The sequence below is a fragment of the Pelobates fuscus genome, chromosome 11, assembly GCF_036172605.1.
Source record: "Pelobates fuscus isolate aPelFus1 chromosome 11, aPelFus1.pri, whole genome shotgun sequence".
NCBI lineage: Eukaryota > Metazoa > Chordata > Amphibia > Anura > Pelobatidae > Pelobates > Pelobates fuscus.
This window is the reverse complement of record NC_086327.1, coordinates 9,797,862-9,851,598: the sequence shown is the minus strand read 5'-3', so window position 1 is coordinate 9,851,598 and position 53,737 is coordinate 9,797,862. Positions and strand designations below refer to the sequence as shown.

The 53,737-nt window shown below is 41.7% G+C and overlaps 1 protein-coding gene across 2 annotated transcripts; it reads right to left on the bottom strand.

The window, feature by feature from the left end:
• Nucleotides 1–2,678: 2,678 nt before the first annotated feature.
• Nucleotides 2,679–51,473, bottom strand: ARHGEF19 (Rho guanine nucleotide exchange factor 19). Of its 2 annotated transcripts, none has more exons than XM_063436704.1 (16): nucleotides 50,781–51,473; nucleotides 26,095–26,612; nucleotides 23,972–24,289; nucleotides 23,686–23,779; nucleotides 22,732–22,910; nucleotides 21,051–21,298; nucleotides 20,738–20,898; nucleotides 19,820–19,972; nucleotides 19,470–19,599; nucleotides 17,248–17,322; nucleotides 16,460–16,549; nucleotides 15,143–15,306; nucleotides 13,378–13,536; nucleotides 10,994–11,070; nucleotides 5,017–5,121; nucleotides 2,679–4,136 (listed from the first exon to the last, which is right to left on the bottom strand). In XM_063436704.1, exons 1-16 carry the CDS (start codon nucleotides 50,783–50,785, stop codon nucleotides 3,979–3,981), a joined length of 2,634 nt encoding a protein of 877 aa, XP_063292774.1. In that variant the 5' UTR covers nucleotides 50,786–51,473; the 3' UTR covers nucleotides 2,679–3,978. The 2 variants fall into 2 exon arrangements, with proteins under 2 accessions (XP_063292774.1, XP_063292775.1); XM_063436705.1 differs by having other exon boundaries at nucleotides 23,972–24,250.
• Nucleotides 51,474–53,737: the final 2,264 nt, after the last annotated feature.

Here is a 53,737-nt window from a genome sequence, read left to right as displayed (position 1 = left end):
GACTCCCCTTGGGATTTTTGGGGGGATTTACGACCACTGGGAGCTACTGGTTTACTCTCTGGGGGGTTAGAAGAAATGAGAGTAGGTGGTCCCTGGGTGGACATTAGGGCTTGTGTGATAGATTATCAGACATGGTCCCCATAGCCGAAAAAGTGGCTGGTGTCACTGATTTTGCCATTGTAGCATCCATGAGGGAATGAAACTCTTTTCCGAATTAATTTGCTCCTGCGATGCTTGGGTGGGTGGGAGTTATCTACTCCGCCATCTTGATTTACAAAAGAAGCGCTAAGTATTTTTGGATGTAGGGAAATATGCTGGTCTGGAAGTAGATGGGTAATTGTGGGTCCAGTTATAACAGAATATCATTTAAAGGGATACAAGTAACCAAGGCATGAATGGTAGATCAAAAAAATAATTTTAGACTGATAAAAAATGTGTATTGATTGTGAGCATTCATTTTTCATGTTTATCAAAGTAATTTTCCATTTATAAGGATAACTGTCTCTACATCACACAAGGAACCGAGATCAACAGCAGTGAGATCACAACTGGTGATATCATGCTGTGATGTCATAAACGTAACTGCTGCAATAATTGCTTGAACATTCTGTGTCCTCCCAAATGTAACAGAGTCTTTGACAGAGCTGAATCCATGGTTCTCAGTCAGAGATATCTATATCTCACTTGATGTGTCTGAAGACTTGGACCTTGACTTCCCAATATCTGATCTTTGTGTTGGAGGTTCTAGCAGGAGGGGTTATATTTTGCGCAGCTATTTGAGTACCTGTAACCCAATTCTTTGTGCTTCTTTAATGGGGATTAACATCAATTTAAGTGTTGGGAGGATTGCAATTGAGAAATTGGGAGGGATAGAGGAAAAGGGCCCAAGGTAAAACATTACTTCATGTATTCTCTATTAATCTATGTTTATTCTGCTTTAGAATTCTATCTATCTGTCTGTATCTTTGTCTATCTATCATTTGTCTGTCCACCCCAGTCTGTCTGATTGTGTGTTTGTCGGTGTCAGTCTTTTCAATTAATAAGGCCACCTATCTGTTAGGAAGAAATACAAACAGACAGACTTTCAGCAGATCTATCAACTTAAATACCCATATAAAGAGTAAGCTCTACATCTACTGTATTTAATCCTGTGCATTTACCTCTTAATGCCCAGAGGGAAGGGCAATCCTTCCAGCCATGTGTGACGAAACTACATATTTGGTGTGGTTATTTTTGGATTGCATTCGGGGGGACCTTAGTACCGAATCCCTGTTCCCCCTGGCTTATTTATTTTGACAGGGAACTGAGTTTGACAAGGGCCCTGCTATATGGCCGTCATTTGGATACTGGCTGGCCATGTGCTAGAGACAGCGGCGGCCATCTTGTCCCCAGAACACGGACAGTGGGAGTTGGTTGTTGAGTGTCTGGTACTCTAGGCCGGATTCTCGACCGTGCGATTCCCCGGGGCCTCTTTTGCGGGCATTTCTCCCTTTTCCTAATTCGCCCGGAGACCGCTATTTGGTGTGGCTGCTCCATAGTACCACAGTGAGCCAACGCTACTACCGAGACTCCGGACAGTTCACCTTTTTGGGGTCAATTTGGTGACTTTTGGACTGACTGACCATGACAACCGAACTTATGGAACTATGCGATTGCTGTGTTGCAGTGTTTTCTCCTCTCTGCTCGCTAGGATTTCGGTAACAGTCGACTCAGCGCTCCAGGCGAACAGGGCTTTAATCACAAAGTCCCTAGGCGATTCGGGAGTGTCTGGAGGAACGGGTATTCGGGATACCAGTGTTCTTAACACCATGGTTCCCCAGAGGTTTCAACCATGGGAGATTTTTCCTTTCCTGAGTGCTGAAGGACGACTCTTTGTGAGACCAGAGGTTCCCCACATCCTGGCTGTTTTCTGGTTAAATTTGTATTAATACCCAAGACATACCTTGGCCCCTACATTTTCAATTTCCCTATTACAGACTTCAAAATTGTATTAAATCTGTGTACTGAATAAATGCAACATTCATTTATATGTATGTCTCATGCTGATTTATATTAATTTGTGCAGTGAGTTGGTTGGATTCAGTGGGAGTGGGACGGGGTCTGTTAGGAGTAACTATGAATGTTTGTTTTTATTTAAAGACCCCCAACAGGGCTGCCATAAACATTGTTGTTTGCCGAGTTATTCTAGTCTCACCGTGTTTGCGGTAGTTGAAAGGTGGAGTCCAATTCCATAGGTGGAGTCTAGACCCCACTGCCTGAAAGCTTCATTAGCCGCCTCCGATTGGATTGCAACACTTCTACCCAATCAGAATTATTCAATAAACCGGAATGATAAAGCTGAGCCTGAGAATTATTCTAATTTTGTTATTTTATCTTTAAATTTGAAATGTGTTGGTGAATCCCCAACAATTAATGTATGTGTTAGTGAACCGCGAGATTATTCTCTTAATAGTGAGTTCTAGTGAACTGAAAATCGCCATTTTAGCTGTAGTCACATCTTGACAGTTTTAGCTGGGATTTAGTCAGATTTGTTTACATTACAATTCACTGTACTATAGATGAGTTTGACTGTGACATCATTCTGTAAATCAGTTTAGTTGACAGGGCCGGTGTGATATTTGCTTTTGATGTGTATTTGTAAACATAGATAAAATGATCACATGAGTTGCTGGCAGTAGTCATTCAGAACAAAGTTTTAATTACACAGCAATGAGAAATATTTACAGGGTCACCGGCAAATTGTACACACCCATTAGAAGCAGGTTAAAAAGGGACTACGGTGACCTCCCCATCTTATATACTACAGTCTGGATATCCTTAGGTGGATCTCATGATGTGGTTCAAACTAGCCTTAGTGGCTATTACATTTCAGTGTATGTAACTAAGAAATAACTGGTCTGCACGTGAGTGGAGCTTGTTGGGGCCTGCAATTAAACATAGAGGATTGTGTTCACAGTTATAAATTCTAGGGAATCGTGGAAAGACCAGCAATGATAAATTCCTCAGAAATAAGTTGTGAGATGCTTAAAATTGCTAATCACTATCATGCTGCATTGCTGTTAAACAGAAACATAGATTGTTACCGATCTGCCTGCCTTGTCTATACATTATAAAACCTCAAACTGATCTGTTCTTCAGAATAGCCTTATGCACGTCCCACACATTCTTCAAATTGTACAATGTTAGCATTTACTGCTTCCACTGGATAGCGATTCCATGTATTTACAACTCTTGCTATGGGACTGTTAGCTTTTAGTGCCTCCACTGAAAGACTATTCCAGGGATCTACTACCCTTTCTATATCACGGTTAGCCTTTACTGTTGCCACTGGAAGGCTATTCCTGGTATCTACTACCCTTTATATATCACTGTTAGTCTTTACTGCTTCCACGGAAAGGCCATTCCAGGTATCTACTACCCTTTCTATATCATTGTTGGCATTTACCCTCACACTTGGAGGCTATTCTAGTTATCTACTGTCCTTTCTATATCACTCTTAGCCTTGACTACTTCCACTGAAAGACTGTTCTGTGTATCTACTACCCTTTCTTAAATGTTATAGACATCTCATTGCTGGAAACTCCAAGTCAAATCTAGCTATCTCTTTAAGTATGCAGGTCTAATGATTTTTGTTCCTGCTGGAATTAAAGATGAGAAGCTAGCACCCTGCAGCAAATGTAATTTTCTATTTCCATCTGCTTGAGATGGAATTCAGAATGGTGACATTTTTAGAATTTTCTTGGAGGCTGTTTACTGCAGCAGTCATCTGTGATATATGCAAGGATCTAGGCAGGCGTGATATTCTATACCGGAATGGCGTGAAACAGATTCACACGTTTTCACACAAGGATTCACTGCAGACTCAAGGTCACCCTGTGGGTGTGAAATATGGGCGGACAGACTCATTGAAATGTACAGGATTTAGTAAAGGTCCATGAGGCATCCCCAAGCATGTAAATATAACTGGTGCATCATAATTTAAGGAGGCTCCCTCTCCAGTTTGCTTGTAGCATGCTTGATTCGTTTGTTTTCCCTCAAATTACGAAGTCGAGCATTTTTACTCGTGATTTCCTCCACGTGCGTGGCAGGCACCCAGCCCCTCTCTCCGTCTGAGAGACGAATTCCTTCCATCCATCCTTAGAGGGGAAAAAAAAAAACCAAGCAAAAAGCACATGAATTCAGAACATCCAAAAAAGCACCTAGAGGAAAAGGTGTTAATATGGGGTAATCTGATCCCACACTAGAAGCTAAGCTGTCAGTTTGCGCCCCTGGCTAACACATCAAATTCATAAATCTTTATGAAACACTTTCTAGAGAAGAGCAAATGGGTTTATTGATGCAATTAGAACATTTCCATAAATTATAGTTAAACTGTCAGTTACACAAAGTTAAGCGAGGGCTGTTTTGATATTATTATAACATATATCTATTCTTCTAAGCAAAGCATTTAACCCGTTCCATGTTAATTACATTGTAACTTTGTAGTTAGTATGTTAAGATTACTTATCCATATCTGGCGCAGTTCTAAAATAACACTCTAACTTTAAATATAGCATTTTGCATTTGGCGACACAATGCTGCGATGAAACCCAATGTGAAGACTTCTAAAAATGGAAGATCTTAAGAAGAAAGTGCGTCTAGTGTTTGTCTGCCTGACAGCCACTAAAGGAATGTTTTTGGCTAAATGTGAGCTTTGTTGAGATGTTTTATACTGGAAATAACTTTAAAAACCCATTAAGATGCAGTACTAAGTGTTCCTTTAAGGATTGTTTAGAGAATATTAATCACAATCGCCAGTCTTTACTGGGTACCACCTTTAGCCAATGTGCAGGGTATTAGCTACTTTCACTAGTCTTTAGTTGGTACTGCCTTTAATTATATTACCACACTTTCATTGGTTTTACTTTGTCAAGCCCTTACTATTTTTAGGCTTCCTGTTATTAACACTATGACATGACTTTCCAGGCTATTACCTACCATTACCAGTCGTTTTGATTAGTATTTACTGTTACCTACCATCACTGGTCTTTGCCGTGAGACGAAGGATGTCAGCTTTCTCCAGGGTGAGCTCATCGTGCCCCTGAGCAGTGTAACCTTTGATACACTGCACTTGGGGTATGTCTGATGGCAAAAAGGAAAAACTATAACATTAATCTGCTCCAGCACTGGACACATAGCTAATGCTGAATGTTATACTCATGACATGACAAATGTAACTTGGATTAAATATAAAGATAATGAATGTATTACAAAGCATACAAAGCAAAACAAAATACTGGAATTTGAAGAACGCGCATTTGCAGCAAAACCATTTGGTTTAGCAGTTTCTTGAGCGAACTCTATCCAAATACGAGGTAACTTAGACAGTTCTCTTAACTCTAAATGGCACTTCTGAGCTTATCCCATTTGAAGTTCCTTAAAGGGACAGCAAGGGATTATGGGAGTTTTCATTTGATTGTCAAATTATTACTTGTGATAGTATCCTGTATAGCAATATTTTGGATGAAAAATTTTGGAAACATGAAGTTTCTCTTTAATATACCCAGTATAATTAACTGTAACCTAACCTACACATTGCATCTAACGTGTGTGGGAGCATGGAGTGTCCCTTTAATAATATAAACCCACCCAGTATAACTCACTGTAATCTAACCTACACAGTGCATCTAACGTGTGTGGGAGCCTGGAGTGTCCCTTTAATAATATAAACCCACCCAGTATATCTGTAACCTAACCTACACAGTGCATCTAACGTGTGTGGGAGCCTGGAGTGTCACTTTAATAATATAAACCCACCCAGTATAACTAACTGTAACCTAACCTACACAGTGCATCTAACATGTGTGGGAGCCTGGAGTGTCACTTTAATAATATAAACCCACCCAGTATAACTCACTGTAATCTAACCTACACAGTGCATCTAACGTGTGTGGGAGCCTGGAGTGTCCCTTTAATAATATAAACCCACCCAGTATAACTCACTGTAATCTAACCTACACAGTGCATCTAACGTGTGTGGGAGCCTGGAGTGTCCCTTTAATAATATAAACCCACCCAGTATATCTGTAACCTAACCTACACAGTGCACCTAACATGTGTGGGAGCCTGGAGTGTCACTTTAATAATATAAACCCACCCAGTATAACTCACTGTAATCTAACCTACACAGTGCATCTAACGTGTGTGGGAGTCTGGAGTGTCCCTTTAATAATATAAACCCACCCAGTATAACTAACTGTAATCTAACCTACACAGTGCATCTAACATATGTGGGAGCCTGGAGTGTCCCTTTAATAATATAAACCCACCCAGTATAACTAACTGTAACCTAACCTACACAGTGCATCTAACGTGTGTGGGAGCCTGGAGAGTCCCTTTAATAATATAAACCCACCCAGTATAACTAACTGTAACCTAACCTACACAGTGCACCTAACGTGTGTGGGAGCCTGGAGTGTCCCTTTAATAATATAAACCCACCCAGTATAACTAACTGTAACCTAACCTACACAGTGCATCTAACGTGTGTGGGAGCCTGGAGTGTCCCATTAATAATATAAACCCACCCAGTATAACTAACTGTAACCTAACCTACACAGTGCATCTAACGTGTGTGGGAGCCTGGAGTGTCCCTTTAATAATATAAACCCACCCAGTATATCTGTAACCTAACCTACACATTGCATCTAACGTGTGTGGGAGCATGGAGTGTCACTTTAATAATATAAACCCACCCAGTATAACTCACTGTAATCTAACCTACACAGTGCATCTAACGTGTGTGGGAGCCTGGAGTGTCCCATTAATAATATAAACCCACCCAGTATAACTAACTGTAACCTAACCTACACAGTGCATCTAACGTGTGTGGGAGCCTGGAGTGTCCCATTAATAATATAAACCCACCCAGTATAACTAACTGTAACCTAACCTACACAGTGCATCTAACGTGTGTGGGAGCCTGGAGTGTCCCTTTAATAATATAAACCCACCCAGTATATCTGTAACCTAACCTACACATTGCATCTAACGTGTGTGGGAGCATGGAGTGTCACTTTAATAATATAAACCCACCCAGTATAACTCACTGTAACCTAACCTACACAGTGCACCTAACGTGTGTGGGAGCCTGGAGTGTCCCTTTAATAATATAAACCCACCCAGTATAACTAACTGTAACCTAACCTACACAGTGCATCTAACGTGTGTGGGAGCCTGGAGTGTCCCTTTAATAATATAAACCCACCCAGTATAACTGTAACCTAACCTACACAGTGCATCTAACGTGTGTGGGAGCCTGGAGTGTCCCTTTAATAATATAAACCCACCCAGTATAACTGTAACCTAACCTACACAGTGCATCTAACGTGTGTGGGAGCCTGGAGTGTCCCTTTAATAATATAAACCCACCCAGTATATCTGTAACCTAACCTACACATTGCATCTAACGTGTGTGGGAGCATGGAGTGTCACTTTAATAATATAAACCCACCCAGTATAACTCACTGTAATCTAACCTACACAGTGCATCTAACGTGTGTGGGAGTCTGGAGTGTCCCTTTAATAATATAAACCCACCCAGTATAACTAACTGTAATCTAACCTACACAGTGCATCTAACATATGTGGGAGCCTGGAGTGTCCCTTTAATAATATAAACCCACCCAGTATAACTAACTGTAACCTAACCTACACAGTGCATCTAACGTGTGTGGGAGCCTGGAGAGTCCCTTTAATAATATAAACCCACCCAGTATAACTAACTGTAACCTAACCTACACAGTGCACCTAACGTGTGTGGGAGCCTGGAGTGTCCCTTTAATAATATAAACCCACCCAGTATAACTAACTGTAACCTAACCTACACAGTGCATCTAACGTGTGTGGGAGCCTGGAGTGTCCCTTTAATAATATAAACCCACCCAGTATAACTGTAACCTAACCAACACAGTGCATCTAACGTGTGTAGGAGCCTGGAGTGTCCCTTTAATAATATAAACCCACCCAGTATAACTGTAACCTAACCTACACAGTGCATCTAACGTGTGTGGGAGCCTGGAGTGTCCCTTTAATAATATAAACCCACCCAGTATATCTGTAACCTAACCTACACAGTGCACCTAACATGTGTGGGAGCCTGGAGTGTCACTTTAATAATATAAACCCACCCAGTATAACTCACTGTAATCTAACCTACACAGTGCATCTAACGTGTGTGGGAGTCTGGAGTGTCCCTTTAATAATATAAACCCACCCAGTATAACAAACTGTAACCTAACCTACACAGTGCATCTAACGTGTGTGGGAGCCTGGAGTGTCCCTTTAATAATATAAACCCACCCAGTATAACTAACTGTAACCTAACCTACACAGTGCATCTAACGTGTGTGGGAGCCTGGAGAGTCCCTTTAATAATATAAACCCACCCAGTATAACTAACTGTAACCTAACCTACACAGTGCACCTAACGTGTGTGGGAGCCTGGAGTGTCCCTTTAATAATATAAACCCACCCAGTATAACTAACTGTAACCTAACCTACACAGTGCATCTAACGTGTGTGGGAGCCTGGAGTGTCCCATTAATAATATAAACCCACCCAGTATAACTAACTGTAACCTAACCTACACAGTGCATCTAACGTGTGTGGGAGCCTGGAGTGTCCCTTTAATAATATAAACCCACCCAGTATATCTGTAACCTAACCTACACATTGCATCTAACGTGTGTGGGAGCATGGAGTGTCACTTTAATAATATAAACCCACCCAGTATAACTCACTGTAATCTAACCTACACAGTGCATCTAACGTGTGTGGGAGTCTGGAGTGTCCCTTTAATAATATAAACCCACCCAGTATAACTAACTGTAATCTAACCTACACAGTGCATCTAACATATGTGGGAGCCTGGAGTGTCCCTTTAATAATATAAACCCACCCAGTATAACTAACTGTAACCTAACCTACACAGTGCATCTAACGTGTGTGGGAGCCTGGAGAGTCCCTTTAATAATATAAACCCACCCAGTATAACTAACTGTAACCTAACCTACACAGTGCACCTAACGTGTGTGGGAGCCTGGAGTGTCCCTTTAATAATATAAACCCACCCAGTATAACTAACTGTAACCTAACCTACACAGTGCATCTAACGTGTGTGGGAGCCTGGAGTGTCCCTTTAATAATATAAACCCACCCAGTATAACTGTAACCTAACCAACACAGTGCATCTAACGTGTGTGGGAGCCTGGAGTGTCCCTTTAATAATATAAACCCACCCAGTATAACTAACTGTAACCTAACCTACACAGTGCATCTAACGTGTGTGGGAGCATGGAGTGTCCCTTTAATAATATAAACCCACCCAGTATAACTAACTGTAACCTAACCTACACAGTGCATCTAACGTGTGTGGGAGCCTGGAGTGTCCCTTTAATAATATAAACCCACCCAGTATAACTGTAACCTAACCAACACAGTGCATCTAACGTGTGTGGGAGCCTGGAGTGTCCCTTTAATAATATAAACCCACCCAGTATAACTGTAACCTAACCTACACAGTGCATCTAACGTGTGTGGGAGCCTGGAGTGTCCCTTTAATAATATAAACCCACCCAGTATAACAAACTGTAACCTAACCTACACAGTGCACCTAACGTGTGTGGGAGCCTGGAGTGTCCCTTTAATAATATAAACCCACCCAGTATAACTAACTGTAACCTAACCTACACAGTGCATCTAACGTGTGTGGGAGCCTGTAGTGTCCATACATGCATTGTATGTGGCTCAGCTGTTTCTGGGGGTAAAACAAGTTGTGTACTGCAGTCTGTAGTCCATACATGCATTGTCTGTGGCTCGGCTGTGTTTCTGGGATTAAAACAAGTTGTGTCCTGCAGTCTGTGCAGTCTGTAGTCCATACATGGATTGTCTGTGGCTCGGCTGTGTTTCTGGGGAGGTGAGTGTATGTTTATAGTGTGTGCATTCTACACTCACGACTTGGACAAGATTCACTCTGACATTCTGTAACTGAGCAGTACTAAGCCACAGTCAGAGCTAAGACAACTTTGCAATTATAGAAAGCTGTGATGGTGTTTAGAGTGACCCTTTAATCATTTATAAAAGTAATGCTCGTAATATTTTATTGTGCTTTTACCTGCCTGGATTTTCTATCTGTTTGCATATCATTAAATGCATTTGGCAGTTTATGGGGCTTGTTTGCCCCCTAGTGGCAGGTGTTTTACACTGATACCCACTTGTCACTTTTACAGAGTTATTCACAAAGGTGAGAATTGTGGTGAATTCCAAGTGAATTTAAAATGTAAGGTCCAAATAGACAAACAATCTCTAAGTCAGCTATGCTTTCAGTTCAGTTACTCGGGCCTTAGATTTGAAATTTATTTTATATTCTCACGATAGTGAATAGTATGGGCTAATGACTAAACTGAGAATGCAAAGTGAATTTCAAATCAACAGACACAGTAAGTGAACTAACTGAAGGCATAACTCAATTAAAAGATTTCTGTCACTTTGGCTTTTTTGACCTTAAATTTGAAATTGACTTTGAATTCTCACTCCTGTAAACCTGTAGTAACCTATTAGCACCATCTTCGTACACTGACAGGTTTCTGTCTGTTCTATGCCTTTTTATCTCTTTCTTATTTTTGAAATGCACAATTTACATTTTTTTTTTTAAGTAGCCCCAAAACTTTGAAACATAATGACAAATGTTTTTCTGTAGACTGCTAGTCGTACTGACACATAAAGAAGGCTTGTTGCTTTCTTATTGAGATTTTTCTTCAGAAAGCCCACAATTTAATTCCAGACAGTTCTAAAATTCTCTTTCCAATTCACTGGTATGCAATTTGTGCATCATCTTCCAGGATATATATGGGAATTATGCAAATGGGGTAAAACATTGTCCGCATTTACGTAAATATCCCAGAGTGCCTCGAGAGTGCACTTCAAAAGTTTCAAATAAGATGTTTGCCCTTACCTTCATTTTCCGTTAAGTGCTCAAGGTCACGGAGACTGGAAGGACACATAGCGGAAATCCATCGTTGTTTCTCGCTCCTAAATAAAAAGAGAGATTATTTCACTGTTCAATCCATGTCAATCATCAACTTAATGTTACATCAGAACAGTGTTTGTGTACAAGTGAAACTATCCTTATATAAAACCTTTTAGTGTCTCGAGGGTTCTCTTAATCAGAGGGTTAAAACACTATGTATTTCAAGGGGAGGATTTATGGTCACTTTCAAATAATACAAAAAGAAAAGTGTATTATAGAAAACGGTTCCAGAGAGGTTCCCAGAGAATACTGATAAATGCTCCCCTTTAAATTACAAATACTGTATCCTCTAATGATCAATTGTTGTAATCTATTTAATTTCACCTTAAATATGGCCAGACCTTCACTGAAGGCTTTGTAGTAGAACCTTAATAGAACCATAGCTTTTTTGTGCCTATGTAGAAAAATTGATCCAGTCGTTGATGTAAAAAGTGACCTTTTAATGATTTAATATTGTCCTTTAGCGGCAATGCCTTCAATCTCTCACAACTTCAACTCACGCTTTGCCCTGAAGGTTCTCACGGATGGTTCCCCTTATCAAAATGGCCTCAAACCACTGATATTTCTTGAATGAACAGGTCTGTGCACAGAATTACAGCTGTGTTAAGGTCAGGACTGTGACTTGGGCATCCCAAAAAAGGACAAATCTTCTTCAGCCATTCAGTGTTAGAAGTATTCACATAGTTGTAGTGCAGAATGACCCACATTCTGCTAAATTTTAAATAGAAAAGGACATTATCTTGTAGCATTTCAATCTCAAATTTATTGTGTGTGTGTGTGTCTTCAGGGAGTATTGCTCACCATGCTATCAAAGGGTCCTTGGAAATTTAATTCACAAACTTGTGCCATGAAAATCTGGTGACATGTAGACATTACACTTGTTCTATAGAGACATGCCCCACAGGCTCACTGTAGCTTCGCCTCAAATTATATTGTAAGAGTGGTGATTTATCCTGAAGGTTCGCATAGTTTTTTTTTCTCTAAGAATGACTGCTCGATTAAAATTGATGTATATAATAATTTTTACAAAATGTTATTTTTAAGTAATTGCCAATCAAATGATATGCAACTATGATTGTAATAATATGTTTTAAGGCCAGAATAATGCAGAGATACAGAAAATTATATATTGTTAGATAAAGGGACACTATAGTCACCAGAACAACTACAGCCTATTTCATTTGTTCTGGTGAGTAGAATCATTACCTTCAGGCTTTTTGCTGTAAACACTGTCTTTTCAGAGAAAATGCAGTGTTTGCATTACAGCCTAGTGATAACTTCACTGGCCACTCCTCAGATGGCTGTTAGATATCCTTCCTGGGTCATGGCTGCCAAAAATGCATCCAAACATTGTGTCTCCTCCCTCTGCATGCAGACACTGAACTTTCCTCATGGAGATTTATTGATTCAATGTATCTCTATGAGGAGATGCTGATTGACCAGGGCTGTGTTTGAATCATGCTGACTCTGCCCCTGACCTGCCTCTTTGTCAGTCTCAGCCAATCCTATGGGGAAGCATTGTGATTGGATCAGGCTACCACTTCTGCTGGTGGCAGCAGGCAGTGGGCAGGTCTAAAGGAAACTGGGACAAAGCATACAGACTTGAATATAAGTAAGATTTTTACTATATTTAGGGAGGCAAGAGGGGCGTGGGATGGGGTGGGTAGATGGTGGTTTTAAACCTATAGGGTCAGGAATACAGGTTTGTGTTCCTGACCATATAGTGCTCCTTTAAACTCTTTTTGTGAATGTTTTCATTCTTGTTTTGTTCTTTTGGCTTTCATGTGGCATTAAATACTGGCAATGTTAACATTCCACAGAGAGGACAAAGCCAATCATAGCAGTACCCTTAGTAGAAGCCCTGCCCATGAGGAGCTTTACATTGATATTCCTCTTGCTGTCTCTAAAATATATCACAGACTAAGCCTTATTTTACATCTGGAGGATTAAAAAACAGCATACAGTGCATTAAAAAAAATTAAATAAAAAAGCTTTTCTATTTTAGTGTGCTATATAGTCTTCTGTCATCTTATTTCACGGAACTCGACCTTATATCCACTATCCCTTTAACCCCTTAAGGACACATGACGTGTCTGACACGTCATGATTCCCTTTTATTCCAGAAGTTTGGTCCTTAAGGGGTTAAGAAGATCAGACTGCCAGTGACCACGCCTCTGGGGGTATCATGCCAGCCGCTGCAGATACTTTCTCTGTAGCGTTCTTACCTCTCTTTATAGTTCCTTTTACATTTTTAATTTTCTAATGTTTTTGCCCTCTAACCCCCACCCTCTCCTGTTCCCAATGCTCACTCGCTCTGTGCCCGTAGCAAAATCTGGTACTTCGGCCGCTGGTCATGACATAACTGCACGTGGAACACTTCCCCAGGCACCTCCTGCAGCTTCCAGCTTAGATCGGTCACCTTCAGATCACACACCGCGGCATGCGCGAAAACCGCAAACCTGCCCAGCCTGCAAGTTAAGAACATTCGCTAAATGTGAGGGGTGGGGAAAAACCAGCTAACACAGTATCACATGACAAACAAAAGTCTTGAAATCAAATACAAAATCACGTGCGTAGAGGAGCCAATATCATGGGCAGCTTATTAGATTGTCAGAGATTTCCTAATGACAGTCACCATCCCTCTGTGTTCTAATGTAATCTAAGACCCATAATCCTTAACGTTACTTGGAATTCTGGCTTAGCATCAGTTCCCTTTTCAATTCTTCACAGTTCCTGGCTCAGTCAATTGAAGTGATTTTTACTAACAGGGCTCTTCACTATAGTGAGAATTCGAAAGGGATTTCAAATTTAAGACCAGAGAGTTTGAAGTCACCTTGATGTCTAGTGAATAACCCCGTGAAGCATGAATCCTCTTAAATTCACCACGGTACTGCACATTTTAGGACAAAACAGCCAAATTAGAAGAAGAAAAAAAAAACGCAATTTAGTCTAATATTTGAAATTCCCTGGTGAATTCATAGTTTAACAAAAAAGACGAAGAATAGAGTGGGATGGAAATCCATCGGCATAAAGCGGGCGGGTGCCCACTCCACCAAAGGTTACCAATTAAAATAAAAATTCGTACAGGTGGTATAACCTTTATTAAGCCGAATAATTAAACACAAAAACAAAATCTATAGTGAAAACCTAACATAAGTGAGATAGTAGTGAGAACCAAGTGATAATATACCTCTAAAATCTGGGTGGAGATGTCCTAAACAGCCACATTAACTACCAGCAGGGTAATACATAGCTAATCTAAAAATGTTCCTAAAATTGAGTTTATTAAAATAAATACATAAGCAAATAAATACCTCCAAAGTATCAGTGTATAAATGGTAAGTGGCTACACGGGTACAGAGGCTGTATATAGTTGAATCTTATCTACAGGCTACAAAGCCTGTAGTGAGAGAAGCACTTCAAGTGAGCTCACTGTATGTCTAAAGTTACTGTGTCTCATTATAGTTCATTTTATGAACTCAATTTTAGGAAAAAAAATTATATTAGCTATGGTAGTTAATGTGGCTGTTTAGGACATCTCCACCCAGATTTTAGAGGTATATTATCACCTGGATCTCACCACTATCTCACTTATGTTAGGTTTTTACTATAGATTTTGTTTTTGTGTTTCAATATTCGGCTTAATAAAGGTTATACCACCTGCACGAATTTTTATTTGGAGTGGGCACCCGCCCGCTTTATGCGGACGGATTTTCCTTCCCACTCTATTCTTCTTCTTTGTTAAACGTATGTTTAGGGTTCATGCCCGTGGGTACCTACGTAACCTTGTATGAGACATCGGTGTTGGTTTTGTCTAACACTGTAGTCTCTCTTTTTCTTGTTCTCTGTTTTGAATTCACAGTTTAGTGAATAACCATCCACAAGTGTCAGAAATCTGCTATTCTTAGCATGTGTGGAGAGGCGATGTTACCGGCTCACTGTAAGTCCTTTCAGAAGATTAAACGATAGCCCTTCTGTATTATTAGATAAAGAGTAACATGCCCAGGGTAGTGTGTTGGGCAGGTAGCTTAATACTCTATAGCAGTGATAAAGTCCGCCATCCATGACACTTACTCTTTTTTCCGGGACAGTAACAGACAGTCATTAAACAGATGCAGATACACTGTCCTCGGGCTGAGCTTGAATCGGGATCCGGCCACGTTTGGTATTTGCATGTCCAGTTCAGTCAATTCTCCGTGTTTCACCAGCCAGCGGGACTGAGAGATCAGAGGGAATATCTGCAGAGACGGGAGACACGGAGTCATTCTATTCTAGATCCAAGGATAATCGTTTGATGTATACTATAGCTGGTACATTACAGGGGAAAGTGTGGGGTAAATTACATTACCCCTATTTTACTGCATTATATAGAAAATACATTAGAAATACACAAAAAAGCGAGCTGAACAATGTTAACCAGCTGGCAGAACGAGCTGGACAATGTTAACCAGCTGGCAGAACAAGCTGGGCAATGTTAACCTACTGGCAGAGCCAGCTGGACAATGTTAACCAGCTGGCAGAGCGAGCTCGGCAATGCTAACCAGCTGGCAGAGCGAGCTCGGCAATATTAACCAGCTGGCAGAGCGAGCTGGGCAATGTTAACCTGGTGGCAGAGCGAGCTGGGCAATGTTAACCTGGTGGCAGAGCGAGCTGGGCAATGTTAACCTAGTGGCAGAGCGAGCTGGGCAATGTTAACCTGCTGGCAGAGCGGGCTGGACAATGTTTACCTGCTGGCAGAGAGAGCTGGCCAATTTTAAACTAGCTGGCAGAACAGGCTGGGCAATGTTAACCTGGTGGCAGAGAGAGCTGGGCAATATTTACCTGGTGGCAGAGCGAGCTCGGCAATATTAACCAGCTGGCAGAGCGAGTTGGGCAATGTTAACTTGGTGGCAGAGCGAGCTGGGCAAAGTTAACCTGGTGGCAGAGCGAGCTGGGCAATGTTAACCTGCTGGCAGAGCGGGCTGGACAATGTTTACCAGCTGGCAGAGCGAGTTGGGCAATGTTAACCTGGTGGCAGAGAGAGCTGGGCAATATTTACCTGGTGGCAGAGAGAGCTGGGCAATATTAACCTGCTGGCAGAGCGAGCTGGGCAATGTTAACCTGCTGGCAGAGCGGGCTGGGCAATGTTAACCTGCTGGCAGAGCGGGCTGGGCAATGTTAACCTGCTGGCAGAGCGAGCTGGGCAATGTTAACCCGGTGGCAAAGCGGGCTGGGCAATATTAACCTGCTGGCAGAGAGAGGTGGGCAATATTAGGAATTGTCTTGTCAGTTTCTGTTAATTCCGGTTCAGTCAATAATGCTGCAAATCCTTTTTGACTCTATATACCTAGTATATATAACTCCGTGTGGATTGTGGAAGTGTGTTTACTCACGGCTGACACTCTCACTCACCTTGCTTTCGAAGTGAATCTTCTTATTAAGATGAATAAGCTCCTCTGTTCTCTTCATTGATTGGACGCTGGCGTTGCACTCTTTCACGAGCTGCGATGGACAAGAATATTGGATAGTAACAATTCTCTTTACATCCTGAGCTCGTACATCCTAACCTGTCTATCACGGGACCCGCCGTGCCCTGCTGTGACTCCAGTATCACCATCCTGCACCCAAACATTGGAATTTACATGGCTCTCACATGTCTGCCACTTGATCTGGGGCCACCTTTATGGCTCACACATGGTGAGCAGCATTCCTTCACAGCTACATGTCAGCTGTGTACCTGCCAGTAATATAACACCTCCCCTGCATGAATTCACTAACACCAGCCTGCCACTTCTCACCCAACTGCGACCAGACCTTCCCATGGCCTGACTGTCCGGGAGAATGACCTCTCATTAGAGAATGAAACATAGAAACACAACATTCAGATGTCACTCAGTGGGAAATGTACGTGCAAATTATCCCAAGCATTTCCAGAATAACTAAAGTAAACCAAACGTTGGGGTTTCAGCTAGATGTTCTAGTTTAAACAATATCCCTTAATACTGAGACAGTGCACAGGTTTATTTAGCAAGGTTCATCTTGGATAGACCCATTGTACATTGCTGCGGAATTTGTTGGTGCTTTAAAAATATTAGTAATAAATAAGCTGTACCATAGGAGTGAGAAATTATCTGCTTTAATCTGTGATAGATATAGAGGAACTAATCATCCATTAAACCTGGCTCAGTAATTAGCGTTACCTTCTTTAACTCAGTAAAGGCTTTGCTGGCTGTATCCTCATTGTGGGACCCCGGCGCTGTGTGCTTCAGTATGTTCTGCATGAGAGTATAAGGTGATGGTTAGACATTGATATCAATAAACCGAGAAGGCCGACACTTCAAAATATAGACTGCAGCGCAGACAGACGGGTAAAATACAGCCTAATAGAGAGGAATACAAACAAACTGACAGCAAGGCAGGCCTCAGACAGAAACACTGACTGATCAACACAAATACAGCCTGACTGATACAAATAATCCCAAAAAGCAGACAGTACGACAGAAATGGTCTCAAATTTCATCAAAAATTCAATCCACCAGCAAGACACGACAAGAGAAGTCACTACATCTGATGAATAAATAAACATCCTTAGATCTCTGCTTGAGCAGAGTGGGTTTGTATCAATAATTGTTGGTTACCTATACAGGTATTCGATAAATATGCATAGCATGATGTGGTCAGCAGAGGGCGCTTGCATTCACATTTTACCCACAGTTATACTGTGCACACAGCAATCACAGGTAACATTTTAACCACTTCCACTCACTCTATAATTACACTCAGTTTTGGGATAAAAACAGATATTCCCAAACAAGGTCAAGTATTTTACCAGATTGAGGGCATTTTTGTGAGTTGACTGCTAATAACTTATATGAACGAATGTAACATATTAAAAGGGATTAGATCATGATGCTCAGAGTTATTCACTAAGAGAATTGTGGAGAAGTAACAAAGCCATCACATATTCTAGGCCAAAGTAGCCGAGTTGGAAAAGTTATCCAGCACAGCTATTTTCCTGCTCAGCTATTTTGGCTTAGAAAGTGCAAATTTCTTTATAAATTCTTCCCAATCCCCTATTTAGTAAACAAACCCCTAATATTTGAGCAGATTTTATCCTCAACCCTTTTGGTGCTGGCAGCTGAGCGGCGCATTGCAAAGCAACGCTACTGACATGGGTTCCGCTGGAAGTGACAGGTTTATTGTAGCGAAAGGATTTATTGATGTGGAATTTGTGCATTTCGTGTCTATAGGGGCCACGCCTATCCTCTCTCTCTGCTATAAGCATCACAGTCCTGTCTGATGAAATCCCCCCCAGAGGCGTTTTCAACATGCACAGCGATTCTGCAGCACGCCAGCCCCCTGCTGCCGGCAACGCATGATAAAACAGAGAATGAGATAGAAGCAGTGGAGTAGCATAAAGAAGAAATAACGACCATATAAATATCACAGGCCACTATCTTACTGTATAATATGTGGAACAGTACTGTAAAATATAAACTGGAAACATTATATCAGTGCTGAATAGTAACGTGCTACTCACACTCTCACTTCTTTCTGACTGGATCTGTAAATAAGAAATAGAGGTGAAGGCGAAATAATATATATCTATTGGAGATCCAAAAGGACAAAAAAAAAAAGATCCAACTTTTCGTCCTTTATGATCTCCAATAAATATATTTTTTGCCTTCGCCCTACATTGTGACACCTGTGGACCTCTACTTCTTGTTGTTCCTGGTGGGCTGCGGACCCCCTTCCACAGAGCTCCCACGTAAACTTGCTTGGGTGCAGCACTCCATTGACTTTATGCATGGGTCTGTAAATCAGCCAGTGCCTATTTTGGTTTTATGTCCTGTGGGCAGGAGCCTCTAATATGTTCCTGTCATGTTTCCGAGAATCCTTTTACCTCGACACTTATTTTAACTCTTTACTATAGGAAGGCCCTCAATACACCAAATACATGCAGAGCATTCCCCTGATACATTCCACAATATGCTTTTGAACTAAGATTTAAGGATTTCTGGGGGCACTAATAGGCCTTTTTAAATACTAGGAGTTTTCTACTTCCCTTACACAGCTCCCTCCATTGTATATGATGTTAGACAATACCCAGTCTATATGATGCCCTTCTGATGGCAAAGTAAGCTACTTAATATCCTTGTCTAAAAGATAAGTTTTAAAAGTGAGTAAAATTTTTATATTTTCTATAGGGCAATTCCATATGTACTCAATGAATAGCCTCTAACTTCAGACTCATGGCACTCCTAAATTATTAGTCCTGTTTGTTATATAGATTGAAAAACAATATTCTGCAAACCCAGAGCCACATGAACCTGAAAACTATAGAATTGGTACCCCAAAGTACAAGCAATTTACTCCACGGAGCAGGGTTTAGATGGATTCATGACATACGTAAGGAGCATACCTCCACCAGCATTTTTAGGCGCATTATCCTCTGGAAAGGTAGGATAAGGAAGGAAGTCAAAGGGAGACGTTGGCAGACTTGGTCCTCTTCCAATTTGGCCAGGACAGTTCGGAATCTAGCGTTCTCCAGTCTGAAACAGAAGGAAAGTTCCAACTTAGCACTTGTCATGATTTAAAGTCCTCTGATCCTCTCTAGCAATGTACTAACATACTGCACACTGGGGAAAGAGGGTAGAAACATTGTATCGCATTCTCCAGATCCTCCAGCTCATAATAGAGCGTCATGAATATTGAAGTGTGGAAAGCTCAAGCTGTAAAGTTGACCATTCCAACCATGAATGAATGACTTACAGCAGACGTTGATAGGTTTGTTCCTGATAAGCCTGATTTGTGACATACGGTAGGTAAACCCTGCGCAATTCAGGACAGTGACGTAAAACAATATCACAAACATCAAAACGCAGAATATCTTCTTCCAGCCTTTCCTCCAAATCTGCAAGGAACCTGTCCAATAAAGAGAATACGAAGTCAAAAACGCGTTCCTCAGGACAGTTTTCTTTTTTTAACATTTCATGCGCAGTGGGTGGAACTAGCTCCATATTGAGTACATAGAATTAGCTTGGCAACCTATTCTTTCGGTGTGAAATTATCTCAGTGACCCATTCTCCAATAGTAACATAATATATAACCAAAATAAATTATGCAAAACAGAATTATAAAGGACTTCCAGTGCACTGGAGAAAGCAGTGCTGCTTCACTAACTAGTGGGCAAACTCCTGGCATCTGATGACCACTGGCAGACTTAGTCCACAGAAAATAGAATGGGTACTGAAATATGGGTCCTCATCCAAATCGTATTATAGTTTCTACACATTAATTTAATCTGGGTTCAGTTAATCTGCAGAACGTTTCCCAATGGGTGTAAAGCCATACTGTGTATAGTCAATCTCACTCTCAGGCTCTATTTAAATCAAAGGAAAGCACATTTCAGTGTGGGGCACTTGCCCCCTATTGCCATACGCTACAGATGCTCATATCTGATGAGATCACTAGCTGTTACCGTGATATTTCACTTTTGAATTTCCAGACTGGTGAGACAAAAAGTCCTGTATGCTAGAAGAGTCACAACATACATGTACAGATTTTGAAATATCCCCTTTAGGACACAGCTTCAGAAGTAAAATGCCAGCATGCTGAACAATTTCCGTCATGTGTCCCTAACGGGATATTTAAAATGCTCTACTTGAGGATTTTCAAAAACGTACGCACCTCTCACTGATCTCCTTCACTTCTGGTAGTTTGGAGAAGAGCCACTGTTTTTCTTGGGTGCCAAGGCACTCACTGAGCTCAGGAGAGTTAAGGAAATGATCGACCACGATAGAAAGACTGTTCACGTAGGAGGCCTCCGAGGTCACCAGCTCGAACTTGGCCTGAGGAGACACCAGTTGGCAATGTAATATGTTATTGGCCATATTTAAACTCTATTGCCATATTTGCAATTGATCATATCATGGCAGACTTTCTTTATCTCTCTTCGTGTTAAAGGAAATATTCAACTAACTTTTTTCAAGCCATCTCTCACCTCTTGCAGTTTTCGCTCCTGGACAGTTAAGGTATTGAGCAGGCCGCTGCCTCTTACATCAGGGATATCCTGCCAGAGGGAGAATGTTGATCCACGAGACGATCGCTGGGAGCGGAAGGAACTGCTTGGGGAAAGGTTGCTCTTAGGACTAGCCGACACATCATCATCGTCACCAGCAATGTCCTCTCTCTTCTGTCTCTGGATCTCTCGATTGATGGCTACATCACTGTATTCCTGATACAGGATAGCTGGGAATCAAGAGGCACAGAATTAAAAACTGTTGTATGATGAGCTCCATCATGCATGTGCGTTAACGAAGCTGCAGTTTAAATAAATGTGGCGCCAGGTTTTATATAATGATAACATTTTAAAGTCAACATATTTGAAAGGAACCATTGCCATCCACACAGCTTTTATCACAAAACAAAACTACCTATAATATATGTTTGAAAAGCTGTGGACTATTTTACTTTCTTGTTTGGCAAAAAGCCCTCCTTTCGTCTCACTCCACCTTCCAAGGCTGACGGAGCAAATCAATCTTTCACCATGGAGGAAGAGTTTTTGTGAAAGGTAAGATGGCGGCCTCCAGTGACACAGGGTAGGCTTTTAGTTCATATTACAGTTATTTTATCTGTGAATACTGATATATAGGTGTTTGAAGTATATGTAGCTGTAAAATTCAGTCTTTTTATATTTCTTTAAAATGTACTGTGACCTTTTCCTTACATCATGAAAACATGTACTGTCGCAGGACTCCAGACAGGTATGTTTCGTGAAAGATTGAGAATTCTTTCGCACATGCACCAAGTATTTTAGGCTGACAGAAACAATTATTAAAATTGTCTTAAAACTTTTTAAAGACAACATAAAGGCACATTGTAAGCTTTCAGAGAATTTAAAGTCATTTTCCAGTGGCAGATCTTTGCTAGCTATCAGATCAAACAGTTTGTATGGTATTTGCCTGTGTCATTACCAGGAGGAAGATTTTTGTTGCTTAAGGCAATTCAAAATTAAAGGCTGAACAGATAATCTCCTAAACCAGTTCTAAACCTCTCCTCGGGGTGAGAAAAACCACCCCTTTCAGATGCTAATCACATGGATTGTAAGCGAATTGTCCCTTGGACTGAAGCAGTGTTTACGGAGGGGCCAGAGTCAGGAGAGAGTGATCCTCAAAATGTAGCTTTTAAAAATATGCAGAGGAACCTCATCTACAAACAATTGCAGCCTACAGGAAATTTGAGAAGGCATGTTCTACTTTTTATATTCCATTTATATATTGACATTTTAGAGATTTTGTTTCTTGTAGAGGCATCTAGTGCTACAGCCTTTATCCACAGGTGGAGTACATTCATTTTACCAGGAATTTTAAACTTTCTGAGCTCTTGAGTTATGTAACTTTACCGGAGAGGAGTGGACATCAGCTGGGCCATTCAATAAAGTGTGCCTTGTCGGGAAGTCAAAGTGAATTTCAAATTTTAGGCCAAAACAGCTGATTTGGAAAAATATCACAGTCGGATATAGTTTCAGTTCAACTTAAAATGTGCTATTTACTTTGAGTTCCCAGCAACACACAATATATATATATATAGACAGAGAGAGAGAGAGAGGATTGATGCATTGCAGTTAGTTTTTGCAAGATGTTTTAGATATTTGCAATTACTTTGGTATGTTGCACACTTACAGCTTAATAGATAGCGTGACTGTCTCCTCTCGCAGTATGACTGCCGTTTATGTGACCTTCGCTCCACTGTGACGGACTGTCTCTCTTCACAGGTGAACTGTCTCTCTTGGTGGGGACTCTGTGTGTCCTCGCTGGGTGGTCTCACAGGACTAGCTTCCTTGCTCTCTGAGAGTTTATTCCTGAAATGTTAAACACAACCTCAGTCAGTCTCCAGCCAGTGCAGAGGACTGTTAGTATTGGGGGGGCTGAGAATGTACGCTCTGTTCAAACAATTGAAGGGCAAAGTGTTGAAAATTCTTTAAAATGAACAAACAAAAAGCCATTGAAATGTACACTAGTAACGTGGTAAAAAATACAAATCTTTTCTGAACACAAACTTTAAAGACAAATGTTTAGAAGTAGTTATTTTTGTATAGTCCTTAAGTGATACATTCTTTTTTACTTGAGGGTATTTTAAACTTATTTTAATGGGTTTAATTTTTTTTTACATTTTGTTTTCACTGATTTAATGGATAACTTTATTTATTAATATTCAAAATGCCTCAAAACAAACAGAAGTGGAGCAGTTTTGTACAGCAAACAGAATCTGTTCCATTTGTGAGATTTTTCGAAGACAAATACCGGGATAGTAAAAGGGCATTTGATATGTTCTGTGGATTAGATTGCCAGTTTACCTAAACAAGCCTGCAACATAAAATGTAAACAAAAATGCAAAGCATCTACCCTTAATAATAATTTTAGAAGCCATTGGCAGCCTCTGTGTGCCCTTGATCTGAGACTCTCCAGGGATTGTCTATTTACCTGGACCTTAATCATTGACTAACCGGGGGTTCCTTGCCTACCCGTGTACTGGTCTTTCAGACCCATGCATTTCTGTCTCACTTGAGTGGTCTATGCTTATCTGTCCAGGGACCCCTTGCCTACTTGAACCTTCATCTGTTATGCTTGACCTACCTGAGCCAAGAGTTATCTGTGTCCACTACAGCCGGCTGCAGAAGGCTTGTTACCCCAGCACTGTTACATCTCCTCTCTCTTCTACCAGATTTACCTGCAGATACAAAAACAAGCTATGGGCATAGATACTAATTGGGTAAAGCAATGCTTTTTACATATTAATTTCAAGAGGTTTCATAGTGTTCATGTAACTAAAGTTTCTCTTGGTGACTATGAAATTCAAAATATTGGTGCCCTAGGAATGACACCACAATGCCCATATGTTATTGCCTGAACTAGCACATACCTTCTTGACTTGCTGAGGCCCCTCGTTCTCTCAAGGTGATCTTGGCGGAAAGTGATTTGCCGAGCCTGGCAGTAAAGTTGTTCCTTCTCTGCGTGAGCTGCAGTTTGCTGATAAGCTCCGAGGCTGAGAACCTCCACCGTTCTTGATCTGTCTTCCCTGGAGATGCGGCAACCTCTAGGACTTCTGGCTCCAACTTGACTTCAGTCACTGCATGGCCCGCGTCTTCAGGCTCTGAAAACACAGAGTCATCGTCCACCGAAGGAGTAGATGGGCTGCTGCCTAAAGTGGCATCCGGGAGATAGAGGCGGATTTTACGCCCTGAGAAATTCGAACATTGAATCAGTTACCCCTTCAGCTATCTTTGCCATCAAAATTTTAATATCTAATTAGTGCCCTTTGGCACACTTAACCCAATTACAGCTGGAATACCAAGATATCCTTTAACTTGCCAGCATTCACAAAATTCATATATATGTTATATATGCATTTTTATATATTTTCAAAAATATGAAACAATTCCTAAACAAATGTAAAATATATCAAATTAATATATATATTTTTTATCAACTGAGGGTACGCAGTTACATTGCGCTTCGACTTTTAGCACTTCCTGGACAGAACATGGTTCTTTGACACCCCAGGCAATGGAAAAAGACAGATGATTTCCAAAAAAAGGTTCTGTGAATTCTGTACAAATTTGGTGTCTGACACCAACATGCACAGCATAGGCACCAAAAAGTGGCAGCATGTCCCCTCCTCTTTGCCACCAATGTCTTCCTCTCAGCCTGCCCTCTCTGGCAGGCAGAGGAAATTCTGGATGAGGGAAAACTGGGCCTTGGTGCTGAAAAGTGTGGTCAGTTTTAGAAATTTTCTTTTTTTCAGTTTGGGGGAACCAGCAGAGCAAGGGTTACCCTAACCAAAAAAATTTTTATGAACGCGTTATTGAGTATGGCCACAAATGTCCAATGGAGGGGGCTTGCCAGTGGCACATTGAACGTCACTCAGGAGGTGATAAAGGGGTACCAAACAGGGCACGCTAGGCCTTCATAAAGGTTCTACAATCTAACTCGGAAGCATGCTGGCCAGCCCCCCTCAGTATAGGTTGGTCACAGAGTCCTGTGGAAGCCAGTTATTGACACACTTGCCCTGCTATCTGGGGAGAGGGAGATTTTCTTTCTCCAGTATCCTTAGAAGCAGGATATGAATGTACAGACTTAGATGGCAGAACAAGGGCCCAAAATTGTGATTGTCTCCAATTCCAAGACTTTTGAATGGTATGTGGGCACAAATACTAAAATAGAAACTGTTATCAGTAGTAGTGTACAGATGGGTTAATCTGATGACATATAGTAGTATCAGGCCTTAAATGGTACAACTTACAGCAGCAGAAGATTGTGGTGGATTCATTCATGTCTGCTAAGAATAGGATGATAACATTACATAGGGCATTCCATCTACAAAACTGGGCTACTGAATATCGATGCCTGGTTTGACCGCTAAGGTCAGACATTGTATCACATAGATTGGCCTGTTTTTGCCTATTGTGAATTTTACTGCAACATGAAACTCTGCATTTTGAAACTCTGCCTGTCTTCATACAGAGGGTGGAGACACTGAATGTTAGTCACACTGTGCAGCACTGCCCCAGGAAGTACCTCTAGCAGCCATCTGAGGAGTGGCCAATGGAGGTGTCACTAGGCTGTAATGTAAACACTGTATTTTCTCTAAAAATACAGTGTTTACTGCAAAAAGCTGTAGTTGTTCTGGTGACTACAGTGTCCCTTTAAGTTGAAGCTTTGCTTTCTCCCTAATGTGAAGAGAGAATGAACCCTCCTAAGGGGACCCAAATAAAACATTTGGGGAACCATAATGTAAAACAAAGTTCATTGTAGCCATTGTTATGAGTGAGTGAGTATGTAGCGCAATTACTTTTGTTTGCACAAAGTTGTATACCGCCTTCCCATGTTTTATAAAATGTAATATGTTCTGTTGAATGTGGTTTAATTCCTAAATCACATGGGGAAGTGTAGGGAACCTAGCAATGTTACTCATACGTCCTTTCTTTCAGCAGACAGCTGTGACAATTGTCCAGTCTATAACCTCCCCAGAGATTGGACACTTACAAGCAGACTTTGCTCTCTCTGATCCTTGGGATGACCTGCTGATGAGTCGAGGGCTCTCATTAAGGGGAGACAATGAGGAATTGTGAGTTTGTTCTCCATCACTCTGTGCCCGGCTCCTCCACCTCCTGTCCTCTTTAGGGAAGGGCTCTGGTGAGGGCTCCCCAACACTTGCTGTTGGAGAGGTTTCCTGAATCCTAGTATCCTTATTGTTCTCGAACCTCATGTGCCAGGGCTCTTGTATCTGCCCAGTAACTCCTGGGATAACGGTGTTCAGGGGCAGCGGTGTAGTCCTATATCCTAGCTGGCTCTCAGCACACAAAGTGGGAACTCCCCCAAATGCCAAGCTCTCCTGCTGATACACGGCAATGTGCCTCACTACCCTGTGCCTCTCTACGGGGGCAGGGTTTCCAAGACTTGGTGCCATGCTGCCCTCTCGGCTATAGGGCAACGGGCTGCGGTGGAGCTGGAAGTCTGGTAGAGGCTGGTATTCCATGATGAGGGTGTTAGGGAGACCAGGCCTGCAAAACCATATAAAAGACATATTAAATCCATCCCAAGCTGGGTAGCACCACATCTCACTTTTGGATTGAATACAAACAGGATTATTCACCAAAGTGAAAAGTCAAGCCAAAATAGCCAAATTCGAAAAATTCCCTAAGTAAATTATATTTTCAATGGCTTTGAATTTGGGGCAATTCTCACTTTAGTGAATAACCTGTAAATCTGACAAAAAATAAATTCAGAAGCTTATATTTTTCATCTTCTGCGTAACATAATAAGGATCTCTCTCTCTCTATCAGATAAGTTTCTTACTTTCCAGCCGATCTCCCCCCAAAAAACAAGTTGCTATCAATCAGTATAAATGGTAAAGCTAATCAGATGTTGTGTTAATATATTTATTAAAATTTAGCACTGCTCCGAGTATAAGCTGAAAGAGAAATATTCTGCAGCTACAGTAACAAATTACAGCAAGAAAAAAAAAACGTAGAAAGAATTTTATATCAATATGAGTCCAGTCAAAGATGTGGGGTGTCCACCAAGTGACCTTTCTTTAGCTTTGAATTATTTATCCTTGGTTACATGTAAAAAAGATAGAAGCACAAAAAAAAAGCTATGGTGTAGTATTTCTCTGTAAGTAAGGACACACAACACCTAGTGCTATAGTGCTTACTGAAATAAAGCACTAGGCATGGATATGGTGCTTTGCTAACTTTTATCAGAGCAGTTAGAGCACTCTGTACTGCCATCATAGGTGGTATAATCCCCACCATGGATAGATGTCCGAAATCCACTACTAGGTGGTACTTCGCTAGGCATGTCAGGATAAAGATAAAAAAATATATATATAAAAATTACAATAAAATTATCTAGATAAAAACACAGAGACTTTATTGGTATAACAGAAAAGCAACAAATTTAAATAATCCGCAACACGTTTAGCCTATTCTAAGGCTTTAACAAGTGTATAACAGTTTACAATTTATTGAAAAAAAATAAAAAATCCTTTTTCTTTATAGTGTTTTACCCTTTTCCCACAAAGATGGCCGCAATGGTCAGCTAGTAACCTGCTATTCTATTTTCGCTGATACATCAAAATTAACCTTTCTATGCTTTTTTTATACACTACTTTTTGCAACTTGGAACAATCTTAAGCTTCTGTTTTCTCCTTATTTTATTATATTCAGTTGGAGCACTCCATTTCCTTGCATTCTGCCCTTATACAATATGGCCACCAAAAGTCTTCAGGTGACATATTGCCTCGTTGTGGCCTTCTGACATCGGAGGGGCTATGGTATTGTACTGTTCCCTCTTTTTCCACAGTTTGCACATATCCAATATGGCTGCCATAGGCCGCCAGGCAAACTATTGCCTTGTTGAAGCCACCTAACATTGGAGTGGTTCTTACATTGTCTATATACTTCTGCCTTGGTAGCTGCAAATAGTCACGAGCCCTTACAGACTCCCAACAATAATAACAATATTAACACTCTTCATACACTGCCAACATCGATTTGAGTCACCTGATGTGTAGACTTGTTCTGAGTCACATGACCTCTCGATTTAATATTTCTGCTGCTACCATTGTTTTTATTTGATTGCTATATATAAATGCCTGTATATATATATATATATAATATTTAATTATATTTGATCCAGCACGTAGAATTGTGTCACACAGAAGACTAATAGGTAAAGTATTACCGGGCCTTAGAATGGCCGGACTAATGTACCAAAGAATAGTCAGGATACTAGCCGAGGTCAGGGGACACAACGATAAAGGAAAGCCAGAAGTCAGGGATACCAGAATACAGGGAAGTCAAAAAACAGAATATAACCGTTCAGGAACACACTCTCGGAAAACCACTAGGGAAACCACAACAGGGCAATGAGGAAAGGTAATTTTGAGTTTAAATACATTCTTTACCTTTCTGATTGGCCGAGATCGATCTTTGACCCCAAAACGTGTGGGCGCGGCGCCGCGTGACATCACCACGCCGACGTCGTCAACAACGTGGTGGACGTGGGGGTATAATTTGCCGTGTATCTGCAGCAGCCGGCGTCCATTAACATGCCAGAAGTGTCAGTCATGCAGACGCACGCCTGCTGGTTGCAGAGACCGCAAGGTGAGAGAGAGTATGTTACATCTATCTACATAGTCATGTGAACATGGCGTTATTTTTGTTTAACATTGCAGCACTATGTGCAAAAGTGACACAGCATCCAGACCACGTCAATGAGCTGAAGTGGTCTGGGTGCCTACAGTGTCCCTTTAAGATGATCGCTCCTCTCTTGTCAGTGCTCTACGTTTTATTTATTACCACTCATTTCGTATTGACAATACTGCACTTATGGATTTATTTTCCTGTTAAAACATATTCGTCATGGATAATCACACACGGCATCTTTATCCACTACACACTACTGCGAATGGAACTTGTTTAAAGCTCCATATTATGTGAGTGGAAATTTTTCACCTAAGTGTTGTGTGTCCTCACTTACAGAGAAATACTACACCAGGTTTATTTTTTTGTGTTTCTTTCTCTTTTACATGTAACCACTGATAAATAATTAAAAGTTAAAGAAAGCAAGGTCACTTGGTGGATACCCCAAATCTTGGTCTGTGTCCCTTGGACTCTTTCATATTTATAAAATATTCTTTCTGTTAGTAGGCACATCGTGTTTTGTTTTTTTCTTGCTGTAATTTGGTTTCTATTTTTCAAGGGATTGAAGGAATCCCTTGTGTTCACTGTTTGCTGCCAAAAGTAATCTGCTGGCCTGCTTGAATTATTAGCACTTGTCCGTCTTTGTGTGTACAGTAACAGAACAGTGAGAGAGCAATACTCTGCAGAAACTGTCAAGTAAAAGAACAACTCTCTGCAGACAGAGCAATTAGGCAAGTTTCGGGTTAGAGGCTAATGTTCTGCAAGCCCAGTAACAGTATCAGGTAGACTAATACTCTGCAGAAACCATAATATGGTATCAGGTGAGAGCAATATTCTGCAGAATCAATCAATATCAGGTTAGGGTACAGGCGCAGTGCTTTGCAGGTCCAGTTACAGGATGCAATGCTCTGCAGTACTGTAAGAGTATTGGGTGAGGTAGCAGTGCTGTCTGGATGCAGTGATACAGTGTTGGGGTACAGGCGCAGTGCTTTGCAGGTCCAGTTACAGGATGCAATGCTCTGCAGTACTGTAAGAGTATTGGGTGAGGTAGCAGTGCTGTCTGGATGCAGTGATACAGTGTTAGGGTACAGGCGCAGTGCTTTGCAGGTCCAGTTACAGGATGCAATGCTCTGCAGTACTGTAAGAGTATTGGGTGAGGTAGCAGTGCTGTCTGGATGCAGTGATACAGTGTTAGGGTACAGGCGCAGTGCTTTGCAGGTCCAGTTACAGGATGCAATGCTCTGCAGTACTGTAAGAGTATTGGGTGAGGTGGCAGTGCTGTCTGGATGCAGTGATACAGTGTTAGGGTACAGGCGCAGTGCTTTGCAGGTCCAGTTACAGGATGCAATGCTCTGCAGTACTGTAAGAGTATTGGGTGAGGTAGCAGTGCTGTCTGGATGCAGTGATACAGTGTTAGGGTACAGGCGCAGTGCTTTGTAGGTCCAGTTACAGGATGCAATGCTCTGCAGTACTGTAAGAGTATTGGGTGAGGTGGCAGTGCTGTCTGGATGCAGTGATACAGTGTTAGGGTACAGGCGCAGTGCTTTGCAGGTCCAGTTACAGGAAGCCATGCTCTGCAGTACTGTAAGTATTGGGTGAGGTAGCAGTGCTGTCTGGATGCAGTGATACAGTGTTGGGGTACAGGCGCAGTGCTTTGCAGGTCCAGTTACAGGATGCAATGCTCTGCAGTACTGTAAGAGTATTGGGTGAGGTAGCAGTGCTGTCTGGATGCAGTGATACAGTGTTAGGGTACAGGCGCAGTGCTTTGCAGGTCCAGTTACAGGATGCAATGCTCTGCAGTACTGTAAGAGTATTGGGTGAGGTGGCAGTGCTGTCTGGATGCAGTGATACAGTGTTAGGGTACAGGCGCAGTGCTTTGCAGGTCCAGTTACAGGAAACAATGCTCTGCAGTACTGTAAGAGTATTGGGTGAGGTAGCAGTGCTGTCTGGATGCAGTGATACAGTGTTAGGGTACAGGCGCAGTGCTTTGCAGGTCCAGTTACAGGATGCAATGCTCTGCAGTACTGTAAGAGTATTGGGTGAGGTAGCAGTGCTGTCTGGATGCAGTGATACAGTGTTAGGGTACAGGCGCAGTGCTTTGTAGGTCCAGTTACAGGATGCAATGCTCTGCAGTACTGTAAGAGTATTGGGTGAGGTGGCAGTGCTGTCTGGATGCAGTGATACAGTGTTAGGGTACAGGCGCAGTGCTTTGCAGGTCCAGTTACAGGAAGCCATGCTCTGCAGTACTGTAAGTATTGGGTGAGGTAGCAGTGCTGTCTGGATGCAGTGATACAGTGTTGGGGTACAGGCGCAGTGCTTTGCAGGTCCAGTTACAGGATGCAATGCTCTGCAGTACTGTAAGAGTATTGGGTGAGGTAGCAGTGCTGTCTGGATGCAGTGATACAGTGTTAGGGTACAGGCGCAGTGCTTTGCAGGTCCAGTTACAGGATGCAATGCTCTGCAGTACTGTAAGAGTATTGGGTGAGGTGGCAGTGCTGTCTGGATGCAGTGATACAGTGTTAGGGTACAGGCGCAGTGCTTTGCAGGTCCAGTTACAGGAAGCCATGCTCTGCAGTACTGTAAGTATTGGGTGAGGTAGCAGTGCTGTCTGGATGCAGTGATACAGTGTTGGGGTACAGGCGCAGTGCTTTGCAGGTCCAGTTACAGGATGCAATGCTCTGCAGTACTGTAAGAGTATTGGGTGAGGTAGCAGTGCTGTCTGGATGCAGTGATACAGTGTTAGGGTACAGGCGCAGTGCTTTGCAGGTCCAGTTACAGGATGCAATGCTCTGCAGTACTGTAAGAGTATTGGGTGAGGTGGCAGTGCTGTCTGGATGCAGTGATACAGTGTTAGGGTACAGGCGCAGTGCTTTGCAGGTCCAGTTACAGGAAACAATGCTCTGCAGTACTGTAAGAGTATTGGGTGAGGTAGCAGTGCTGTCTGGATGCAGTGATACAGTGTTAGGGTACAGGCGCAGTGCTTTGCAGGTCCAGTTACAGGATGCAATGCTCTGCAGTACTGTAAGAGTATTGGGTGAGGTAGCAGTGCTGTCTGGATGCAGTGATACAGTGTTAGGGTACAGGAGCTGTGCTTTGCAGGTCCAGTTACAGGATGCAATGCTCTGCAGTACTGTAAGTATTGGGTGAGGTAGCAGTGCTGTCTGGATGCAGTGATACAGTGTTGGGGTACAGGCGCAGTGCTTTGCAGGTCCAGTTACAGGATGCAATGCTCTGCAGTACTGTAAGAGTATTGTGTGAGGTAGCAGTGCTGTCTGGATGCAGTGATACAGTGTTGGGGTACAGGCGCAGTGCTTTGCAGGTCCAGTTACATTGTGCTGTACGAGGAAGCAATGCTTTTCAGACAGAAATAGACTGTCAGTTGATGGAGAAATGCTCTGCACTGTCTCCCAGATGCGTGTTTATTGAAATATAAACCGAGGTTTTTTTTTTTTACTGCTTCAAACAGCCAGAGACCTTTAGTTTTAAATTAAATAAGATTCCATTTGAGGAATAGAAGATTTTCAGATGCTTTTTGCTGTCTGAGCCTGTATGGCCTGCAGGGAGAAGCGTCTTAGCACTGCAGCATCCCCAGTCACAGACAGAACGCTTTTAAAGGGACAGTAAGTAAAATATTGACAGGTATTTTGTACACTTGAAAAACATAAGTGGATGGCTATGAGTCTACAACATTCACAAAGAGAGATATTACTTCAATACAATAAGGGGATCTTTAAAAAAAAAAAAAAAAAAATCTGTCAATCCCTGCAGGGTTAATCACTAAAAGTGAAAATTCAAAGTGAATTTCAAATTTAAAGTCAAAATAGCCAAAAGTGAAAATTTCTTCGTCAGCTACTCTGGCCTTAACTTTGAATTCTTTAGTAAAAAAAAGTGCTAGTGTACTTAATAGCTCGTTAATTTCCCAGTCAGAGTTCATGTAGCTTTATACTGGTGTTACTATGGCAACATACTTCTGAATAAAGGAACAGCATTTCAGTTGTTCATTAAAGAGACGCTCTACTATTCTGGCAGGGTATCCGTGACCTATTAACCCAAGTATTTGGTAGGCTGATCGACCTTGATCCCTGGGTACATCTTCAAGCTCGGCCTGTAGAGGGCCTGCCAGCCAGATCCCAGAAATGAATGAATAGAATAACCCTAGCAGCTAGGCGGACCCTAGCAGCCAAGTGGCTGAGCAGCACAACCCCCAGTTTGGAAAAAGTCATACACAGGATAAAAGACAACTATCTCATGCACAAACTTACAGCCATAGGAAAAAGGTCCAGGCAATTTTTTGAAAAGGTGTGGTCTCCATGGCGGAGTGGGAGGGATAGTGGGACTGGGAAAGTGAATGGCAGGGGGTGTATTGTATGGAGGTATGTCCTATGGTGGTGGGTCTCTTTTTTCTTTCCTTTTATCTTGCACATATTTAAATAACTGGGTTATTTTAACTTTTTATTTGTTGTTCCAAGGAGTTTAATTTCAGGTTATCTACCTTTTTACTTTAGCTGTGGGGTGGAGGGGGGATGGGGGGAGGGGCAATAGCAGCTCACTGCCTCAACTGTTACTGCCCTGTCTGACATCCCAGGAGACACTTTCTATAACTTTAAAGGAACACTGTAGGGTCAGGAACACAAAGTATTCCTGACCCCATAGGGTTAAAACCACCATCTTGCCACCCTGGTCCTCTCATGCCTCCCTAAATATAGTAAAATCGTACTTGTATTCATGTCTGGAGCTGCTTACTTTGTCCCTGTTTCCTTTTGACCTACCCAAGTGGTAGCCTGATCCAATCACAAGGCTTCCCCATAGGATTGGCTGAGACTGACTAAGAGGCAGATCAGGGGCAGAGCCAACATGATTCAAACACAACCCTGGCCAATCAGCATCTCCTCATAGAGATGAATTGAGTCAATGAATCTCTATGAGGAAAGTTCTGTGTTCTGTGCATGCAGAGGGAGAAGACACTGAATGTTTGGATGCATTTTAGGCAGCCATGACCCAGGGAGGATCTCTAACAGCCATCTGAGGAGTGGCCAGTGAAGTTATCACTAGGCTGTAATGTAAACACTGCATTTTCTCTGAAAAGACAGAGTTTACAGCAAAAAGCCTGAAGGTAATGATTCTACTCACCAGAACAAATGCAATAAGCTGTAGTTGTTCTGGTGACTATAGTGTCCCTTTAAGTTATATATAAAGACTGGGGCATTTGTTTTAGACATATGGCTTTCTGAATGCCATTAATATATTATTAATATTAATCTGCGTATATTTGGGCTAGTGTAATGTCTTTTTGCCCTTATGACATGTCCACTTGAATACATCCTCGATTGTGTTACCTTTAATGTTATGATTTGTTTTTTTTTTTGTTTTGTTTTTTTACTGTTACATTATTGTAAAATGTGTGCTGTATGTGATGTTCAGTATATGTGTGTGATGCAGTGCTTTGTTGGTGCTTGTCCTAACTCCATTGCAGAAAAAGAAAATAGTGAGTATCTGTCCTATAAACCCACCATTCATGTATTTGATTATGCATTTCTTCATTGAGGGTATATCTTTTAAAAAAAATAAACTGTTTGCAAAAACTACAGATCTCCCCCCCAAAGCAGCTCAATGAGAAGTCTTTGTAAGTCAGGTGCTCTAAAGCAATTGCTGCCTCAAAATCAAAAACACAGGACACACTCTTCACATATAAAGCATTTCAGAATGCCAGGGTGCTCTAGGGGGTTGGAGGGTTCATTTATTCCAAACCCTTTGCTAGAAGCTGATTTGTCAGTTTGAGATGTGTTGGGAAAAGGCTCAGAAAAACCGGGTATGAGAAATGGGTGTACGAGGGTGTAGGCAGAGACTTGGGGTAAATGAATAGGTTCCCTGTAAAGATGCCTTTAGAAATACTATAACTGCCGGGCTCAGTGTCCCTGAGTCAGTTTGTCGCAGAGTCACACAGCGCATGCTCATGACAAGTATCCAGAAGCAACTCTGCTTATGGGGGCTTAGATGGACCACGATACTGCTCCCAATCCATCAAAAAAAATACTATCCAAATACTCAGCCACTCAGTGTACAACTAAACCAGTATTGTTTTGTGATATTTGTTCCAAACTCTTGCAGGATTGTCAGGAACTCAGAGAGGATTTCAAATTTAAGACCAAAGTAGCTGAACTGGAAGTATGGCTGACTTGGAGCGTTTTTCCCATATTTTCTCATTAATTGGAAAATCTCTTTGAAATAACTCTGTGGGTTTGGGCTCCAAAAATTGGTTGCCGTGTTATTTTACGTGGATAAGTCAGCTACTCACCATAACCAGGTTATTCACAAGTTTTTCAAGTTTCACTATAGTGGCTGAAAATTTGAAATACAGAATTTCTCACAATTCACTCTAGAGAATAACCTTATATATCGTTTTATGTAATGAACGTAGCCAACTACCTTCCACAGTGCTATGGATCCCCTACATCCCCTGGCACAATAAGAAATACAAATATAAAAATGTGGGCAGCCTCTGATAAATGGAATTATATCAAATACAGTAATTTATGGCATCGCTGTGACTTTAGAGCAATCAGTGAAATGTGAACAGGCTAGTCTTACAGGCTTACAGCAATTAATGTATTTTTAGAGTCCTGGCATCTGTGTAAGCTACAGCCAAAAATATAAAGAGGGCAGACATTCACAGATAATGGACCAGCCAAGAATACAATAATAACAATCCCAGGAATACCACGAGGGCATGTAATCACTGATAACGGTACAGCCAGGGATAACACAAGGGCAATCACTGATAATGGTACAGCCAGGGATAACACAAGGGCAATCACGGATAATGGTACAGCCAGGGATAACACGAGGGTATGTAATCACTGATAACACAAGGATAACAAGAGGGCAATAACTGATAACGGTACAGTCAGGGATAACACGAGGGCATGTAATCACTGATAACGGTACAGCCAGGGATAACACGAGGGCATGTAATCACTGATAACGGTACAGCCAGGGATACCACAAGGGCATATACTCACTGATAACGGTACAGCCAGGGTTACCACAAGGGCATATAATCACTGATAACGGTACAGTCAGGGATACCACAAGGGCATATAATCACTGATAACGGTACAGCCAGGGATAACACGAGGGCAATCACTGATAACGGTACAGCCAGGGATACCACGAGGACATATAATCACTGATAACGGTACAGCCAGGGTTACCACAGGGGCATATAATCACTGATAATGGTACAGTCAGGGATACCACGAGGGTATATAATCACTGATAACGGTATACTCGGGGATACCTGACGGTATATAATCACTGATAACGGTACAGTCAGGGATACCACGAGGGGTTACAATTAATGAAAATGGTACAGTAAGGGATACCACGAGGGCATATAATCACTGATAACGGTACAGTCGGGGATACCACGAGGGCATATAATCACTGATAATGGTACAGCCAGGGATAACACGAGGGAAATCACTGATAACGGTACAGCCAGGGATACCACGAGGGCATATAATCACTAATAACGGTACAGCCAAGGTTACCACAAGGGCATATAATCATTGATAACGGTACAGCCAGGGATAACACGAGGGCAGCCACTGATAACGGTACAGCCAGGGATACCACAAGGGCATATAATCAGTGATAACGGTACAGCCAAGGTTACCACAAGGGCATATAATCACTGATAATGGTACAGTCAGGGATACCATGAGGGTATATAATCACTGATAACGGTATACTCAGGGAAACCTGACGGTATATAATAACTGATAACGGTACAGTCAGGGATACCACGAGGGTATATAATCAATGAAAACGGTACAGTAAGGGATACCATGAGGGCATATAATCACTGATAAGGGTACAGTCAGGGATACCACGAGGGCATATAATCACTAAAAATGGTACAGCCAGGGATAACACGAGGGCAATCACTGAAAACGGTACAGCCAGGGATACCACGAGGGCATATAATCACTGATAATGGTACAGTCAGGGATAGCACGAGGGTATATAATCACAGATAACGGTATACTCAGGGATACCTGACGGTATATAATCACTGATACCGGTACAGTCAGGGATACCACAAGGGCATATAATCAGTGATAACGGTACAGCCAAGGTTACCACAAGGGCATATAATCACTGATAATGGTACAGTCAGGGATACCATGAGGGTATATAATCACTGATAACGGTATACTCAGGGAAACCTGACGGTATATAATAACTGATAACGGTACAGTCAGGGATACCACGAGGGTATATAATCAATGAAAACGGTACAGTAAGGGATACCATGAGGGCATATAATCACTGATAAGGGTACAGTCAGGGATACCACGAGGGCATATAATCACTAAAAATGGTACAGCCAGGGATAACACGAGGGCAATCACTGAAAACGGTACAGCCAGGGATACCACGAGGGCATATAATCACTGATAATGGTACAGTCAGGGATAGCACGAGGGTATATAATCACAGATAACGGTATACTCAGGGATACCTGACGGTATATAATCACTGATACCGGTACAGTCAGGGATACCACAAGGGTATATAATCACTGATAACGGTACAGTCAGGGATACCACGAGGGCATGTAATCACTGATAATGGTACAGTCAGGGATAGTCCAGTGAGTGTTATAGTGACAGTGTGTAAAGAAATGAAACCAATGGGTCAATACAGAACTGTATACATATAATATCTCTCTGTGCACAGCTTGCTTTCCATAAACTGCGGTCTTATATCCTGGGGGACAGTGTGCTGTGTTGTGCAGACAGAACAGGTTTATAAAAAGCTGAAGCCAATATGGCGGGACATAGCTTCTTGATTTAAACATCCTTACGATGAGCTGTGCTTGTCTTCATGGGAACATTTTGACTCTGTAAACCCCCTGCCTTCCTTGCTCCTTTTTAGATTTTAGTTTTTTGATCTATTGGGTCTTTCCGCAAACCCAAATTCTATCTAGACATTTACATAAAGGCCTTTCGATAGAACTTCTACATGTCAGATTTTAAATGAAATATATATTTCACATTTACATTTAGACAGTGAGGCCATTTATAAAGAACAATTCTGGGGTAAAGTTCTAAAAAAAAGAACAATCAGCAAGAACATTCCATTGGTTTCCATGGCGATGCCCCACGTATTGAACAGCTCCTCTTGCAAAACCTTCAGGATGTAATATTCTTAGTAAAATGCCTGCTACTTTCTATAATAAAAGGGTGCAGTATCAGGAAATATCAATCAGTCATGTCAACCGTCTTAACGTGCTGGAAAAATTAAATGTAATATTTGTTTTAGGTTTCATGATCACGGTTTGTACCAAATCTAGGAGGTCATTCACAAAACAACCGAAACTGAAATATGTTCCAATTTGACGATTTGGGGGCAAAGTGTTTCTTAAAGTTGATTGTCAAACTCCACAAACCCCTTCATTATTAATTGAATTCATTAACCCCTTCAACACCCAAATTGTGTATTATTTTCATGCAGTATGAAATGTACCGGTAATACATAAAACCCCACTCCCCCTTATTTATACTCCAAAAATGATAACCAGCATGTAGAGGAATTCATTTCTCTGCTAAAGGCACTAATGTAATGGCTGTAAATGTACTGAAAATTTCTGCTCACCCCCTGCTTTCAAGCAATACAGGAAGTTTCAATTGGTTATATAATTTCTACAGTCAGAGATTGGGGAGGGATGAATGGACTCTACCAATTCACTGTCAGCACTACAGTAATAGTCCAGAGGTGTCAGGAAAACAAGCAAACCTAAAGAAAACTGTAAAGGTACATGTACCGGTCCTTAAAGTGGCTGGGTTAGTACCTGAGACAGACATATGAAATGCCTGCAGGCAGACAGAATAAACAAGAGACAAGCAGAGGTCAGGATTACACGCAATCCATAGCCAGGCCAAGATCAGGATAACAGAGAGCAAGAACAGTCAAACAAGACGATGTCAGAAAACAGGAAATCCAATACACTGTAAAAACACACTCTGAGATAGCAAAAACCACGACAGGGCAAGGAAACAAGGACAACCAGGAAGTATATATACCCTATACTGGGTAGTGAATGTGATGTCAAAAGTGTGTATACATCAAAAAGCGACAAATGGGCTGACACAATAAAAGGAGACTAATGGGATGGGGTCCAAATCATATATGATGTCATAACAAGGCACCAGGAAGCTAGGGATGAGTGTGTGTGAACTGGTGACAAGAGGTTAATAAAGTTTGGTATAGGGGGGCGGGGCCGGGCCGCCGAGCCGAGCGGTCGCAGGACGGCTCGGCTCCTGCAAAATGAGGCACAAATAGCCTACTAATCGTGACTTACACCGGCAAAGACTGCGTCCCTCGTTGTAAATGGGCTGCCTGAGCCGAGGAGAGGCTCGCTCCTGAAGTATTAGTCCCTCGGAGGATGGGGCCCGCTGCTACGGGCGGGACCTATGCTGGCGGTGAGTGAAGCGGACGGCCGCCGCAACGCTATCCTGCCCGATGGAGCCCGACATGCGAGGAAAGCCGGCGGACCAGGTCCTGTTCCCCCCCCTATGGACCGGGGGGGTGATCCCGGTCCAAACCACGCCGGGCCACGCTTACCAGCTCATTGTACAAACTCCGACATGCAGCCCGAGACCCGCACGCAAGATGGCGGAGGCCACGTGCGCTAGACCTGCACTCTCAAACTACAGACGACGAGCAGCCACCATCCACCCTGGCACCTAGAGCACTACCAGGTAAAGGCCCAAACACCCAGAGATACCCTGAAGTATGGACCCCAACGACCATCACACATGTGAATCCCACTTCCGAGAAGCCCGCTCTCTCTTCATCTGAGCTGGGCGCTCACTGGGAGGTACCCCACCCCACAGCCTGCCATACACCCAGGGAGAAGCTAGGGCCCGGCGGAACCCTGGGCCCACGGTCCTGAAGATGGGTCCAATGGCGAAAAGGCACGAGTGCCTATTAAGGCCTCAGGCGGAAGACAAGCGGCTCTCGGAAGCAGAAGTAACCACAGCGGGGATCCGGGTCAGCGGATCACAAGCAACGGATAAACACGAGACTCTGGGCACACACCTGGCACCCTGTCACTTAACAGCTTAAGGACTCACCCGCGTAGCGGATCGTTGGTAGTATTCAGCCGATGCTACTGTACACAAGTTAGACTAGCCTATTAATGTATTCATTAATCTTAACCTACACGGAACTTGCACTGCACGCTGTTTTACCTGTTTATCATAAATGCAAACGTTATCTTGATAACTTAATGCAGATTACTATTAATCGATAACCTGATCGCAACATGTTCCTAAATTGTACGGATCTAGGCACCCCTTACCCTAACTCGGTTGCTGACCCTAAGTACTAGACCAACCAAGCGTGTTTTTCTTTAAGAATAAGGGCTTAATGTATTAATACCACTGTTATCACCCTGCATGTCGCTCTGATACCATCTATTTTGAACCAATTTTGGGCTTGGACAGATATCCTTATAACGATTCTTGAGACACTCCTGTCATTAGGCCTGGCGTAACCTTCCAGCGGGTTTATACCCATGCTTTACTCTATTAATAAGTTTAACGTGTATTTCAATATCCTGCAACTGTATAACTATCTGACGTAACTTTATTATTATACACATAAAATGAGGCTAACACCGTTTAGAGATAATATGTCTTGCATTGTATTACCCCCGAATTGTTTGATACTTTATTGTCTCCCTTTCTACATTCTGTACCCACGCGAATTTATGCCTCAATAAAAAAGAGATTTACAAAAAAAAATAAAGTTTGGTATAGAAGTTTTGTATACCTTTATTTCAGAAATATGTTATCTAACTATATTTACTCTATGTGGACATTTGCGTTCTGTTTCACGGCTAGTAATGCTTACAGGGTCCTTGCAAATTCCTATAAACAAGGTAATTGATCACCTATTTATTATTTATTTTTGTCACATAAACAGACACCGTATACTGTCTAAAGTTGTTAATTTCCCGAATATTTTATGAAGGATGAAAGAATAAGTGAAAAACAAAAAATTGTGTAAATTGACATAATTTAAATAGACACTATATTCACAACTACAGTTTCTGTAGCTTCAGAACAGTATTTGTTCTGGTGAGTAGAATCATTCCCTTCAGGCATTTTACAGTAAACATTGTCTTTTCAGATAAAATGCAGTGTTTACATTACAGCCTAGGGACTCCTTTCAGTGGTCACTCTTTAGATGGCTACTTGAGTTGCTTCCTGGGGCAGTGCTGCAACATTCAGTGTCCCTACCCTCTGCATAGAGACACTGAACTTCCCCCATAGAGATGTATTGATTCAATGCATCTCCACGAGGAGATGCTGCTTGGACAGGGTGGCATTTGGCTCCGCCCCCAGCCTGCCTCCTTGGCTGAGATCATCAGAATTGACAATTTCAGCCAATCCAATTCTTTCCTACCGGTAAGAGTTGTGTTTGGTTGAGATTATCACTTCTGATAATGTCAGCCAAGGAGGCAGATCAGAGGCAGAGCCAGCAGAATAAAGACTGGAATAAAGGTAAGATTTTACTATATTTAGGGGGGAGGGAGAGCCCAGGGGGGCTAGATAGTGTTTTTAACACTACAGGGTCAGGAATACATGTTCAGGTTCCTGACGCTATAGTGTTCCTTTAAATTTTACATAATTTAAAGTTTGCCTGTGAAGCAATCTATACACTAAATGGATATGTTATGTATATGCTGTTAATGTGCTTATATGCTAGCTATGCATCCTGTAGAATATGCAATATTCTACACATCCCTTGCTTCAAATACACATTATGCTAATATTTTTTTAATCACAACGTGCTTGGTAGCGAATGGGTTAATGTTGTTTTGTGAATGAATAAGTTAGAACTGTAACGATACAGTTACTAATTGGTAAGTCAATGTTACATTATTCTGAGCAGGGGGCTTCAGTTAAATAGCACAGGACCTTTCCAGTGCTCAGTTCTTTTGTGTTTTATATGCTCCTCCTGCTCGAAAAATGCAGAGAGAGCACAGGAAAATGGTTTCCTCCAGCTTTCCTGGGATGCAGCAGTCTGAGATTTATATTATGTTTATCGGACCTCTTCCTCGTAGGCCCCAGACACGACAAATTCAGCCTCTCTATCACTGAAGATCCAATTCACAGTTCCACTGTACGTGTCTTAATTTGGCGACATGGGACCATCTTGGGTTCTCTTTCCTTGAGATGATAACGGCAATTAATGCTCACACTCCGTGCGGGTTTCCTATTTCAGAAGGCGCCGTAGTGTATATTTGTCTTATTTTATGTCATCCCCCTCCCTGACATATGGACACTGTTTTTTGGTTTTTTTTTTATTACAATTGAGTGCTTTTCAAATGTGCACTAAACTGGATTATTGAAAGTTTACCAGGGAATTACACATTTAAGCATTTGTTAATATATATATTTTTTATTTTTTTCCATTTTATTAAATTAATCATGTTAATGTAACTCAACAGGTAGGCCTCAGGACTGTTTTTATTGCAAAATCAATTATAGAGTAATCAATAAGACGACAGGTTTATGGCCAGATAATGATTTTACAGATAAAATGAGCAGCTGAAAGGCACTTAATGAGCATTATTACACAGGCAGAGCAGGAATTAGATTAAAAGTTGATTGAAAAACGTTGTTTCCCCTTAAATCTGAACTGAACTGTGAGCATTGCTTTGCAGCATTAATGGCCATGGCTTGGCTCTGCGTGTTGTCTGGCTGAGCATTATATTAAATGGGAGTCCAAAGACATCAGTATTGCCAAAAGTGTCCATGCCAGCTTTATGGCATAGTGGTGTACTGTTTTGGTTGTGTTTGGTTGCTGGAGATTAATTATTAACTAAAAGCTCTCTATCGCCTTCCCCACCATAAAACAAGCAGAGAGCTAGACTGTATCTTCCTTTGTTGTCTAACTTCTCATTTCTCAGGTACAATGCCTTAGAGTTCAAGGTTCTCTCTGTTCTCAGCCGCTAAATGGATATTAAAATTACGAAATGTTTTCAAAGCTGCTCACTCATCAATAAAAATGTTAACACAGCATATCTACTGTTTTTACCATTGATTATATATGTGCAGTTATGATTGTAGAGTGAGCCACCATGCACAATTTAGCACCCTAAGTGCTCTCCATAGTGATTACGTTGCTTACAGTGCCCTAGTGTAACCTACTTGTCTGATGTCAAACTGTGTAGAAATGGTTTTCAGAGAAAGCACCCCGCTTAGCCACGTTGATAGTGCGAAATTACCAGTTATGTGTTATCTAAGTAAATTTTGTTCTGAGTGCATGACATTGATTGGCGGAGAGAGCTGGGAAAACCCAGTCGAATACTTTCAGCCAATCAAACGCATCCTGATTGGACTAAGTTTATGTTGATAATACGTAAAAGTAAATTATGCATTTGAGGTGGGAGGGATCTCTAGGAAGAGCTGTGGTTTTTATCAAACCGACCCTGAACGATTTGATATTAAGTCAGGGATAGTGCCACGGCACCATAACTACTACACTGAAAAATTTAAATAGTTAAAGATGTATTTTACCAGCCCTCAACAAAAATGAATGCTTTCCTTATGCTATTTGTAATTTTTGTACCAGTTTTATACTACTGACATTGTCCTATGTCCAAGCAACCAAATTAAATGTTATTATAAAAAAAATATCCCACTGTTTGCAGAGGCCACCTCTGACCTCTCTATTGGTCCTATGTCCCAAAACTGGTGAGTCTATATTATTATTATGATATTTATAGAGCGCCGTCAAATTCCGCAGCGCTTTACAATGGGTGGACGAACAGACATGTAGTTGTAACCAGACAAGTTGGACACACAGGAACAGAGGGTTGAGGGCCCCGCTCAATGAGCTTACATGCTAGAGGGAGTGGGGTATAGTGACACAAAAGGTAAGGATAGTATTAGACTAGTGACAGTTGCAGAAGAGGAATCAGTTGGGAGCTATTAAGAGTTTAATTGATACGCTTTTATGAAGAAGTGGAAACTGGGTGAGCATCTAACGGAGGAGGGAAGCGAGTTCCACAGGAACTCCAAATATCGTATCCAAGTAGGCTTAAAAAAATAAGCAAAAGTTGCAGAATTGGAAAAAAGTATTACCGGTACATTAAAAAAACAGCTATTTTATTAGTCATGAGAAAAAAAAATATCTAGAGATAAATTTCAACATTCTGTAACAATTCATTGCTATGATTTACACTATACCATTGCTGAGACCGATGATAATGTGATTTGTCTCACCCCTTGACATCAAGAGGTAAATGAAAAATCTGCTAAAACGATCTTCAAGTAAAATCTCTCATTTAAAACAGAATTAAAACACAGTTTTTAAAGTTTGCAATCTTGAGTTGCTTCGATTTGCTCTGTCACTGGAATGAAGATTATAGAGATGTCTTTCTTGCTTCATGCACCTGAAATCACAGGTGTAGACATGCAGTCAGTCACTCGCCCAGCCTATCAGTGCTATCCAATATGCACAGAACTAACATTAGTAATGTGAGTGTGTTGGTAGTGGAAGTGCTGGTTCATTTGGATCTTTTCTCATTCCATGTTTTAATATTCTATCTCGTCTCCAATGTGCCCCCCAGTCTGTGTAACGTATATTGGCTTCTGTTTGTACTGAGTGGGCCATTAAGGTCACAGGGAGTATATCGTAATGAAAGCCATAACTTTACTTACCCAAGCTGTGTGTGATATATTGATTTTACTGCACTTCTCACTAATTGATATTAATTACCCTAGTTGCTGTGAAACTTATAATTCTAGTAGAAAGTATGAACACCTCTCATCTGACTCCACCACCTGTAACCTACATCTGGCACTGTGCACTCCACCACCTGTAACCTACATCTGGCACTGTGCACTCCACCACCTGTAACCTACATCTGGCACTGTGCACTCCACCACCTGTAACCTACATCTGGCACTGTGCACTCCACCACCTGTAACCTACATCTGGCACTGTGCACTCCACCACCTGTAACCTACATCTGGCACTGTGCACTCCACCACATGTAACCTACATCTGGCACTGTGCACTCCACCACCTGTAACTTACATCTGGCACTGTGCACTCCACCTGTAACCTACATCTGGCACTGTGCACTCCACCACCTGTAACCTACATCTGGCACTGTGCACTCCACCACCTGTAACCTACATCTGGCACTGTGCACTCCACCTGTAACCTACATCTGGCACTGTGCACTCCACCACCTGTAACCTACAACTGGCACTGTGCACTCCACCACCTGTAACCTACATCTGGCACTGTGCACTTCACCACCTGTAACCTACATCTGGCACTGTGCACTCCACCACCTGTAACTTACATCTGGCACTGTGCACTCCACCACCTGTAACTTACATCTGGCAGTGTGCAGCCAGTCAAGGTGCATAATGGGAAATATATTTTCAGCTAGAGAGCTTGGTAATATAAGTTTTTTTGTTTTTTTGTTAAAATGTATGAAATACAGTTGAATTAGTTTTAAAAAGTCAAGAATTAAAACGTAAATGTTACTTTTTATTTGGAAGTTTGTATCCGATAGGTCCCTGAAGCTCTCTGAGCTTACAGCTGGGTTCCTTACACTGATGCAGACAATGTGATTTGATCCAGACCGTAAATGCAGGATGAACGTTACGTGACACAGAAATCTATTTACATATTCACAAGGCTAACACCGAGGTGAAAAAATAAAACCAACACTCCTAAATAGAAGCAGGTTGGGATCTTTCAGACAGGCCCAGCACTGGTACGGCATGCAGCAGTATTCTGGGAACGCGGTCATTATACATTATACATACACAGAGGAGTTTTACTGACTCATAGAGTCACAAGGCAGGGCCATCTCTCAGATTCCCCCTTACACGCCAACACTGGTGTCTTCTAGTAGTGAAAAGAGGGCCGCAGAGAAAGTATGCCACAGCAACATCGTAGGGCCAAGATTAGCAGAGAAGCTGAAATACTTTGATGAGTAGTTTGAAAGTGGATCTACCGTGATGTTCTTTTTGAACTAATAATATAATTTTGTCAACATCTGTCTTTATGGTTTGTGTTTTCCTATTCTCAAGTTATCAGGATTATTTTACATCCTAGCAACACAACGAGAATTGTGGTTTTATTCCACTGCTGTAAAATGACTGACAAATAAGGCTAGCCTGAGGTTAGCAGTCAAGTTACCCATGTTTCCTAGCTTCATACCGAGGTCACAGGAAAGATGGGAAAGAGGCAATCAACCATAATAAAATAAATATTTTTCTCAGAATTAGAAATATTCATTTCTGTTACTCCAAAGGCTGGGAAACTATTGTTTGGTGGCATGCTCACTTCTGTTATTTCTTCCCTGAAAGGAAGTGCTAAGAGTAGGACGAGTCCGTCTCCCCCAGCAGACAAGGAGAATTTTGTGTTTTGTTACATTCTGGTGGAACATGTCAATATTTACACATACATAACTGTAACTTACAACTAGCTCTGTCTGTTCTGAACTTGTTTTTGTTCCATTCATTTTGTAATCTGCCATTTAGTTATGTGTTTAAATTAGGAATTCAAATGCTGTTTGATTTAAAATAGATCAAATCAAACCAATTATATCCCATTAATGGGCGCTGTTTAATGAGGAGAAGGAACCAGTAATCCTTTAAATGTGTCTGTATCTTCCCTTCCTAACCCGTGGAGGAATTAGAGGCTTCAGGTGTCATTTTATCTTTGATGCAGAATTTCGAAGGAATGTAACCCCAGTCATACCTCCATGTGAATGGAAAACAGTTTATTATACATGGTGCCCTAAAACCCGGACAACTTGTCCATTTAAGATGTGTTGGGAACAGGGTTGGGTTAAAATGATATAATCCCTGCCTTTCCCTCTCAATGACATGTTTGAGGAAGCTCCCTGGAGATAATTTTGCTTGAGGTGGAGGGGATAGAGAAGGGGCTATAATGTTATCAGAGGGACGACCCAATGAGGGGATATCAAAAAAGCTGAGGAGAGTATGACAGATCCATATTATGTGACCCAGGACCCAGGTAGGGATAAACCTATACTTATATATCAATATATAGATATAAATATATCTACAGAGTGGGAGGGTCACCCTATACATATATCTGCAGAGTGGGTGTTCTCCCAATATATATAACCACCATATTGGAAGTCATCCTTTACATATATATGCCAAAATAGCAGTATGCAATGATACCTTTTTTTATTGGACTAACATAATATTTCCAATACAAGCTTTCGAGAGATACCTCTCTTCCTCATGTCTGAAGCAATACTGATCAATCTGATAGTGTTTAACACTTAAACAACTGATGTTAGAGAAGGGGCGGAAGGGTGCCGGGGGGGCGGGGGTGTCATAAATAGCAGACGATGTGCCTGAAAGTGAAAGGTGCAGGTTGGCTGAGAATAGCCAGAAAAATTAAATAAACAGAGGAGAGTCAATAAACTAGTTAAAAAAACAAAAAACAAAACAAAAAACAAACGGCTATAATATACTTGCATGCCCTGCTCTGTTTTCTTCCTTTTTAGCTACCGTAGCTTATTGACTCTCCTCTGTTTATTTACTTTTTCGGGCTATTCTCAGCCAACCTGCACTTTTCACTTTCAGGCACATCGTCTGCTATTTATGACACCCCACTCACCCCTCCCTCCCCTTTTTTAACATCAGTTGTTTTAAGTGTTAAACGCTATCAGATTGATCAGTATTGCTTCAGACCTGAGGAAGAGGAATACTCTCGAAAGCTTGAATTGTAAATATTATGTTAGTCCAATAAAAAAAGTATCATTGCATACGGCTATTTTGGCAATATATATATATCCATGGAGTGGCAGTCACACAATACACATATTCACAAAGTGGGGGTCACGCAAATATCTCTAGAGTGGGAACCACCAATGCAAATATCCACAGAGTGGGGGTCACGCAATGCAAATATCCACAGAGTGGGGGTCACGCAATGCAAATATCCACAGAGTGGGGGTCACCAATATACGGATCCACAGAGTGGAGGTCACCAATATACGGATCCACAGAGTGAGGGTCACCAATACAAATATTCACAGAGTGGGAGACACTAATACATATATTCACTGAGTGGGGGTCACCAATACAAATATTCACCGAGTGGGGGTCACCAATACAAATATTCACAGAGTGGGAGACACTAATACATATATTCACTGAGTGGGGGTCACCAATACAAATATTCACCGAGTGGGGGTCACCAATACAAATATTCACAGAGTGGGAGACATTAATACATATATTCACTGAGTGGGGGTCACCAATATACGGATCCACAGAGTGGAGGTCACCAATATACGGATCCACAGAGTGGAGGTCACCAATATACGGATCCACAGAGTGGGGGTCACCAATATACGGATCCACAGAGTGGAGGTCACCAATATACGGATCCACAAAGTGGGGGTCACCAATATACGGATCCACAGAGTGAGGGTCACCAATACAAATATTCACAGAGTGGGAGACACTAATACATATATTCACTGAGTGGGGGTCACCAATACAAATATTCACCGAGTGGGGGTCACCAATACAAATATTCACAGAGTGGGAGACACTAATACATATATTCACTGAGTGGGGGTCACCAATACAAAAAATTCACAGAGTGGGGTTCACCAATACAAATATATACAGAGTGGGGGTCACCAATACACATATTCACAGAGTGGGGGTCACCAATACAAATATCCACAGAGTGAGGGTCACTAATACAAATATTCACAGAGTGGGGGTCACCAATACAAATATTCACAGAGTGGTGTCACCAATACAAATATTCACAGAGTGGGGTCACCAATACAAATATTCACAGAGTGGGGTCACCAATACAAATATCCACAGAGTGGGAGACACCAATACAAATATCCACAGAGTGGGGTCACCAATACAAATATCCACAGAGTGGGAGACACCAATACAAATATTCACAGACTGGGGGACACCAATACAAATATTCACAGAGTGGGGGTCACCAATACAAATATTCACAGAGTGGGGGTCACCCAACACATACAGGTTTATAACTGAGGGTCACCAAATAAATCACCACACAATGGAGTTATCTAAAAACAAGTCCACACTGCACCACTATAACTATATATATGGTATGTACCAACATGTACATACAGTAAAACTGCTGTCCTAAGCAGAAACAAACAGTAATTATAGGTAGGGAGTGGGAACAGAGATACAGACACCTCTGGGTATCTACAACACTTGGATATACAGAGACCTCCTCACCTGGACTGGTCAAAACATATCTAGACATATAGGACTGGCCAAAACATATCTAGGACTGGCCAATACTTATATAGGACTGGCCAAAACATATCTAGACATATAGGACTGGCCAAAACATATCTAGGACTGGCCAATACTTATATAGGACTGGCCAAAACATATCTAGACATATAGGACTGGCCAAAACACATCTAGGACTGGCCAATACTTATCTAGGACTGGCCAATACTTATATAGGACTGGCCAAAATATATCTAGGACTGGTCAATAGATGCATAGGACTGACCAAAACATATATAGGACTGATCAATAGATGCATAGGACTGACCAAAACATATATAGGACTGATCAATAGATGCATAGGACTGACCAAAACATATCTAGGACTGATCAATAGATGCATAGGACTGACCAATTCATAATTCAGCTACAAGCCTTGTTAATCGATATATAGCACTGGTTATTAGATATATAGGACCGACCAATACATTTATGGGACCAGTTAATAGATATACGGGACTGGTTAATAGATATACAGGACTGGTTATATATATATATATATATAGGATTGGTGGACTGGTGAATAAATATATAGTTTATATATATATATATATATATATATATATACTGATATATATACTGATATATAGGTATGATATGTAGGATATATATATATACTAAGTAAGAGCACATGTACAGGACGTGCATTTAAACTTCTGCTGCACAAAAACTAAACATAAAGAGCTGGATAATGGCTCCAATAACTGTATGCAATATCTATATATAATGCAATCCTTCCCAGTTACAGGAGTAATAAATAGGCTATATGTAAATGTATTATCCTCTCCCAGTCCTAGAGGTCTTGCACTGTATGTATGTGTATTATCCTCTTCCAGTTTTAGAGGTATTACACTGTATGTATGTGTATTATCCTCTTCTAGTCCTAGAGGTCTTACACTGTATGTATGTGTATTATCCTATTCCAGTCCTAGAGGTCTTACACTTTATGTATAGGTATTATCCTCTTCCAGTCCTAGAGGTCTTACACTGTATGTATAGGTATTATCCTCTTCCAGTCCTAGAGGTCTTACACTGTATGTATAGGTATTATCCTCTTCCAGTCCTAGAGGTCTTACACTGTATGTATGTGTAATATCCTCTTCCAGTCCTAGAGGTATTACACTGTATGTATGTGTATTATCCTCTTCCAGTCCTAGAGGTCTTACACTGTATGTATAGGTATTATCCTCTTCCAGTCCTAGAGGTCTTACACTGTACATAGCAGTCTGTTAAACTCTAATTGCTCTTATTGCAAAGTTTGTATTCCAGTTTTTAACATGGGGGAGGGTGGCTGTATGTCTGGAACCAGCTCCTCTCCGCATAGTGTGAGACAAAGCTTCATTGAAACCAAACTGCCCCATCTTCCCCCGTCTCTGTAACTGCTAACTGCCATAAACATTCATGGGGCCACAAATCTGCCCCAACATGTGGCTATAAAATAATAAAGTGCTCTAGTACAGTGGTAAGCACTGCAGGGCCACAGCCAAACGTACAATATTATCCAATTATTCCCCCTAGCGATACCTAGCAGGGCCTCCCTCATACCCACAATCCCACCAGACACCTGTGGCCCCTAATACAGGGGTCCAACCTTCAAACCAGCTTAAACAGTAAAAGTGAATAGCAATACCTCATTTTGTGATTTGCCCGTCAGCATCTGATCCACTTGTGACTTCTGTGTCCCCAGACATAACATGGCATCCCTGCTGTGTCCCCAGCCCCGCACAGACTACCCCCGGCGCTCCAGCTAGTGCCTGGCTACAGTGTGTGTCATTCAGCCTCCACGGCCGGCTCTCACTCTTTGTCTCCTGCGTCCTTCCCTCTGCTTTCTTCTGTATTCTGGCAGGTGCTTCTCGATATCTCTCTATCCATGTAACTCCTTTCACGTTCTCGCTTTTGTCTTATCCAGCTCTCTCCCTTCCTCCCCCCTTCTTTGTTTATGTCTCTAACACTCTCTCTTTCATTCTCTCGCCCTCCCCTCCATGTCCTCCCTTCTCTCTGCAGTTCACTCTCAATCGCTTTGCAGTCTCAGTCCAACTTTGGGAGATTTGGCACCCCAGCACTCAATCTGTCCTTTTGCCTCCCCTCGCCCCCCCTCACTGCTCCAGGCATCCCCTAATCTTTCCTAATTTTCCCCCAGTCCCTCTTGGCTCAGTTATGTCATCTTAACACCTGTTGAGCGTTGTGCCGGTGCAGCTTGTGAGCGAGTGTGCCTTGTGTGTGCACACTGTGAGTGTGACTGCCTTTCTGTTTGCACACTGGGGACAGTGCAGGAGGAGGGAGGGCATGCCTTGATCCCTGAGTTGTGCTGACATGTCTCAGCCAAGATCCAGCCACACTACCCCACCCCCTCCCACCTTCTCCCAATCCCTGCAGACATGTCTCTTCTAACAAACACAGAACTGGTTTGGCAACTCAAAATAACAGGGCGACTGTGCTTGCACATCTGGGAAATAGGGACATCTCATGACACCAATGTGTGTACTGTTACATTGCTGGGCGTGATGCATTGTGAATCTGTAGCTACTCTCTGCCAATAAAGGGGGCAAGAAGGGGTCACATTGGGAATCTGTGGAAGGGCAGGCATGGAATGCCTTTACAGGCAAACAGCAAGAATAAGGCCAGCTGCATCCCACCAGAAATACAAACACTGCCCCACCCCCAAAATGAACCCCCTTCCACAGTATAAGACCCACTTTTAATATTAATGAATATTAATGCATTTACGATGGGCTCGGTCACCTTCGCCCATGCTGCAGTAAAGGATGCCATGCTGTCTGATCACATTTCATACCTTATATTACAGCTCACATTCTGCCATCTGAATGTCTGTGCCAGAATTGTACGCTGCCAATTTCTGACATCTCCTGGATAATTAAAGGATAATTATCTTTAAACAAACAAAAACGATCCTGTTATGTCAATTAATAATTTAATGAGAGTAACGCAGTCGAAGGAGGATTTGCAGAGTTGTTCTGTGTGATATCTACCACATTCCGAACAATGCTTTTGCTGTTTGAAATCTCCGTAGGACGCCCCCTCCCTGTCCCTGCAGTGGGTGCTCTATAGGAAGCTATTGTCTGCGCTGTGCATTTTTAGCAGCAGTAAAGGGGCCGGGATCTTGTATCGTTTTCTAAAACTGGTGACAAAAGCACAAGTGATCATGTCATTCTACACTAATTCTACTAATGCACCCGTAACAACAAAACATTTGGGGGGGGGGGGATTGCAGTAATTCTAGCCTTGTCTTCACTTCTTTTTCAACCCAGGGCCTGGCCATGGAAACTTTACATGTCCAAGTTATGTGTATAACTAGTGACTGAGGAAGTGAAGGGTTAACTTTCTTTGTGAGACTGGACAACATTGTGGAGTGCTTGTGGATACAGCAGCCAAGTTTCTGCCACGGCCTCCGGGAGAATGAGAATTTAATCTCTTACATTGAACTTGCCAATGGACGAGGAATGGGATGAAAACACAGAGATTTAGTCATGATCACTGTGCTGACCTGATGGAGATCTGCACAGGCTAAGCAGAGAAGGCCAGCGGTATATATAGCACATAGCAGACTGCTTACAGAGCCCGCACATTGTCCTCTCTTCCCATATCCTCGGCAGCCCTCGCTGGGTTTCACTTATCGCACAGGTCAAATTAGCACATGATCAAAAATAAGCAATTGATGGACCTTATAGTGTATTTGTTAAATCTTTCCCTAGAGTATTGGAACTGAGCATGCCCATCTGTAAAAATGTCTTTTGCGCCACGCCAATGCTCTTTTTTCTGAAATGCGTCGAACCTAATTTGAACATTTTATGGTTTTCTGCTTTAAATTGTGAATGAGATAAACCTTTCATACTAATGATGTATTCCAAAGGAAAGGTGAAAATGTTTAATATGCTGTAAGGAATCTTAAAATACACAACGTCTGTTATTTTGTGGAAGGAATACTCAGCAAGGCAATAAATTCTGTCCATGGAACTAAATATTCACACCATACAGCTGTGCGGAACTGACATTTGGAATTCTGACGCACAGCTGTGGCCTGTAATGTTACTATAAACTCTCTCAACATTCTGTATTTGTTCCCACTGGATTGAGGGAAAATGTTGTATTTTCTCATAGAGTAAATAATAATCTTTTGTTATCAAAACATGCGTAGGTACTTTTTCACTTTCTAAGTCCAACTCAATTAAACTGGTAACATTCGTGGCACTGACCACGCACACGTGTAACATGTAAATCACGTAGAACACGGCTAAATGAGACCAAAACAGCTAGGTTCAGGAGAATGAGACATTTCTATTGGTTAATGAAACTACTTGCAAATCTAGATTTTAAACATTTTTAATCATACGCTACAGGAGTATACACGCTGAAATGTGAAGCGCCTCTAGACATCTCTGGAGTGCTGAATAGAAGGCCTCCGGACAAATGTGAATATAAGTTTATATCCGACGTTACAGTGTTTTATCTTTTTTTTTTTTTCACTTATTGTATAAAACTATGTGCCCTGGGGAAGCTACAAGAGAGACGCTGAGTGCAGCACCTGTTCTATGGATTTTGCAGATACCTGTGTTTACTAAAAGCCCA

Excerpts from the sequence above, each read along its gene's own strand:
- ARHGEF19 (XM_063436704.1), bottom strand. Across the intron at positions 19,973-20,737 it reads GTGAAGGAGATCAGTGAGAG|GTTCCTTGCAGATTTGGAGG; the intron begins GTGCGTACGTTT and ends TTTATTGGACAG. Across the intron at positions 13,537-15,142 it reads TTACTGTCCCGGAAAAAAGA|GCTGGGCAGGTTTGCGGTTT; the intron begins GTAAGTGTCATG and ends CTTAACTTGCAG.